This window comes from Peromyscus maniculatus, chromosome 6 (assembly GCF_049852395.1).
Source record: "Peromyscus maniculatus bairdii isolate BWxNUB_F1_BW_parent chromosome 6, HU_Pman_BW_mat_3.1, whole genome shotgun sequence".
Classification (NCBI taxonomy): Eukaryota; Metazoa; Chordata; class Mammalia; order Rodentia; family Cricetidae; genus Peromyscus; species Peromyscus maniculatus.
In genome coordinates this window covers 30,448,118-30,520,206 of record NC_134857.1, presented here as the reverse complement: position 1 = coordinate 30,520,206, position 72,089 = coordinate 30,448,118, and positions in this window count along the sequence as shown.

Genomic DNA, 72,089 nt, shown 5'->3' with positions numbered 1-72,089 from the left:
TGTTCATATATCATGGAATTTGGTTTAATGTGGTTATTATCAAGTAACATGAAATTGAGGATTAAATGATGCATATTTCAATAGAAATATGAAAGATGCTATTTTCCAATTGATATGAAGAAAATCTATATTTTCCATATGGATGCTTAAGATTTTTCTCACTTGCATTTTATGAGAAGTAATGGTGATGTTGGCTTTTGCTTTGCATATTAATTAGAATACAAGAAGTGAAATTTTCAATATTTGATTTCAAATCATTTTTCAATATTGATCATCTTTTCAGTAGTCAGAATAGATTTGGGTTAAAATATGCAATTTTGGTATACTGTTAACTATTAATATTCTTTTCAGAAATTGCCAGTTCTAAAATTCAAAATGCATTATAAATATATTTAAACATTAATAATGTTAATTTGTTAAATTTAAAAATAAATTCAGGTTTAGTGCTTCTATATTTTTAATGTACTTCAAATATAGTATTTGTTTCTCATTTTTAATTACAAAATAGGCATATGACAACAGTTAATTTATTTTTTTTAATTTAAATGTATGCTTTCTACTTTTTTAGTACACTCTAACTCAGCAATCTGAACCTAACTTTTCCTGCTTTCATTTTCTCCCCAAATGATTATAAATGCTGGCATATAGAACTTTGAGAATGGCCACACTGCATTTCCTTTTCTGTCTTTAAATTTGTCTTGTACAAAGTTGCTATTGTTATAGTTGTTATTAGTGCTATTAGTCAATGTACCAAAGAAAACTGCTTGATACAAACACACACATAATGACCAGTGATTTCCCACTCAAAGCAATTGAGCTGATATTTTGGATTCAAAATAACACTGCTGACAATGTTCCCATATGTTTTCACATGAGTACAATTAGAAGCAAAAGTCCTTGTATATAGCTCTAGTTCTTTCCCAAGCACACTGTTCTTCAACAGCAGAAACATGCAATGGTGATGACAATAATAATAGTAATAGTAATAATAATAATAATAATAATAATAATAATAATAATAACAACAACAACAGAAACAAAAAATGACAACAAACATGGAAAATAGATACCAGCAAGGTCAATGGTGGGGTGGCCAGAGCTGATCAGCACAAGGCTGCAGGCAGGCAGTGACACTGCTCTGTTCAGAGCTTGGTCATGAGGTGGGAAGAAAAAGGAGTTTTCTCTTGGCAGGGAATTGATATGAAATAGCACTCAGAAAACTGTAGGTGAGTGATGACGTGGGCACAGTTGGGAAATATACCGATGAGATGGAAGTGAAATGCTTCCTATTATGTACACCCAGAGAACTACATGTGTGCAACATCCTGAAGATTTGCTTGCGAAGAGGAGTTCTTAAGGAACTGATAGCCAATGAAATAAAAATACATCTTTTAAAATGTTAAGAAATACTAGATTGTCTCCCCTTTAACAAAAAATAAAATGACTTGCTACACTCGGCCTTTTACCATATTAAACTGATGTTAGAATGTGTAGACAAAATATTCGTCATTGTGGGGGTGTATGCTTCTGATCCTAGCACTTGTGAAATTGAAACAAGAGAAATAAGAGTTCAAAGTTCATCCCTACCTATACCATGAGTTGGATGTCAGTCTCGAATACTTGAGATTCTATGTTGGCAAACAAAGCAAAAGCAACCAAACAAACACACAAATTTTATATATAAAAAAATCTAACAAAACACAATTGTTTCTAATTTGCCACCATTAATTTTTATGAAACACCCTGTCATTCTCCTTTCTAATCTGGCTCCTAACGATGCAATTTACACCATTCTGTAGGTATAGGTAACACTGTTTTTCTTCTGCTTCTGCTGAGATTTGATGCTGGACTCCCAGTTGCTCATATATGTTGAGTATTGGATGATTGCTGCTGCAGCCACCAGAAATAAGCCACCTGACACTGAGGTCATATTATTTTGAACATGTGCATTCACTTCATGTTTGATGGTATTTGTGTGAATGAACATATTGATGAAAGGAAAAATAATAATAATTATTGATATTAAAATATATAAATGTCACTTTATTAGATAGTTCAGTACAGTTAGGAATCATTGAAAAAAAGTTGACATCATTTTCTTATATCTCTGTGTTTTTACTGACTCATTATTAGGAATAATACATTAGCAACTATAACATTATCTGTCTTTGCCCTCACTATAATTTTCCTTAATTTTATTATTCTTTAAAATTATATATAACATATAGCTTAAATTCTGATTTATATCAAGTAATGTATTTTTGGCAACATCTTTGTTTTTCATCCAGTCCATGTAATATAGCATATTCTCTTATGACTTCTTTTCTATTTTTAAAACTTCCATCAGAATGTTAGAATGATTTCTAAGTGCTCTGTTTCCATATTTACTTTGGAAGGAAATATCTGAGGATGTGTTTGCTGCTCTATATTTTTCCTTAAAGATGTGGTGATAAAATATACTATGCAAATATCTGTTTGGCATAGATTCATAAAATCCAGAAAGTTGAATAACAAAAATGAAAATTAGTGATATCAAATTGTGAACATGCAGATTCTCTTGGGTTGCGATGTTTGTGTCTGCTCTGGAGATCTGTCTCTACACCTGAAAGGAATCTAATAGCTGGATTATAAATATCTGCAGATGTGTTTGATGATGAACCACATGGCCTTCATCCCTACCATGATGCTTTCTCATTGTAAAGTCCAAGAATTGCAAAGGAAAGCACAGCATGGCTGATTGAGTGCAGAAGAGGCTGGGGCCCCTCACAGCTGACTTCCCTTCAAGTGCCCAAGAGAATAGAATCCACAGAAGTTAGCATAAACCCCTATGGCAGTGCTTTCAACTCAGATAATCATATATTCACATTTTCTTCAGAAATTTTGACACTTAAATTTCTTTTCATGAAATTCCAGTACAGGATGAGGTACAGTCAATTACTATGCCATTCATTACAAAAACAAACAAACAAACAAACAAACAAACAAAAAACCTTTGGTTCATCTGCTGTGTTATCAAAAATAGATATTTTAGAAAGGATTCTTTGATAGTTTTCAATTAAGAAAAATTATGTCCAATGGGATGTTTGTTCTAGACTCTGAATATTCATATATCTGCAAATTGTACTTCTAACAATACACTGGAAATTATACTAAAGTACAAATCTTTTAATATGCCTTCTTCACCCATTGAATATGAAACAGTCTCAATTGTATTATTTATGTTAGATGTTATTCTCAAATGTGATGTCGTGTATGTGTGTGTGTGTGTGTGTGTGTGTGTGTGTGTGTTTTATTCATCTTATTTTTCTTATGTGATTCAATTATAGTGGTGGTAACAGTTAATTTAATAATTGCATAGGCAAGCTTCTTTGGCCTTCAATTTATTCCTTTTGAACTCTCCTGTGAATGTTGCTTTAACTATGTAAAGATATATTACATTTGTTTGTGTTGTGGAATATTACTTTAACTATGTAAAGGTGTGTTACATTTGTTTATGCTGAATTTGTTTAACAATGTAAAGATGTGTTGCTTTGCCTGCTTAAAGCACCTGGTTGAACTAATGAAAACCTGAATGGCCAATAGCAAGGCAATAGAGGGATAAGCATGACTCGTGGTAACAATAAATGTGTAAGAGGAGGAATCTAGGCTCTAGAGAAAAGAGAGAACAAGATCAAAGAAATAATGAAGGAGAAAGAGAAGGAGATACCTGGGGCCAGCCAGTCAGCCACCAGACAGACAGATATGGAAGAAGCAGGGATAATAGGACATACAGAATAAAAGAAAGGCAAAAATCCCCGAGGAAAAAAAAATCAATGAAGAGAAATATGTTAAGTTAAGTTATATGAGCTAGTGGGACAAGAATAAGATAAGGCTGAGCATGCACAACTAATAGTAAGTCTCCAGGTCATGATTTGGGGCCTGGAAGTCCACGAAAGCCTGCTACATTTGTCATTCCAATGTGGGAATGAATTTCCACATAGGGCCTCAGAAAGATGAAAAAACAAAAACAGAAAAAGAAAAATTGCTGTGGGATAATGTTTTAGTACACTGACTCAATAAAATCCTGGTTGGCCAGTAGCCAGGCAGGACATGTAGGCAGGGCAAGCAGACTAAAGAAATGCTGGGAAGAGGAAGAACAGAGTCAGGAGTCGCCAGTCAGACACAGAGGAGGCAAGATGACAAGGCAGAACTGAGAAAAGGTACCAAGCCACATGGCTAAATGTAGATAAGAATTATGGGTTAAGTATAAGAGCTAGTCAGTAATAAGCTTGACATAATGGCCAAGAAGTTATAGTTAATATAAGCCTCTGTGTGTTTACTTTACTGTGTGAAGGATGTGAGTGGGAGAGATTTGTCCTGATCATCGGCTGGGAGGCACACAGGAAAACTTTCAACTACATCTAGGAAATGGAAACAAGCTAAATGCCCTTCAACTGGTGAAATTATAAAGAAAACATAGCACATATATACTATGAAATACTAGTCATTTGTAAAGAAAAATGAGAACATTAACTTTGCATGGTAAATGGATAGAACTAGAAAAAAACATATTAAGTAAGATAGTCCAGACTCGGAAAGGAATGTTGCATGTTCTCTCACTTCAGAGGCTCCTAGCTCCAAATCTTCAGATGTGAGTTTTCATAGCCTAAAGTCATTGCAGAAACCAGGGACATAAAAAGGAACAATTGCTAGCTAGGGTAGGAAGCTTGGGAAATGACAAAGAACTGACTATCAGGATACAAATGATTTGTGTGAAAAAGAGATTGGCTCTTTAGGGCAAGGGAGGAAAGTAAATATAGAAGAAAGATGGAGGAATATGAAATAACAGTAAGAATGTCTGAAATAATCATAAGGAATTATACTATTAACCATGTAACTGTGATGGTTTGAAAAAAAATGACCCCCAAAGGAAGTAGCACTATTAGGAGATGTGGCTTTGTTGGAATAGGTATGGAGGAAATGTGCTACTGTGGAGGCAGGCTTTGAGGTCTTATATATGCTCAAGATACCACCCAGTGTCTCAGACTACTTCCTATTGCAAGGTGTAGGACTCTCAGCTACTGTTCGAGCTCCTTGTCTGCTCACCCTGCCTATACTTCCTGCCTGGCTACTGGCCAATCAGCATTTCATTTATCAACCAATCAGATCAACACATATTCATGAAATACAAAACAACATCCCACAGCACTTCTACCTTTGTGTCTAAACCAAAAGGAAGGTTTTAACTTTAACAGAGTAAAATTACATATAATAAAAGTTACCAAGCAAGAATTACAGTTACAATGTCTAGTCTATTTGTATTTGGCAAAGTTAAAGAAAATGTTTTATCATCAATCCTATATATGTAAGTCTCAAGTTTCATATCTAATTTATCTTTTATCATAATCAATGAAAATTATAACTATTTAGTCTTCAACTACATTAAACACCCCAGAAGGATATAATATTACCTAAGTAAACAGGAAATGAATTGTAAGCAACTTACAAAATTCTGAAAATGACAGAGACAGCTGCCTGCCTGGACAGTCATTCAAAGTTTCTCTGCAACGCTGGGGCACCATCTTCTGCCTACAGGCTTAGCATATCTGACAGACTCATTTATTAAGTAGAATGTATGCAAGGCTTACAACTCAACCCAACATTCAGTGCAAGTATTCCATTTACCATATAAACTTGAATTCTACCAGTGTCAATTTATCATGATTCAGGATCTTTAATTCTAGAAATTGCTGGTCTTTTGGAATTCAGCTTCCCATTCTTCTTGGTTTGTGTGTGGCTTCATCTCCTTTCTTAAATGTCAGTCTACCATTGAGAGGCCAGACTCCATCAGCCTAGTTGCTCCTTCAAGAATAACTGTTCCAGCTACTGTGCCACTGCACACCAGGAGCCATCAGTCCACTGTCCGTTCAGCTGCCTTTGAAAGAAGGGGCACTGTACCTTTTCCAAATTGCAAAGCCACTTCAATGATGATGCCATATTGTCCTGGCCTCAGAGGATGCCTGTTGTCAAAGTTGCAACCATACTTGTCTTGGCAACAAGCAGTAGCCCTTTGTTAATGTCCTGTTTGTCCATTTTGGAAAGCATACTGTCAGCAGTTGATGCCAGGACACTTTTTTGCAGAGGCTAACTTTTACCACAATGAAAGTTAACTCCATATGTAGTTTCTTCAATGCCCATATCTTTTCTGAAGTAGATTGGTTCTACCAGGAGCAGACATGCCTCACAGTCTTAAAAAAAAAAAACTATGTTATTAAAACATCTTAAATGTCATATCCTATAGATTTCTGAAGGGTTTCAAGATGACATGACTATCTAAAATATATCTCTGCTTGACCTTGGAAACATACCCGATATAATTACAAGTTCAATTGTAATGTCTATCTACTAACTTTCATTTCCTTATATCCTAATAGTTGGTAAAAATAACATTCAATGATTAGCAAATTGTATTACATTTTCTAATGAACTGTATAGGTACAATATCTGGAACAAGATTAGAAATAGATGTAGAATATATCAATCTCAAATAGGTATCAATATACATAATCTGTATGCAATATAAAAAAATCTAATCCAGTGTAAAATACTTAAAAATAGTAGTTGTCTTTTAAAAGTAGATTTGATAATCTACCTTGTTATCTATATCATATCTATGTACTCTCTTTTCAGAGTAGACTCAATAAGCTACCCTTTATCTATCATTTCTATATCTTTTTTTATGAGTAGATTCAGTAATCTACCTCTTATCTATATCTTCCTTTTTCTTTTTCTTTTCTTTTTTTCTTCAAACAAGAACCTTAAATCTAATCTCCTTTTTTTTTTTTTTAAGCCTCTTTCCTGGCCATTAACAATAACAACTTGTAACTAACCATCCTAAACAATGACAACTATCCCAAACCCAAAACCCACTAAAGGACCATAAACCACCAACCCAATCTCTTGGGAATGTGGGCATGTGATCTTAAAATTGCTTCCTGCTGTTTGTGGGCAAAGGCATCTTTAGGGGATCCTGAAAAGGAAAATTTTGGGTTAATTGTCAAATTTTGGGAGAGGTAGCTATACCTATCACTTGTTGTCTAGTCTCTGCATAATGTGAAAGTGCAGGACTTATCTCAAGTCCTTGTTCGAGTAGTCTGTAAAACTGGATCATCTCAGCTAGCGATCTCAAAATTGTCCCGAGCAGTTTGTAGTCCAAAGCTGATTTTTAGGTGATATTTGTCGGCTTAATGGTATTACTATTGTCCATGTGGAATTGTCGCTGTGGTGCCCCATCATCTTTCTGGAGACTTCAAATTCACTGTTAGGCCTGGTCATTATTCCTTGAAGAAAACTGATAGAGACTCTAACACAAAAACATTTATAGGCAGCTAAATGAAGACTATTTTCTAGAATTAGTTAGTACTCTATATGACCATTAATATCATGACAAAGTGTTATATATATATATATATAATTATAATTTATAATGTTATATATATATATAATTTTGATATAAATTTCCTACCTGAAGAAAAGTTCAAAGAATCAAAATAGAACCAAAGAATTGAGAGATTATTGACAAAGGAATAGTCCCTTAATTTTAGTTTTCTTCTGCCCATATCCAATGGTTCTTCTGACATGATATAGAGATTTTACATTTTCTTTTTAATAAACATGCTTGGGTTTCGAGAAGGAGAGAGCCATCCTCCAACTCCAAAGCCAGCTTTAGTTTTTAATTAAGCTGGGACTATGAAAAGACCATTTGTGTTAAGTGTCTGTAAAGAAGACCAGAAACAAACATTTAGGAAGACTGATGAAATTTTATATGTGATATACCAATAGTCCAATTTACTCTTTTTCTTGGGACATTTTATTTCTGGATGATTTGCCACTTTTCTTCAGATGTCTTATTTGTCCAGTGTTCTTCAGATTCCTTATCCTTCATTCTCCTGAAAGACAAAAACAAAAACCCTTCCCAAAGCCTAAAGTTGGGGAGGTTCCCTTTTGACAGGTTATATCTGACCAAATGAAAAGCATTTGTTAGTGGTATAAGTTAGTTTAAATTGGATGGTCATGCTGGTTGATGAACTATCACCTATTCTAATTAAGAGGTCTCTCTTGTTCAAATAAAACCTTTATAAATTTTGAAGGTATCCATAGCTTTCCTTCTCCTGTAGAAACAAAAGCAAAACCTCTTCCCCAACGTAACACGTATCACGGTTTCCATTCTGAGGTCAGCACATCCTTAAAGTATATAGGCTGATTTAATTCTGTAGGTTTTTTTTCTGTTATCTAATGCCTCTCCACAACTGTTGTTTCTTTCTCATTAGCATTGAGAAAATTCAAAGTTAACAGAGCATTATGTAATCTGTTTCTGGGAGTTTTTGTTACTCCTTTCTGTTTATTTAGCATATCCTTTAGAGTTCAGTTTGATCTTTCTATAACTGCTTGACTGTAGGATTATGTGGTATGCCTGTAATATGCTTTATATTGTAATAAGAAAAAAAAACTGTTTCATTTTACCAGAGACATATGCTGGAGCATTGTCAGTTTTAATTTGTGCAGATATATGCATGATGGCCATAACTTCTAGTAAATGTTTGATTACAGAATCAGCTTTTTCAGAACTCAAAGCAGTTGTCCATTGTAATCTTGAATAAATACCAATAGTGTAGTGTGGTGTACATATTTCAATTTTCTAAATTCTGTAAAGTGAAACACATCCATCTGCCAGATTTCATTCCTCTGAGTACCCTTTGGGTTACATTCTGCTGGTAGAAGAGTCTGATTGTAAAAAGAACAAGTAGGACATTTCCTTACAACTTCCTTGGCTTGTTGCCAGGTTATGGAAGAATACTTTTTTAAACCTTTACTATTGACATGATTTTTTTTTATGAAATTCTGAGGCCTCCAGCAAATTACCTGCCAATAGTTTATTGATCTTGTCATTACCTTGTGTTAGAGGACCTGGCAGACCCACATGGGATTGGATATGAGATTTGTATAAAAGATGCTTCATATTCCTGATTATGAATATGGCTTCTTAATGAGGCTGTACCATACAGCAATCTCTTGAGTAGCCAGCACATTAAATAGAAACAAGCTAAGTGAAAATGCCAGTGCAACAAAGGGGGCCTAGCTACAGCCTAGCAGTTAGTTTAAGGTTTGGCTCACACAGTCAGAAAGGGGTTGAGACATGCAGTCAGGCAGGTCCAAACCCCCATCCTACTACCGCCCCAAAATGCTGCAGTTTGTTTAAAATGTAGGCTTAAGAAAGAAAAGAAAAAGAAAATGGGTATAAACAGTCAAATTTAAAAATAAATAGTTTTAAGAGTAATTGAGTCTTTAAAGAGAGAGTAATCCAATATAAAGGAAAAAGGCACGTAAAGATGGGAAACACATAGGGAGTCTGGATCCTGTGGTATTGTGTTGACTTTTACTTTTTTGAATAATGATGAGTGAATGACAGCTGCTGAGAGACACTGGATTGTTAAAGGGACTGCTAAATTAAGCCAACCTAGATAGTTTAAGGTTGCCTTTACTTTAAAATGGAAGTAAATGTATTGTGTTGGGGGAAAGGTTATGCTTTTATTTCGACAGGAAATGAAAGGCTGTGGATTCCTTCAAGGTTAATAGTAATCATATGTGATAGGGGGTGATCTTACTTACATACAGAAATAAACCAAGAAAAGTATAAGCTGAGTGACATATATGCTGATCCCTCTGTATGGGAATAGTTCTGAGACTGTACAACAAATGTTATATCTCATTTTACCAAGAGTTGACCATTATTTCAGTTGTTTCATAATTCCCTAAAGATTCTATTGCCCCAAGACAAAGGAAACAGTCTAAAGAACACAACAACCCCGTTTCCAAGAGGTGGTGTTGGTGGTTTTTGGTCATTTGGTGGGATATGAATGTTTGCCAACACTTAGTGGAGATGTTGCAATATAGGTCAAAAAGACAATTATTAACCTCAAAGATTTTACATTGATATGGATTTTGGTATATTGATACAAATTCACAGTTATTCTTGGTATATTTTACCCCTGTATTTATTCTTGTTTAAGGTTTTGTGCTTATACAGCTCATTTAAAAATGTAATGTATAATTAAGAAATGCAAGCTAGTACTTAGTCCTCTATAATCAAACATGTTAGGTATGTTTTCAAGGTTAAACAGATATATTTTAGATAGATAGGTGACCTTCAAATGCTTCATAGAACTAAAGGATATGATATTTAAGATGTTTAATAACCTAAGGCTTTTCATGACAGTAAGACACATCTGCTCCTGGCAGCACCAGTCTACTTCAGAAAAAGATGACAGATATTGAAGAGCCTCCATATAGAGTTTATTTTTATTGTGGCAGAGCTAGCCTTTTGGGCAAGAAACTGCACTTGCCTCAACTACTGACAATGTACTGTGCAAACTGGACAAGCAAGACACAAAGGAAAATGACTGCCAAATTTGCAAAATAAGGCAGCAGAGTCCTTCAAAATTCCTGCTGCATAGAAAAATCTGCCAAATATTCTAGACCTGTAGGCTGAAGATGGATTCCCCAACATTGCAGAGGAATTTTGTGTGACTGTCCAGGCAGCCAAATGTCTCTGTTGTTTCTATAGTTATGGAAGTATCTTGCACTGCACTTCCTGTTTAATCAGGTAATATTATATCCTGCTGAGGTCTTTGATAGCATTGAAGATGAGATAATTACAGCTACAGTTTTCCTCAGATTATGATGGAAGGTAAATTAGATATAAAACTTTGGGCTCATTAAGAAATGATAGATAATAGAGTGATTTTTTTCAAATTTGCCAAATACAAATGGACTGGATGCTGTAAATATAATTCTTGATAACTGCTCTTATTGTATATAGTTTTACTATGTTAAAGTTAAAACCCTTTTTTATTTAGACAGAAAGGAGGAAATGTTGTGAAATGTTACTTTAACTATGTAAAGGTGTGTTACAATTGTTTCTGCTGCATTTGTTTAACGACATAAAGATGTATTGTTTTGCCTGCCTAAGGCATCTGACTGGTCTAATAAAAAGCTGAGTGGCCAATAGCTAGGCAGTAGAGTGATGGGCATGGCTGGTTATCAGAGTGAATATAGAGAAGGAGGTATCTAGGCTCAAGAGAAGAGAGAAAACAATAGAGAAGGGAGAATGAGGGAGAAAGAGAAGGAGACACACAGGGCCAGCCAGGCAGTCACCACACAGACAGATATGGAAGAAGCAGGAAAATTAGGACATACAGAATGAAAGAAAGGTAAAACACCCCAAGGCAAAAAGGCAGTGAAGAGAAACAGGTTAAATTAAGTTATAAGAGTTATTGGGACAAGTATAAAATAAGGCTGAGCATTCATAACTAATAATAGGTCTCCATGTCATGATTTGGGCCTGGTGGTCTGAGAAAGCCTGTTACAGTCTCCTTCATCATCTTCTGTCTTGGGTGGTTGTGAGCTGACAGATGTGAGTTCTGAGATCTGAACTTCAGTTCTTTGCAAGAGCAGTATGTACTAAACCACCTCTTTCGCCTTCAAATGCATCTATTCTGATGTTTATTCATGTGAATAACCAAAGGCATTGCTGATGAGGAAATGTGCCTACGTGAGTAGCAGATTTTAGACTTTCCCTTGCTTCCATGGTTACCTTGAGAGAAAAGACAAATAACCAGATGGACTCTACTTATGTCAGTATGACCTCCTGGAACATTCCATAGTTACACTCAGGAAGCTACAGGAGAGGAAAATGGATCTGATTGTCCTGGTTTCTGAAGGAAAAGCCTTAGTCAGAGCTATTTGAAGCAAATTTTACAGATATTTTTTTTCTATCACCAGCCTCTACAAATCTAGATCCACACGACCATTTTCACCTAGGCCAGAATGACAGCACTTGCCTAACTGATCAAGCAGAAAGATGGCTATGACCAGGGCTAAGAATCAATATCGTGGTTGCCCCAAACACAAGGCCCATGGATGTGATTTTATCCTAAAATTTGGCTTGAGTAACAAGGCTGTTATTTGTTCAAATTACCACTTGCTATGATTGTGCTAGGAGTCAGTCTTGTGATTGTTCAGAAAAAAAAATGAGTAGGTTTGTACAAACATCCCTTCTCACATGGCATCAGCAAGCTCACTCAGGACTTTGGCTGGGAAGCACTCTCCTCTGATGCCTACTTTGAATTTATAGTCTTGACTCCAGTAAAGGGCTTCTTTTCATAAGTCTTGTCTTTGCTACTTTCACTAGGGTGACAGAATTGGAAGCAAGGAGAGAGAGGTTGGAAATAGAGGAGGATCATCAGCACAGAAAGAGAAGGAACATCCTTCAGCTGAGGAGCCCATAACTGACAGAAGAAACTTCCAGAGTGGCCAGGTCAGGGAGAATGAAAGTGGTAGATAGAAGAGAGATGGAAATGGAGGCAAGAACTGAGACTACAGAGTGATCAAAGGCTGTAGGAGCCAGGTAAGAGGATAAGGTCCATGTTACCAAAAGGGAACTGACAAAATATTCTTCAAATTAAAACAAATCAGAAAAGATAATGAAGACCTCTTCATACTATTCAAAGGGAATAATAAACTAATAACATATCATAGTTCTAAACATATATGCACCAAACTCTGGTGCACCCAATTTGATAAAATGTAAACTATTGAATTTAAAGACACAGGCTAATTGTAATTCAATAATAGTGACTTTAGTACCTCCACTTTATCCAATAGTCAAGTCATCTGGACAGAAAGACAGAGAAACTTCAGAATCAAATTATATCAAACATCAAATAGGCCTAATGAATACGGAATATTCTACTCAAACACAATGAATATACATTCTAGTTTACAACCAATGGAATAGTCTTTAAAGTAGAGACTATCACAGGGCACAAAGAAATCTAGTCAAATTTAGAAAAATTGAAATCAGTCCATGTATCCATCTGAAAACAATGCAATGAAACTTATAATCAACAGGAAGCAAACCTCTAGTGAGAATGCAAGCTCATGGAGATTAAATGACACATTACAAACAGATTACTAGGTCAAAGAAGAAGTTAAAAATGCAAGCAAAGAATTCCTGGAATTAAATGAAAATGTAATCAACACAATGAAACCTAGGAAGACATTAAGCAAGCCTGGGGTTGAATTTTTTAGTGTTAAACACATAAAAACCAGAAAGAGCACAAATAAATTATATAATGATGGAACTCAATAATTTAGAACAACAAGAATAAACAAAACCCAAGTCCAATAGACTGCAAATAGCAATAAAAATCAGAGCAGAAATTAATGAAAGAAAATAAAGAAAGCAATACAAAGAAACAACAGGTCTGAGAGCTTGTTCTTTGGAAGATAACCAAGATTAACAGACTTTTGACCCAGTTAATCAAAAGAAAGAGATGACCTAAATTAACAGATTCAGAGCTGAACGAGAAAACATGATAACAAACTCCAAAGACATATACTCTTTTAAGTTAGAAATCCTAAAACAAATGGATACATTTATAGGTTCACTCCAAGCACCATCAGGGAATGAGGAAGGGTAATGTTAGCACACAGTTTTTGTGAAGGTGACATGGGAAAGTTTGTCGAAGGAGACTTAAGTAGAGAAGATAGTAGAGTGCAATCCAAAGGGAGAGGGAAGGAAGACGGATAAATAACTCTAAAGATGTACACCAAGTCATAAGAAAATATGCTGTTGATTTAAAATTATATATGTATATTTGTAATTTTATTGCATAATTGAAGTTAACCAACTGGGTGATAATATTCTCCCTTAAATATGTAGACTAACAGAATCTAAATGGTAGTAGTGGAAAATGTCCCTTGGAGTTGTTGGTCAGGAAAGTATAAGAGAGTCTATAAATAGTATAGGCTATACTCTCAGTCCTTAGGCTCTGAGGCTGAGGACACTACATACTTATGGCACAGGACTTTGAATTGAGCTGGGGCTGACTTAAATCCCTTCATTCTGCTCAGAGGTATAGCCTCTGTGATATTTGAAGGAGCCCTTTAAGCTTAAAGTAGAGAAAAACAATCTGGAGTTCAAAGCTGCTGTAAAATTTACAGACCACAACAATTATAAGCAGGTCAAAACATTTTAAAAGTGCGAAAATTGCACTTGCATTTTGAGTATAACTAACGTTAGCCTGATTGGACTTCAGGCCGGCTCATTAGGAGGGAAATCAAATCTCAGGAGTGAATTTAACCAATTACCTGTGTCTGTCTGGTGTGGTCATTGAACCTAGAAAAAAAAAAAAAAAAACTTTACTGCTGCCTATTTCTTTAACCAGTATAATCTCTCACTGAATTCTAAATACCTGCAGATAGCATTGTTTTTACTTCTTATCAAAGGAGTTTCTTACTGCAGCAGATAGACGACATTATAAAAAGTCACAACTGGTCAAAATGTAAATATCAAATCACCATGTGGTGTCCAGCTCCAATGAATACATTACAATATAATGCCTAGACCTAAGGCTCAGAGAACATCCAAGATGTTGTGGAGATAGTGTAAGACAAAAAATGTTTAGGCACCTGTTTCCTGATAGTTTCTTCTAAACAAAAATGAAAAAAAAAAAAAGCAGGGAAAAAAGGACATGAAGTTAGGGGTGATGTGGAAGACAAGATGGTTCTGTTAGGAGGAGTTGGGGGAATGTATGTGGTCTGATTATCATGATACATTATATGACATTCTCAAGAGTTAATAAAAGTATGTTCTTAAAAAAGCACATTATTGAAAATTTCCAAAGAATTAGCAATTTTAAAAATTCAAATTTAATATTTAGTTAAGTTTAAAATCCAAGGTTTTCCTAAATTTCCATGCATCAGTCAATGTGGCTGACTCCATCCCTATTGCAAATATCCAGATAATACCAAAGGGAGAAAAATAAAACATGTGATACACTATTTTCCGTATCTTTTAATAGAATATTAAATTTTGTACAATGTTAATCCCTGGTAACAGTCATGCCGATGTTCAATTAATTTTTCTTTTCTACTTTAAAAGTGGTTTCCTGTTTTTAATACCCGACCATAGGCTAACCCCTCTTTCACAAAATAAAAACCAAAAACTTTCAAAAATGAAAGTTTTGACTCTCTTTCAGATGGCTATATGAAAACTAAACAGAAAAAAATCTAACAGCAGTCACAGCACTTTTCAGCCAGATCAGTTGCACATTTATGAGAGAGGTTGCTCTCAAATATGTGAAAATGCCACAGTGAGATGTAATCTTTGCTCTGCTGACTGAGAAAAAGGAAAAAGCTTTTTGTACGATTTTAGAGCTTGGCTATAATTATGCACATATAGATGTCAGACAGAATAACCCTTGTAAGTAACAATAAATGTCTGTGAATCATTTTATTAACCTTTTTTTATTTGCCATTTATTGGAAAAGTGACCTTTGAAAGCTGGTTAATTCATTTAAGTTATTAAAACTTTGAACAATACTCAGGAAATAGAATCATTTTATTACCATGAGATGCTCCTGTTAATAATCCACACAGTTCTCAGGAGAAGCAGGGTAGGAATCGATGCTTTAACTGCAACTCTTCTGACTTTTAGCTCTATTAAGCTAATGGCAATGATTTCTAAAGGTGAACAGGGATTTTCATACCATACTGTCAGTGGATAATAAAACCATAAATGACCCTAAAGGTAATCTAAACTACATGCTTTTGTTGTTCCCGATTAAAAGATATGGTTTTTAAATACCACAAATCAGTGGGGTGATGCCAGAAGTGTGACCAACTATTTCATAAAGATATCATAAATAGAACATGGGGCACCTAATTTGCTACTCACTTTTATCTTTATTTTGTACTCCCCCATTGTAAAAATAAAGGTGGGAAATTTTTGCAAATTCTAATAAAACAACAATATAGAACACAAAACAAGCATCTAGACCTTGCCATCTGAGAAAATTCGGGAGAATTACACTAAAACCTCACAACTTAATTTATTCATTAGAAAAGGAGACAATCATCATATGTATTGTGCTTTAACTTTAAAAAATACAATTTGTTTTTAAAATTTCTAATAGATCTCCATAGAGTGTCTGCATGCTCTTTACTTCACAGTCCTGTCTGCTATGAAAACATGATCTGTGTTTTCTAGAGAAACAGACTACAAAGCTGAATTTTAAAATTATTATTTATATTTCTTCTTTGCTACATTCCAAAGTCATATAGGATTTTTGTTGTTGTTGTTGTTGGATGTATGTGTGTACACCACATAGGTCAGAATGAGGATTTTAATCTCCTGGGACTGGAGTTACAGTTAAGGCTGTGAGCTGCCATGTAGGTGATAGGGATTGAACTCATGACCTCTGTAAGAGCAATAAATGACTACTGGGCTAACTCCTAAGCCTTGATTTTAATCTTTAAATCAAATAACAAATACAAATAGTAAGTAATCTCAAGTATATCATATGAGCTATAAATAATTCATTTTTGCAACTAATTTATATTTTTAGGCCTTGTATCTGTTTTGTTGCAATCCATTTATGGTATAAGTGATAAAGTTTGAATTTTTTCAGAGTCCCTGTGCTGCAGCTATTTTTGTGTCTTGTTTAATTTAATGTGCTGTTGATGTATGGGCTTTTAGTGTCTCATGTTTGCTAAGTCTTTTTAGTCTCATATTTGTAACTATTTCTTTTAAGCTGGTAACCTAAGTCTAATTGCAATTTGAACCTCATACTCTTAATTTTCAGTGCTACAACATATTGTTTGTGTTATTGATACTGCAAATCATATTTATTTATACCGTGTTTCCATGACCATATTTTATACTTCTTTACTCTTTCATATTTTAATTCCATATGATGAAATGATTTACACACCACTGTGACAATATCGTAACATTTATTTCACTGCATATTTACCCTTACAAGCTGCTTTATGTTTTGCACAGCTTTCTGCTGCATTTTGGAGCCCTGTGGTTTCAGCTTGAAGGGCTTCCTTTGTCATTGTTTTCAAGGTCATGTTAGTGTTGATTAAAAACCCTTAAATTTTTTGTTTTTCTCAGGAACATCAATCACTTTATGTTTAATACAGGTTTTTACACAGGATTACTGCTCAGGTCGTGCAGTTTCCTGTTGTTGTTTTCTTTTCTTTTCTCTCATTATCTGAGCTTATTATTCACTCCCTTCTGATCTACAACCCCCATTCTGAGAAACCCACCGAAACATCCTTATAGAGGTCCCTGTGTTAACAAAGGCAAAAATTGCCCATCTCTTTCTACTTCAATTATCTGACTGTGACGTTCTCAGATTTGATTATAATACCTACCTATGTGAATCTGTTTAAATTATACTACTTTAAGTTATTTTATGTTCTTTAAACAAAATCTCTACTATTTCTCACATAATTGAGAATTTTAAAGTCATTTTTTGTTAAACAATTGGTTTTGTGTCCTTCTGCCTTTTCCTATCCTCAGATGTCCATCAGGACCATCATGAGTGCATCTTCCTGATTCACGTTGTCTTAAAAGGTTCACAGGATTTTCTTACTTTCTCCTTCTTTGTTTCTTTTTGTGGTGCTTCTTGGGTTGTGTAAAATGACCTGTCTCTATCTCTCCAAATTGTTACTTCTACATCCTCAGGTCCTCATTAATCTAGGGAATTTTTCAATAAAGGCATGACATTTTTCAGTTGCCAATTTTTTTATTTGTTCTAATATTTTCTGCTTTATTTTGGAAAACCTTATTTTGTGTATTTATCTATTTCTCACCTTCCTGAACTCACTTAGCATCTTTAAGATGGTTATTTTTGAACTACTATAAAATTAATAATGTGTCTTTAGAAACATAGATGTTTGAAGATTTATTATGTTTCTATGGTTAGACCACTTCTCCTTGTTCTTAAGCTATTTTTTTCATGTGTTTTGTTACATTGTGTGATGTCTGAGAATTAGGAACACATTCACATATACACACAGCGAAACAAGCAGAGACAAAGACAGAAAGACAAAGACAAAGAGAGAGGGGGGTCACCATCTGTTCTAGGTTTTAAAAATCAATTGATACAGAAAAATACTCCTCCTCAAGTACCCTGGCTAGATAGTCATGAATTACTTAAGATTTCTTTTGACTATATCTTATCTGAGTTTGCTTATAGAGATTCATAGATAATGTAAATTCCTGTACTAATTTCATTCTCTCTCTCTCTCTCTCTCTCTCTCTCTCTCTCTCTCTCTCTCTCTCTCTCTCTCTCTCTCTCTCTCTCTCTCTCTCTCTCTCTCTCTCTCTCTCTCTCTCTCTCTCTCTCTCTCTCTCTCTCTCTCTCTCTCTCTCCTACTCTCTCCGTCCCTGCACCCCACCCCCTTATCTAGGGATCACAATCTCATGTTCAGTCTGTTGTCATTATGCTATAATGAGTTTCTCTGTATCAGTGCTCCCTTCTATAGTCTGCCAGGTGTTCCCTTAGCTCTGCCAGGTGTCATAACGTGCTTGAGTTGGAGCAAAGGGAAATGGGTCCCCCAAGAAATAGTATCAAATAACCAGAAAATTGGATGCACTTCCTCTCTCTGCCCAAGAAAGAGACTGCTGAGCTTTAATGGCCTCTGTTTGATGGATTACCAGCCCTCTGGAACAACAGAAACTTTCTAGTAGATACTCAAGTAAGCTACAGGCTAAGCTGTTCTAAATACTATTTTCTTAGAAGGATTTAACATGAAATGGGTTAGAAATCAGGAAGTAATGGAATACTTAAAACAACATTTCTGTGTACATTCAAACTGAACATCATTTAAGTAAGTAAGGCAGGGCACAGCCTCACCTCAACAGTTGATCCACATTTTTATATTATAGCTAATACATGTTTTCAATAGGTCTTATTTTACTGGCTTTGTTTTTTTTTAAATAATAAATATTAGTCAATACACCACCATACTATGGTATGTTCTCACATATTTATGGGTTATGGGAATGGAATAAATTGATGTCATGAAGTTCAATAATTGGATGGACTTATGTTCTACTGATTTATGTCACATCCTCTCATGAACTTTTCCTCATCTTCTTTCTTTCTGTGAAAAATCTCAGACTGATTGAGTGCAATAAGTGCATGATTGAATGTCACTTAAGTTCCCAGAGAGGTGCAACAATTTGGTTCTGTAGGTTTTTAGGCAACGACTCTTCATAGGATGTCCTTAAGTTAGTGGGGCAAATCCTCAAAAGGGAATGCTAACCCATTCTTTCTCTGCTTTCTGCCTATGAAAGGGACAGTTGATCCCACAATTTGCTACTCACCACTCTATCTAGCACCTATAGGAATGGCTCAAACAATAGGCCTGTCTCTTAGATGAGAAAGCTCAGAACTGTGAGCTAAGTAATCTTTTTGTAAACTAAGAACCTTGGTATTACATTACAGTGACAGAACTCTGGCTAGTCACTGGCAAACAATGACGTAATGAAAACGTTTACTCAGAGAGACTAGTTTCTTCCACAATGCTGTAAACTTTTAATTTCACAAACTAAACTCTTAAGTGTTTGCAGGCAACCTAACAGCACATAAAAAATGTATTCTGTCTGTAGTGAGACAACATGGCCATTTGTCCACACCTCTATCTGTATTGTCTTTTTCATCCTATCTATCTATCTGTCTGTCTGTCTGACTATATATTTATAATTTATTTATCTATCATCTATCTATCTCTCTATCTACATATCATCTATCTGTCTGTCTATCTTTATATATATATGTAATTTATTTATCTATCATCTATCTCTCTATCTACATATCATCTATCATTTAGCTATCTATCACTTGATATAGCTATTATCTATTGAGAAAGAGAACTATATATATATATATATATATATATATATATAGTTACATATATATACATATATATAGTTACATATATATACATATATATGGAACATTTATTATATAATATTTGAAATATAAACAAGATTTAAGGTGGTGGAAAAGTAGGTCTTAAGTTGATAAAAAATAAGAGCTGTGCATTTTAAGTTTTATGTATATAAGATTTGTATACCTGAATCTCTACCAAAAAACCTTCCAAAAATCTGTTTTACTGCTTACTTATGCCTACTGAACTTTCTTTCCTTCCTCTACTTCCAGTACTCTTTTCTTAATAATGAATTTGTTTCTTTTCCTAGTTTTATTTAAAACTGATGACCTTTCAGCTACTGTACTACTAATCAGTTATCAAACCAGAATATCTAGAAGTTGCATCTTTCTTATTACCCCCTAAGATTTAATCACGCAATTAATGAAAGTAAAACCATGTAAGATCTGAAATTCATTCTATAGAACAGTGAGATATTGTTTATATATTGATTCATGCATTCAAATGTATATTATTGAATTTATTATGTCTATCCATAGAGAAGCCACTGCAATATTTTTAAAAAGTATCTAACCGTATGAAATAAAAATTTTAAATGCATTTTATATATTTTTATATATGTGAGTGCTTGGCAAGTGTGTATGAGTGTACACCGTGTTCATGCAAATCCCATGGAGCCAGAGAGAGTTACAGATCCCCTGGAACTGGAGTCATATGTGGTTCTGAGATTCTATATATGTGCTGGAAGATACTGGAAATCCTAGGTCCTCTGGAAGATCATACAGTCCTCTTAACCACTGAGCCATCTTTAAATCTCCTGAAATAAACACTTAATTTTTCACAGTTTAGCAACTCCCTCTACAACTAAAGTACTCTACAATTTCCATCATCAATGATAAAACCAAAAATAACCATCATAAAGACTTTTGTAGACCAATGTAAAGAAGAATTAAATTGGAAATAAAATTCTAGATGTTTTCATGGACTTAAAAATGAAAATGTATATACTACAGAAAATAGTTGTCTATATATAAATAACCATAAATTATTTTTAGATTTAATTTGATTCAATAGAAAGTCTATATTCTTATACCCACAAGACTTTCACATTAAGTGCAAATAAGCCTATCAAAATTATGAAGAAATTTCTTGATTTATTTTGAAATTATTAGAAACATTTTATTTCACTTTATTTCTCTCTGAATGATGATTGAGAAAAAGATATTCTATATCTTAATGCTTGGACAATCAGAAGAGACTACTTTAAGTCACTAGGTAAACAGAGTCTATTATATTTTATGAGATCCATGATCATCTTGATGGTGAGGTTTTAGCCTGTCAAACAGTGTATCTGAAACTTTGACTAATTTTAGGAAATTTTTAAAATGAGAATATGTTTCAAGCACATATATCCATGTAAGAAAAAAATAAACATTCTCTCAAGTAAGGCAATGAGTAGTTCCTAAATATATGTAAAATTCTTCTTGTCTAGAAGACTCAGGTTTTTCAAACTAAAACATAAGGAGGCATTCCCTCATCGAAATAAAGTTTTAGGCATTATATAATTATATATAATATATAGGATAGCATTTATTTTGCCTGTGATATTTTCCTCCTGAATCTGTGAGATAAACAGAAAAGGGTTATAATTAAAGCTGCTTTTATTGAATAGCATCATATGCTAATTCCAAATTTATTCCCATTGCATCTTAATTAAAACGCCTCTTTTATCTTCAAAGGAAAAAGAAATCAGAAAAGGCAAAAGAGTAATAAATATTGAAAACATCATTTTGGCATTCGATTGAATTATTTTTGATATTAAGAGGAATAGTTAATGATAATGAATGTTTAAGAAGAAAATATTCAATATTTTGAATTATTTTCCTTTTTCCTACTTTTGTTTCTGCTCTTTGAAAGGAAATGCTAGTTTATATCCTTTAGATTATGAATCAGATGGATCTGATACGATGCTACATAAGCCTCTCCATTGTCAGCTTAGAACTGCCCAGAAAGCCACAGTTGGCTAAATGAAGGAAATTTATAACAAAAATCTGAGATATAGTCACAAATGTATTCTTCACATTCAAGCTTGTGTGTAAGTAGCCATGACCTAGTAGTGACCAGTATTATGTACCCATGATGATAAAATGAAAAAAGTACTTAAACTTATGATAAACTACAGACTGTCTGTTCATAGTTTCAAATCAAATAGGTAATCCCAAAAATGTGTATATTCATGAATCAAAAGTTTGACATCCATGAAACTTTTCAGTATTCTACTTTTACACAAATTCGTTTATTATAATTGCAAGTGATATTTGTCTACGTTCTTGATTCTAATTGTTCTAAATATATTTACAAAAAAATAGAAATCTTAGGCTATTGAGTTAAAAGAAAAAGCAAAGCATATTTTGATGACAGACATGCTAGCTGATATAAATAAATATGCCCTAAATTGTAGCACGAATCTTAGAGGGTCTTATTCATAAGAACAAACCCAGAACCAGGTATTGGGGTGAATGCTGAAAGATCAGAGAAACAGGACAAGCCACAGCCACCTCACCTCAACCAATTGTTCAGGTGATCTTGTTTTCTCAAACTGGAAGCCTCATCCAAATGTATCTCAGCTGAACTGCTGCTAAAAGGCTAAATCTTAACAAAGGCTCTAGTTCCTGGTCCTCATGCCTTATATACCTTTCTGCTTCCTGCCACCACTTCCTGGGAGTAAAGGCATGTGCCACTATGCCTGGCTGTTTCCAGTGTGGCTTCGAACTCACAGAGATCCGCATGGATCTCTGCCTCCAGAATGCTAGTATTAAAGGTGTGTGTGTCACTATTTTCTGGCCTCTGTGTCTATCTAGCGGCTATTCTGTCCTCTGACCCCAGATAAGTTTATTAGGATGCACAATATATTGGGGAACACAATATATCACCACACTAAACTTTTGATATTCACTGAGTTTGTGATTATTTCTTCAGTAACCATGTTTGCCACATGTGAATAATGCCCATGATCTCTTTAAGACTTGGCATAAGTTGATTTCATTTTTTTTTCTTATTCAGCGGATGTTATCCTACCAATCCCACTGTGCATGTCGTTGCATATGTCAGTTTAGAAGTTTTCTCCCTAACCACTTATAATGTAAGGTGACTGGCAGTTTTCCTTCCAGCCCCTGCCATGGATGCAGGCAATACTCTTCAATAGTTACCAAGTGATTTTAATTTCTAATTAGGATGACAAGCATCTCACTGTTTAAATAAAATTACCCTGCAACACGATGGTGCTTTATCAGCTCAGACCTCCTTCTCTATCTCCATTTCCTCAGCTGGGATCTGATGTCATTTCTCCATATAAATCAGCTTTGAATGGAAGGTGATTACATAATGGGTTGCTTTGGTTGCTGTGTTTCCTCCGTTAATTGCTTTCAAATACTGCTAATGTATTCAGCATTTGAAAATGTACTCTATTAACAATATTTGATGATGTGTATTCTCCAGATATTGTGTCTCTTGCCATGGTAAAATAACGAAAAAAAAAAGTATTAAAAGATTCTCAGGTATAAAATTTTCTTAAACAAACAAACAAAAAGGATATATGAAGTTTAAGTTGATCTGTTTAAAATAAGAGGTTTGAAGCAAATAAGCAGAGATGAGAGTTTAGGATTAACGGGAGATGTTACACATATCAGTTACACGCCGGTAAAGACATCACAGAGGCTGCTGTTGAGGAGAAGAGTGGACCCTTTCCTCTGTTGCTGAATTGACTTAGAAACGTTTCAGTGTTCTGGTTATATACAAGTCCTTGTGGCACTCAGCAGTGTTCCTTGCCCGACTCACTAGAATGCATTCCAAAAACAACACCCTGACACTTCTATGATGTAATGAAACTACACTAATGTACAGAAATCACTTGAACTCTTAATAAGATGAATATTGTCAATCCAAAATTTCAAGAGGAAAAGTAATAATTTTACAGATTAGGAACTGGTAGAACAAAGAAATGTTTGGAGAATGAAAGAAAACCTTACTGAAAACATGAACAGTGTTATCTATCACCCAATACCATAAGCTGACTGTATTGAAAGTAAGGAAGTTGGAGGGTTAATAAAATAACTGGTTTCAGTTTTCTTCGTTTTTTTAGGGATAAAGTCATTTTATTTTTAGAAGATATTGGAATTTTAGCTTCTTGTTATTTATAACCAGTGAAAGTACAAATGTCTCCATTTTATCTATTCACAACCTGGCAGACTTTAAAATGCCTCAAGTGTGCACAAACACTAGGTTAGGCAGAAAGGAAATCAATCTTACGACTGTATCAGATGCCTGAATTGTTTTTCTCTAATAGATTTAAAATTTTGCATCAGGAGTATGATGGCATAATTGCTTGTTGGAAAAAATTTTATTTTATATGCCATGTTTTTATTTTATTTTGTCAAGTCAATTCTCCATATTTGATTTTTCATTAAGAATTTTTTCTGAAGCCATGTACCAACAATAGAGTAAATTTTTTAACATTTTTACTTCTTTGTGATTTCTCAATTTTATGAAGTTAGAAAATCATTTCAAATATTTCAGGATAGTTTAACCTTTTGGGTGACTCAATAGTTTCTCTATTTTCAAAATGTTTCATAATGATTTAAGGAGTCTGTGTTCACTGTCTGCAAGAAAGTAAGTAGCATCTTCAAACCAAGTTTCCTTATTTATAAACAGTGTAGGATTTTTCAGTAAGACTGAAATAATGTGTGACGAGCTACAAAAGTAGTAATTCCTAACCCAAAAAAGTGTAAATCAACTTTTGAACGTGCCATTTCACTTAGAACATTTTATGATGTGGTTTGTTGTTGTTGTTGTTGCATTTGTTTAACTCTGTAAAGATGTGTTACTCTACCTGTCTAACACAGCTGATGGTCTAATAAAGAACTGCCCAATACCAAGGCAGTAGAAAGGATAGCTAGAAAAGGCAGGCAGAGAGAATGTATAGAGAGGGAGAAATCTGGGAGGAGAGATCTAAGATCTAGGAGCAGCCAGAGAAGGAGAAAGACTCCAGGGGCGAGCCACCCAGCTACACAGCAAGCCATAAAGTAAGAGTAAGATTTATAGAAGTTAGAGAATGGGAAAAGCCCAGAGGCAAAAGGTAGATGGGTGAATTTAAAGTAAACTGGCTCGAAACAAAGCCAAGCAAGGGCCAGGCATGCATAAGTCAGAATAAGCCTCCTCTGTGTGTAATTTATCTAGAAGCTGGGTGGCAACCCCCCCCCCCCAAAAAAAAGAGTAAAATACTAACAACAACAAATTGACATACCAACTTGGGGCTCGAATATCCATCTAGAGCCTGAGAAAACTGAACAATAACACAAAAAGGACAAGGCTCCTTTAAGAGGCGCTGCTGTTCATCAGGTGGGGCTAAATAAAAACAAAGAGCAATCTAAGCAAAAATCGCCTGTGGCAATACTGGCTTTCACAGCTAGGAATGTTGAATGCAGTTTTCAGTCAGGAACCTCTGACTGGGCTGAGCTTTAGGTTTGGCTTTCAAGACCCGAAAAGTGTGCAGACTCAGCTGAGAGCCTCCTGTGGAGAATCCAGGTATACAATAGCAGTCTAAAGTTTGCTCGTGTGGTCAAAAAAGACTGGAGATGAACTCATACAAAAACAACAAATAAATAAAGCTCTGAAAAATAAGAAACTTTTGGAAACAGCAAAGAGAAAAAAAAAAAAAAAGACTAGAGATATGAAGTAAAAGAGGTCCAGATGGAAGCACCTCTAAACAGGTTATAGTGTGTTTACCAATGCATAGGCTTAAGAAAAGGAAAAGGATATAGTCATAGAAAAAAAATGAGTAGTCTCTTTAAAAGAAAAAAAGCCATGTAGGATGGGAAATGCACAGGTAGTCTGGATTCTGTCTGTTATTGTGTTGATTTTGAATTTTTTGACTATTGAGAAGCAAAAGACAGCTGCTAGGACACAAGGGATTGTGAACTGGACTGCTAAATTGAACCTATTTAGATATTTTAGAAATGCCTTAACTTTAAAAAAGTCAAAAAATATATTTGTCAAATGGAAATCAAAAATGCTTTGGAGTTTTGATCCCACAGGAGATGAGAGGCTGTGGATTCCTTCAAGGTTAATATGGATCAGATTTGATCAAGAGAGACCTCCTGAAACTTGACAGGTAATATCTATCAGGAAAGGTTACAGCTGCTGGTCTTCCCAGGACTTTGTCATTATCTCAAAATTTTCTCTCTGGAGCCCTAGAGATACTTCATCCACAGACAGCAGGATGAAATATGGAGAAATATATACCCACATTCCTAAGAGTTGGGGGGGTGTGGGTGGTTTTTGTTATTTGGTGGGTTATGGAATTTTGCTATCATTTAGGGGAATATAGTATATTGATACAAATTTTAAATTATTATTGTTACACTGTATATGTTTCTACTCTTGTCTAAAGGGTTTTTGTATATCAATGCAAATTTAAAGTTGTTTTTGTTACCACATATTGTATATGTTTCTACTCTTGGTTAAGGTATTGTACCTATGCAGTTTATTTAAAAATGTAAGGTAAAGTTCTAGTTTTTGAAAGCTATTATCATAAACTATATAGGACAATCAAGAAACATAGGTCAGTAATTAATCATTTATAATAGTCAAATTTGTAGACATGTTAGGTATGCTTTCCAGATCATATATAGATATAGTTTGGTAGTCTTCAAATATTTCAAAGACCCATGGAATATAGCATTTAAAATGTTTTGTTAATTTGAAGTTTTTCATGACAATGAAATACATCTGCTCCTGGCAGCACCAATTTACTTCAGAGAAGATGATGGGCATTGAAGAAACTCCTTATGGAGTTTGCCTTCTTTATTGCAAGGTTAGCGACCGGGCAAAGAAACTGTTCTTGCCTTTGACTGATGACAATGTGCTGTGCAGACTGGACATGCAGGAAACAAAAGAAAAAGACTGTTGAACTTTTCCAAAAGAAAGCAGGACAGTCCTTAACAATTCCTGCTTCACAGAAGAGTCTACCAGATATTCTGCAGGACACAGAGGAAAGTGACTGATAAATATTGCCTCAACAAGGCAGGACAGTCCAAAATTCCTGCTTCATAGAAAAGCCTTCCAGATACTCTAGGCCTGTAGGCTGAAGATGGATGCCCCAACATTGCGAGGAACTAACTTTGGGTGTCTGTCCAGGTAGCCAAATGTCTCTGTTGTTAAATAATACATCCTTCTGAGTCTTTGATGAAGTTGAAGACTAAATAGTTATAGTTGCAGTTATCCTTAGTTATCCTGGGCTCTGCTAGATATCTGAAGTGCATTGCTATGGGATGTTCTGTATGTTAAATGAGTTGCTCTGATTTGTTAATAAATAAAACACTGATTGGCCAGTAGCCAGGCAGGAAGTATAGGCAGGACAAGGAGAAAAAAAACCTAAAAAATAAAAAGGCTGAGTCAAAAAAACACTGCCAGCTGCTGTCATAAAAAGCAAGATGTAAGGTACCAATAAGTCACGAGGCACATGACAACTTATAAACTAATAAAAATGAGTTAATTTAAGATATCAAAACTAAATAACAAAAAGCCTACTGCGGCCATATAGTTGTAAACAATATAAGTCTCTATGTGTTTACTCAGTTGGGTCTAAACAGCTACAGGACTGGTGGGTGAGATAGATTTGTCCTGACTGTCAGCCAGGCAGGACTGAAGAAAACAACTACAGTGCATGCCTAGAAATCACAGCCCAAATTATAAGGAAGTGCTTCTACTCCTTCCCAACACTGTGATATATATTGCTACAATACTAAGTACTACAAAAAAATTGTGGTGGTTTGAGGATAAATGGATACCATATTCTTACATATTTCTATTCTTTGTCCCTAATTGGTAGAACTATCTGGGAATGATTAGGAGGTGTGTGTGGCCTTCTTGGAAGAAGTTTGCCACTGGGGACAAGTTTGAGGATTAAAAATCCCACACCATTCTAATTTATCTTCCCCCCACCCTCCAGTTCTATCTATATCTGTGTCTCTATCTCTGACTATTGCGTGTGGATCCAATGGAAGCCTTCAGCTCCTTTACCAACATCATGCCTGCCTGCCCACCGCCCTGACCACGCTCCCAGCCATGATGATTATGGGTTCATTCTCTGAAACTGCAAGGCCCAATAAACTTTATTCTATAAATTTCCAAAATTATGGGAAATATCCTCCACAACAGAAAAGTAACTAAGATAAGCATTATTTCACTTTTAAAGAAAAACCAATTTTATAATAGTGATAAGAGGCTTAATAATTCCAAGTGAAATAAGACAAATAACTTTTACTGTTCATAGCAGACTAAGAAAAAAACAATATATTTGATTGATGAGGTGAAAGTTTGTGAACTTCGCAGAAGCATTTATTGTATATGTCCCCAAAATAACTATTATCTATGTTCAATAGTAATAAATGTACTTAAGATAAGTATGACTCATTTAGAGTCATAAGAGTTTGGTAACCCACTACAGAAGCCATTTTTATTTGAAAAGATTTTATTAATGCAGTGTATTTTCGTGGTATTTCCCCTCCCCTAACTCTTCCCTGATCCACTCCTCCCATAATCTCTCCACCTTCGAAATCACCCAACTTGTGCTCCCTCTCTCTTTTTCTCTCTCTAAATAAACAAAAACAAAAATCAGTTCAAACATAAAACAAATATGAAAAAAATTACCAAAAAAAAAAAATCACACACCATACCATCACACCCAGAAGTGTACAATCTGTTTGGTGTTGTCCAACTACTCCTGAACATGAGGACTGTCCTGTAGTGTAGTGGACACACTCCTGTTTCACTTCCTTGGAGAAAACATACTTTTCCTTTTCCAGAGGGTATCAATTGCAGATAGCTTCTTGGTTATGGGTGGGACCCAGTGTCCTGTTTGGCCTCTCAGTATGGGACTTCATATGTCTTGAGTTGTGTAGTTCTAAAGCTCTGTGGTTCATATGTCCATCTGTCCTTTTGTATCTGGAAGACACTGTTTCCTTGAAATCATCTATCACCTCTGGTTTTTAAAATCTTTCTGATCTGTCATCCATATAGATCACTGAGCCCTGAGGAGTGTGTGTATTAGAGGACTGGGGATTGGTGAAGACAACCCAAAAAGGACTGATTGCTCCAAAGTCTCTTACTCTCAGCATATTGTCCAGTTATGGTCTCTGGGATGTAGCTGAAGTTTTCCTATGTCCAACCGCCTCCTGCAGCCACTCAGACCCAAGTAAACACACAGAGACTGATATTACTTTTAAACTGTATGGTCATGGCAAGCTTCTTGCTATCTAGTTCTTATATCTTAAATTAACAACCTATTTCTAGTAATCTATCAGTTGCCACGTGGCTTGTGGCCTACCAGTACTTTTACATCTTGCTTTCTCTGTGTCTTCCTTGTGATTCCTGACTCAGCCTTCCTCTTCCCAGAATTCTCTTCTCTCTTTGTCCCACCTATACTTCCTGCCTGGCTATTGGCCTAGTAGCACTTTATTTATCAATCAGTCAGAGCAACACATTCATTGCATACAGAAAGACATCCCCAGCACTGGGTTAATCCCCATCTTTCACAAGAAATTCATATTCAGGCATCATCACATGCTAGGGTCAAAATTAGTATCTCTAAAAATGTCTATTTATACTACCTTTTATGTGTAATAATGTCTATTGTTAGTTAACTATAATTCAGTGAAATATGTTGATTAATTTTCCTTTTAATAGTCTCACAATGTGATGAGTATACCTTGAATATATCTCAAGTATAGCAATTACAGAATTGTCTACATAGGAACTACATAGAAAAATGGTAGTAGAATTCACTAAACCATTGTTTACTTTGAAAATAGCCAATTACTGTTGCTTGACTGACAGCCATTTTCATATAATTAGCTGCTCAATTAAGTAAAATGTGTTTTTATGTAAATTGGTTTTCTGTACAAGAACCAGGAGAAACAATACATTTCAATAAGGCTGAAAACAGCCCATAACAGAAAGAAAGAACTGTGAGTTAGGTGAATAATCAGGATTATTATTTATTCTGGTTCAAGTGTCTTGCTTTTTAATATAATCTACTTTCATCACTTTGCACATTAAAGAAATACATAGTGGTTTTTTATCCTCTGAAATATTGAAGCCTCTAGATGCAGTTAGAAGCTAGTTTCATAGGCCAGTTATGCTGAAAATAAATTTCCCCAAATATATGTTGGAGAAAAATCCCTATTTGAATTCATAATTTCACTAGATTTTGTTCTAATTTACCAATGAAAAAGTTTTAAATAGAAGGTTTTTTTAAACTAACATTTAAGTAAGTTCTGATTTGATTAAACACCCAATAGTTTAGAGAGTACACTGGTATTTGTGCCCCAGCATCATCAGATACTGCCTGTCGTCTTGATTACAAGTGTAACTATAAATGGAGTAAATTGAAATAAACATGGAAGATTACCAATTGCTGTTTGCCTCCAACTATGTGCTTAAAGATGTTTTCATTTATTATCAAATTATTACATCCTGCCAACATCCAAAATGAGGTGAAATGATACACAAAATCACAGCATTTATCACTGAGAGCCAAGCGGGCTTCCTCTACTGCCTAGAGTGTGCTTGTATACATTAAAGATCCAATGTGATTGGTGAACTTGAGCTGCTTGAAGAGGGAAATTTTGCCTTCTTATCATTTCCTCCATCTGTGCTTCCTGCACTGTGATTTAAAATCATAAAGTTTTCAAATAACAGTGCAATTGTAAGGGTTTGTATAAGATCTTCCAGGTGGTATATTCTAATTTAGTTTATGCTGCCATTCTTCAAGTTTCACAGCTTTTAACAGTTTTTACATTATGAGTAATATGTAATATTATCTAAATTTTAGTAGATTTTCTATGATCTGCTATTAATCTTCTTCCCATTTATTTGTCTTTTCATAATGCAGAAGATCTTTACATAAACCAACATTCATTTTTTTGTATAATTCAACACTGTTCAGTAATTTTACTCTTATAGACTGATATGTTATAAAAAGAAATCTATTTGAGATTTAAGGTAAAATTTACAAAAAGTCTTATCTGATTAAATACATTCACTATCATCTCATGGATAGTGTAATGTTCTCAGATCTTTCAAATATGCTTTAGATTATATATAAGTTGTTCATCATTTGATTCATAGTCATTCTAACCACTGTTGTGGAATCAACTTCATTACAATACGTATTGTATATGAAATACATAACAGTTCATATGTATGAGGCTTCATAAGTACAAGTACTAATAGGTTTAATAAGCAGCCCACTTTATACTTTGAAAGCTATCTTATCATTTTCTTTTCCAATTGTTGTGTATTTCTCTATTATATGTGAAATCTCTCTTCCATATCTAAACAGGTGTGGCAATGTGCCTTTAATCATAGCATAAGGAAGAAACAGCTTTGGGTTGGAAGCCAGCCTGGCCTACAGAGTGAAAGCCAGGTCTACACAAAGAATCTTGTCTTTAAATGAGGAGGCAGATGAAGAGAAGAAGCAGAAGTAGAAGAAGAGGAGGAGGAGGAGGAGAAGCAACAGACAGGTTTCAGACTGCATCCTTCCATGGTCTTACACTGACCATCACCTGGTGTGTGTTTGAGTTCAGTTACATATCCTTGTACTTAAGTAGGGAAACACATGATACTTATAAACTTTGAGCACAGACATATTCAAATCTGTTTTACTTGAGGATTAAAATCAATGTTTTATATTTATATACTTACCAATTAAGCAAATTAATATATAAAATAGGAGATAACATACTAGCAACTTATCTTTGGAAATAAATCACAATATATAGTTTGGATACGATATGCCACTGGCTAACTTCATACAACATACTGATAAAAATCAATGACCAGTTGTAGCTTCAATGTTGACATTTGAATGCAGCATTCAATAACTTGTAAAAAGTATTTGATGGACAGACATAAAATATCCTTGTCACAAAGAGTACAACTGTCTTTTCTCTCTCTTCCTCTGTGTGTGTGTGTGTGTGTACATTTTCATAGTTGCACAATATTTTGCGTGTGTTCATTATGTATAAATGAACTGACAAAAGCATCTTGTGTAGGAGAAATAATTTATCTTATTAAAAGTAATATAATTTTCTTTACCTTTCCTTCTTTTTTAGATAGTAATAAATGGCTACCTTTTTGTAAGACATTAGTTTAAACAAAGTTATTGTTTAGCAGCATTACCACAAATGCATTAGATGTCAGCTCATTAGTATGCATTAATTAACTAAATATTTTTAAATATTTGTCATTACTAAGAAATTATTGTGTATTTATTTTCAAACACAAAGATACACATCATTTTAATAATCTGAATAGTTAAATAGTTGTTCTACATTTTCATCAATGCATTGGAGAAATGAATTTTACTGCTTTTCAAAGCAGCTTCACTTTGAGAGACCTGACAACTGTTATTTTGAAATATTTGGCAATCATACTTGACACGCAAAGAAGTAACACAGATGTTATTATCATCCTACTATAAAATATAATATTTTCTAAGTATTTTAAGCAATTATGTTTGGGTGTGAAATGCATTTGATCCATTTTCATGACTTTCATTGTCTAACATTTTCTAACTCATGCCAAATGAGTAAATAGAGAATAAAATGCAATTCCATCTGTATAAAAGGAATGAGGATTCTTGATTTCTGTCTTATTCATGTGATGCATGTACTTCTCTATTATATTCTTTTATGCTCTCCACATATTATATTGTTAATTTTATGTAATTAAAATTTAGGTAACAAGACATTAGCATAATCTTCAATGTGGCTTCCAATAATTTCCATCAGAATTACTTCATCTGGTTTAATAGTAATATATTGGCCTCACCTAGCAACACCATGGCTTTTCCTCTCAGGGAGCCCACATTGTCAGCTCCCACTATGAAGGATTTGGGATAATCATCCAAGTTATATGATATTAAGGAAGCAGCTGGATTTTTGGGTCACCTTGCCTTCCCTGAATATCAAGGCCGTGCCTCAGGGATTGTCACGAAGTGTTTAAAGGCAATGTCACTCTAATGAGGATTCCTGATGATAGAGCAACCTAGATCTGGGGAAAAATCCGGGGTGATGTGAGATTTGTGTTCACGAAGGACAAATTCACCAAGGTTAGGGACATTTTGCTGGCCAATAAGGTACAGACTGTCTCCAGTACTGATGCCTTTGTCCCACTCCATGTGTGGTCACTGTGCCATTCCTGAATACTGGTATGAGGCTTGAGAAGTCCTCTTTTCTTCTAGGCTTTAAGCATCATCACTAAAATCTCCAGGGGAACTATTGAAATTCTGAGTGATGTGCCACCGGTAAAAGCTGAAGACGTAGTGGAAGCCAGCACAGCCATACTGCAGACCATGCTGAACATTTCTTTCTTCTCCTTTGTGGTGATCATCCAGAAGGTGCAGCCTTTACACAGCCCTGGAAGTGCTTGACATCACAGAGCTCTCTGTATTCTGTCCGTAATGTTGCCAGTGTTTGCAGATGATTCCCTGACGGTTGCCTCAGTGCCACACTCTTTCATCAATGATACAACCAGGTCCAGGCTTTGTAGAGACAGAGAACACCCTTCATCTTGCTGAAAAGGGCAAGGACTTCTTGGGCCATCCACCTGCATTTGTGGCTGATACTCTTGTGGTCATTGCTGTCACTTCTGCTTCTGCTGGTGCTGTAGCCTCAGCCAAAATAAGTTGAGTAAGAGTCATAGGAGAACATACGGGGTTTGGACTCTTTGACAAATCCCCTTCAAAGCTACCAACTCAGCCAGCTTATTTAGAGAAACATAGAAATAAAAGCTTATTTCCCTTAAAAAAATAATGGACTAGAAAACTAGTACATGGAAAATAGGAAATACATTTAAAAATTCACACACACACACATATAAAATTTCTGTGTAATTTGCTACAAATATTGATAATGAAATCATGTGTCATGTATCAAAGTTTATATCAAGGGCAGACTGTACACACTGAAAAAAGGAATTTGTTATACACAGCTAAGAAAAATCCTGTCTCCATGTGACACCCCAACTGGACAGAAGCTCAAGTACTTTCTGTTCTCCATGGCTATGATGCCGGTGACACTGACTGTCCTGCTCTGCTGATTTTTGTTGATTTTTTTGTTACTGGTGTTTTTAAAACAAAGATCTGTATAGGACAGTACGCGTTGTCAACAATTAGACCATTTCCATCTCATGGTGATCACACCTCTTGATGCCAATGAACAGCTTTAAGTCACTGTAAGTCTACTCTATGGAGGCAGCACACTGATGAAATTGTCTAAAGACACCTAATTTCCTCACTCTAAAGATGTATTTAATTGCTGTTTGTTGCAAAAAAAACTCTATATGTTCTTAAAAGGCATACAGATAATTGAAATTCATATTTTAGTGTCCTGAGAGCAAATTAAGAATTTTATGATATAAAATGTTTAATAATCACATATATTGAGTTATATGGAATTGAAAAGATAATAGAATAATGCACAGTTTCTCAATAGTCCTGTAGTGCTTAGTTATAAAAAAAAGTTAAAAGTAAGATAGAAGAAATAGAGCATTTGTAAAATAATACTCACATTGTCTTTTTGGAAAACAAATAGGGTTTTCATTCATTTTATTTCAAAATGCCTAGTACTTTTCCAAGCAATTATCCCTGCTACCAATAGCTGCAATAAAATCTATTAAATACTCTGTTCTAAAATTATTTGTGCAGTTTCTCATCACTAAACAGAGAGTGTCATTCATTACTGTTTTCATTTGGCCACACACAGAAGATCAATAGGAGCATGCTTTAGCTGTGTTATTTGGTTATATTATATCCCTCTCTGTCTGTCTGTCTGTCTGTCTGTCTGTCTCTCTCTCTCTCTACATCTATATATCTGTGTGTTTTGATCTTTCCCTGTCTTTGTCTCTCTTTCTCTCACACATGTATGCACATGCATGTGTGCACACACAAACACACACACACACACACACACACACACACACAACTATATCATGACATGATACATTTACGGCAGTTGAGCATTAGTTAAGTTTTAAAAACATTTGAACTTAATTGGACTTGCACTTCATAACTGAGAGAAGTAAGTCCTACTGACATGCAAGATTGGTCACTGATGTGTTGGGAAAAGAAATAGGTTTCATCCTTTGATGGAGGATCTGATAAAAAAACAAAACAAAACAAAACCTGGTGTCTGTGGTGGTCATGTTTATTGGTTGCTTTTAAAACTAGCTTTCCTTGTAATGATATTTCATTTGGGGGTCTTACTTTGTTTATACTTCTGCATTTTGGAACCTCCATAACATAGTCATTTTACTCATAAAATGTCAGTGATAATGGTGAGTTAATAAATGTGTAATCTTATTTCAGTATCTCTAACATTCAGAGGTATTAAATGAACAAAGTCCTTCTGAGTTTCTCTCATGAATAAATTAGGATAATGCGTATTGTGCCTCAAGATCTGAGGTCTTTTCTATTCTGATGATTGTCCATAGCCTTCTGGGACCATAGAAATTATAACCATGAAATACACACAGTTTGAGCTACCACATTTTCTTAATGTGTAAAAGTAAGAGATCTGCTTTTAGATGAAAGGTTATTTTAGAATTTTTTAAAAATGTTTAAATCTTTTTAATCTAATATCACCACCCTAATTTGCTGAATAATATCAAAGAATATTAATATCTATGTATATAATTCATAATTTACTTATACATTTTAAATAAGAATCTAACTAATTGAGCCGGGCGGTGGTGGCGCACGCCTTTAATCCCAGCACTCGGGAGGCAGAGCTAGGCGGATCTCTGTGAGTTCGAGGCCAGCCTGGGCTACCAAGTGAGTTCCAGGAAAGGCGCAAAGCTACACAGAGAAACCCTGTCTCGAAAAACCAAAAAAAAAAAAAAAAAAAAAAAAAGAATCTAACTAATTGTTTACATCTTATCAGTTCAATATTCACTTCAATCTTAAACCTTGTCTATAGATTCTACTCAACTCTACAGCACATCTTTTCTATGAACTCTAACATTGGAAGAATCAAGGTGTTAAAATTTTAATGAGTCCTGATCTATTTCCTTCCTGGCTCTGTGTTAATTATCATCACCGTTGTTAAGTCTGACTAAATTCTCTCAAAGTTTATTGTGGATTTCATTTCCAGAGATGAAGCCTGTAGATTTATTTAGACTTTCAGCAATTATCCCAGTTTATTTTCTCATCTGAAAGGAGTTACTTTTCTAACAAGAATCATGTCATTACCAAACATGCATGCATTATATCAAAATATCAGGATGGGAGGTGCTTCAGTTTGGGGCCAAATTTTCTATCACAAATTTTTCTTCTACACTAAGTGTCTAGAACTGTACCCTGTCTATCTCCTGATTTTCAGAATTTTTCTGCTTAGACAATGGTTATAGAGATATATTCCCTACATTTTCTGATATTATAAGACACGATCTTAAGTCTCTGCTTCCTTCATCCTTTTTTATCTTCATTTGTAAGAATTATTTTAGGCATTTAAACTTCAAACTGTAGTATTTTTCACAGATGAGTATTTTAGTAAACAATTAAGGTAGAAATGGCCTTATTAGCATTCCATTTACCATTTTTAATTGTCTTAGTTTAGAATTATGTTTCAGTTAATGTTCTTTTTTAAAAAAAAAATCATTGAATTGAGAAGTATTCAATTCAAAGCATTTGACTAATCCCAACCTGAATAATGGACTTCTTTTTTAGAATAAAATGTAAGTTTAACCAACTCATTCCAAAGAAAGCCAATTGCTGTATGCTAAACCTGCCTGAGAAATCTGCAAGTATGTGCTACTGTTGAAGAGTACTGGAAAATACATTGTTAAAAATTGCATCTTGGAATTTAAAAGTTAGCTAAAAGCCCAAGTTTTATAGGAAAATGTATTACATTAGCAATGTCATATCCTTGTCTATCAAAAGTAGCAATTGTTAATTGCAGGATTAAATACTGTCATCCATTTCCACTACTGTTATATCCAGGCAATTATGTTGTTTACACAAGTTTGACAGTTCAATCAGATGATACATATAGTGAGACTAGGAATTAGAGGATATAGCATAAACATATTCATAATTATGAGTTCTCATAATAAACAATCAAAATATGTTATTAACTCAAAATATAGAGCAAAATGTTTATAAAATATTACCCTAATCCATAAACTATAAACAAACACACAATAAAACATATTGATGTTAGATTATTTTGTGTAAACCTTAATTTTCTGTAATACCTTTATTATGTCAGAATCCCATCAGCCGTCTTCTGAGGCATCTGATACTCCTTTCAAACCTTATTGTATTTTCTCAGAAGCATGAAGAACTGGTGGAATTCTTTTCATAGTGGGATTCCAAATACATAAAATAAAGTATGAAGGATACCACTGTGGCAGTGTTTATGCTCAATGATGATTTAAACCCAACCAGCTATTTGACCTGAAATTTTGTGTATTACATTGTCTCAATCAGAATTAATGCTATAGAGTGTTCTTATGTGACTGTGAACATTGGCATGTGGATGTGTGTCTTGGATTCGTCTGGGCTGAGAGAGGAAGCTGCTCTTTCTATCCCATGTAGAAACGTAGCCACTGCATGCTCTGTCAGATCCTCTTTGTCTCTCCACCTCCATTACATTTGGATATTTTGTCTATGTGTGTGTGTCTCTTTCTTTCTCTCCATATATATTTGTTTCCCAGTGTGTATTTCTCTAAATAATACAGAAGCCAGAAAGAGAGCTTCTGAGACAAGATTCCAAAGATTTTGCCCTTCCCCAGTACCACATTCTCTCTGTCTTACTCCCCTCTTTTGTCCCAGGATGGTGGTATACACAAGGGCAAGAAGCAGACAGTTGTACTGTAATTTTCAAACAGCAAAGGACAGTGTTATGTGCTGGATTGTGTCCCCAAATCTTCATGTAAAACTTGAACTCCATTATATCAGTATATTCAGAACAGCTGGGCATGGGGCACAAAAAAGAGAAATCAACTTAAATAATGCCATTCGCATGGTCCTAGCCTAATGAGAAGGTCTTTCCCATAAGAATAGGTTGGGAATTTTGATGACATCAGTTATTCCCTGGCATATGGAAAAGTAATGTTTGGACACAAGTAAAAAGATATCAGGAGAATCCAAACCTACAGAAGCCTTATTATCGGGATTCTACCTCCCAGAAAAAAAAAGATATTCATTTATTCTGTTAAAGATGAAATACCTGCCAAACCTAGTAAACACAAACAGATGTATTTTCTTTTTATCACATTATATCAGACTGAAAATTATTAGAACTCCATAATATCAAAATTCATTAACCCTAAAAAGCTCTTTACTAGAATTTTAACATAAGATTATACTGAATTAATTTTTATGGTCTCATGATAATCAACCTTTCATGCAGCAGCGAGGGGCACCTAAGCAGATCCAGCAATGAAGATGGATATCTGTTCAGCAGTGTTCAATATTTATCTATGCTTTTATTAATATTTTTATACATCTCACAAGAATATTGTCATTGTTGTTGCTATAGATATTATACTCAGGATATTGTATTTCTGTAGAAAACTGTGATATGGAATATTGACAAGCACAATAAACTATGAATAGTACTTGAACTGCATTGCAAATGATAAGATAAAAAATGCTTAGCATTTAGTCATAAGCAGTCAATGTAACTAAATGTAACTTTAGAACAAAAAAATTATTTTTATCCATAGAAAACATCAAGAAAAAATTCCAAAGTAAGTATAATCCTATTACATTTTATGTTTGCTATAAAATTCTTTTATAAATATCTGACTGTAATCTGTAGTTTCTAAAAATGATTTTCATGGTTTCCAAATATTTCTGAGAAGTCATTAGAAGGTAAAGAAAATTACATATTGTGCTCATTATTTTATGTGTGTTCCTGTGTAAGTGTTTTGTGTTGTTGTATATGTGTGTCTGTATTACATAGCTGTGCATACACCTATGTTTATGGGCAGGACCAGGTCAGATATAAATATTGAGTGTGTATTCTCTGTGACTCCCCACCTGTGTTTTTGAGATGAAGTATTCACTAAACTTGGAGCTTACAAATTTGGCTAGACTAGATGGTGAGAAATCCCATGAATTTTTGTACCCCAAACTCCTAGCTCTCAAAGATGTAAGAAATTGAATTTACATATTAATGCTTGGACAACAAACACTTGACTGAATCAAGCATCTCTCATTTCTCTATTTGTTTCTTAAAATGAAGAAAAATTACTATACTTTCTTTCATATTTCTCTTTATTTTTATGTAACAAAAGAACTGTGACCATTAATTTTCTGATGCGATTAGCAGTTTTGCTAGTTTTCATTTATATAATATGTGGCATACCCTTTGCTGAAATTGACTCTGCAGCAATAAATGACATTTATCTAGATTACTATACTGAAGGAATAAGGTAGTGTCCCATAAGATGACACATACTTAAGTACTCTGTCCTGAATCCTACACAGATCACTGCTGTGTATCTAAAATGCATGAGTATCTGAAATGGCCCTGCTGGGCTATTAGCCTCTAAGTAAGATGTCCTGTGGATTAGAAACTGGTAGATTTCTTGGCCTATGTCTATTTCTCAATTTGTTTCTTTAACCTCCTTGGTAATAAACAAAATTTTTCAGTCTAACTAAATATTGACAATCTTTCCATTCAAGATGATTTTTTAAATTTACCTAGACAAAGTATTTTGTTAAGTTTTCTGTTTGTGTGGGGTTTTTTTGTATGTTTTTTGTTTAGTTTTGTTATTTACTTACTTTCCCCCATGTTTAAACATTGAGAGGAAGTGATTATTTCAGTTGACGGATAATAAATTCAATCTTCAAAAAAAATGCAGAAAGAAACAATGTTTCTTTTTTCTCAGACACAGATCTTTTCTTAGTTCCTATTGAATGTTCTGAAAAATTTCCTTTGACTTCAATTTTCTCAGATAATATCCAAGCATGACAGAAGTTTGAAGACCATATTCACACCAATATTGGAAACACTGTTGGAGATTCAGATTCTGAAATACACTGCTATAGGTCTATGCAATTAAGAAAGATTTGTTATTGTTTTCTCCTGACACTAAATGAAGATTTCCATCTGAATGCCAGATTAGGCAGAGGTTTGTAAACATAACATAATTAGGACAGCTTTCATTTTAGCCAATTAGGTTAGTGAGAGGAACAGAATTCTCTGTATAGGAAGCAATTAAAATAATTTGCATTACCTACTTGCTTAGGAAAAAGGGGCTGTTCACCTAGGGGAAATATTAGACAGATACTCAGATCTATGATTGGATTTTGTATCAATAAACTCTGTAAATTGAAAAGGCCTTTAATATTGCTCACCTACTGAGTATCACAGTTTAACAAAGCAATACGCAGTGGAATCTGCTGCATAAAAACAATACTATTTATTTAACTTGATATAACAGTGGTTGGCATGGAGCTACAAGAGGCTGCTGTTCTACCCAAGCCTTAACAGAATACTGTATGTGGACATGCACCTGGAGAGAGCTGTAGATTGGAAATTTGGAATATAGTTTCAATTTAGTTTATTTCATACAAAAATGCAAGTGAAAACATAATGTAATGGAGAAGGGATATCTATGTTGTATTCAAATTGATACAAAGAGATATTTGAAATAATTTTTTAAAATACAAAAAAAGCAGTATGCTTGTAATAATTTTCTAAGAAACCACCAACGGAAAATATGAAGAATATATACATTTTAACCAGTAATATTGTTTAATATTTTTTTAAAAATAAGGCTTAAGTACTTTTAAGAGAAATTGGAACAATGCCATTGGCCAAGAGATATTTGATTCATTTATAACAGTGTTACTTATTATTTTAGCTCTACTACACATGAAAATTAATATTTACATAGCAGCTTTGATTTCTTTTAAAATTGCTTGTTATCCTAAAAGTATCATTTGAAGACACCTATTCTATAATCTAACAAGTAGATATATTCAAATTTATATTAATGTTTTAATTAATTTATAAAACATAAATGTAGTTAGATCCTTAATGTTCTTTCTCATGAATAATTTCAGTCACATTCCTATCTCTAATACTATATTTGACTACTTGGTATAGGTTTTAAAAATTGTTACACAGGGAAAATAGCTCATTTTACTGACCAGAATGAAACTAGTTTGGATGCTCAGAACCCGTGTACAAGTCAGATATACAAGATAGCCAATTGCAATCCCAGCACACAAAATGCAGGCCAGGGGATACTCTGTGCAAGCTGCCTCTATTGACTACCTTAAATGGTGAGCTCTGGTTTATCAAGAAATATTGTATATATGAACAAAATAAGGAGTGATCGAGTAAGACACCCAAGGCAGAGGGACTTTCAAATGAATGCAGACAAACATGCACATACAACTACCTATCATGCATATGCACATGAACAAATACATGCCCATGACACACATACACATGCACCTGAACACATACACATGCCAATTTCATATATAAATATGGACACCATATGTGGACACATGTATACAGGTAAATACATTCTATATACTCATATACATCAAAATAATTGTAATTTGTTATACAGAATTAAGAAAATATGAACAGTTTGATTGTGTTTTTCTGCCACAGTATAAATAACAAGAGTTTAAAAGTGAAGGATGGATGGAAGTAGTTGTGATACTGGTACTATTTTTTTATACTAGTAGTTATAGTTATAACTGTAAACTAATTAAATTCACTGAAAACATTCTATTGATTGACCATAGAATAAGAGTCACCCAGTAAAACACGTTGTTTATATTGGTTGTCTGTACCATTGTTCCTCTTGTGATTCTCTTAATTGTTAATCTAATTACCCAGTACTGATGTTGGGATACATGAATGTAGCTTGATTCTGATCTTCTCTGTTTTTTTGTTGTTTAAAAGTAGCATTGGTGGATAGGTAAAATATTAAACATTTAATCATTTATCAACTTCATTACCCTACATTCATTTTGGTTTTCTCATTCATTGTATAGACTCCTAATTACAGCTTACTGTTGAAGGGCAAATATTTCAATCAACTGCCTTCCATCAGAATTTTCTAATTTCAAAAACTGCTTCAAATAACTCATAAATAATTGTGCTACAGTGAGATTCCATCACTTGGTAGGGTAGCCAACTTTGGGAAATAAATGCTGTAGTTCTCGCTTGTTCACACAAGGAGGACTTCCTCCTAGCCACAACCTAGCAGTGAAACAGTCAATGACTGTGGTTCATTATTTGTGTCCACAAGTTAAAAAAAAGAAAGACCTTTATACAGGCCCGGCGGCAGCCAGCAGAGACATACAGGCCCGGCAGCGGCGACAACCAGAGGCAGGTAGGCCCGCTGTAGTGGCTGGCAGAGGTAGACTGGCCCAGCAAAGGTAGGCAGGACCAGTGTGGAGGCAGGCAGGCCCAGCAGGCAGTGGCTGAAACACAGTCGCAATAAAGACCAGAAACAGAGCTATTACCCGCTGAAGAGCTAATGAAAACAAACTCTTAATCAAAAGCTTGGAACAGGGATGTCTCTAACCCCAACAGCCAGGGAAGAAGCTATCTCTGTGTGACGGAAACAGAACGAATCTGAACACTCCGTCTGAGGCCAACCCAGGGGCCAGGTGCTAATCCTGCAAAACCCAACAACTTGGAGGTGTTGGTGAGACTACCCCCCTCAGCTGAAATCCATCCGGGAGAGAATTCAGATCTCTACAGTTTGAACTCTGAAGAAACAAGATCAGCTGAGGAGTTGACGAATGAACAAAATGTGACCTGGGAACACAGAAGAAGGTGCTGCCCAACCAACAAACCAGATCACCAGAATCATAAGTATATACTTCACCAACTGAGATCAGCTGCTCCTGAAGAAACAGCCCAATAGCACCAATTTAACCAAGAACTCCTATTGAACCAAGACTAAAAATTAGAACAAGAGAGGCACTCTCAGACACAGACACCACCTGCACGGAGCAGAGGAAGAGATGAGTAGATGCCAGTGCAAAAATACAGGCAACAACATAAAGACCTATATGACAACATCAGAACCTAGTGATTCTACACCTGCAAGACCTGAACATACCAAGACAGAATAAACAGAAGAAATCAGTCCTAAAAATAACTTTAAGAAGATGATAGAGGCCCTTAAAGAGGAAATGAAAAACTCCATTAAAGAGGAAATAAAAAACTCCCCTAAAGAAATGGAAGAAAAAACGAACAAAAAATGGGAAGAAATCAAAGAAAGCCAAGAAAAAACAATTAAACAGATGAAAGAAACATTCCAAGATCTGAAAAATGAATTTGAGACAATAAAGAAAACACATGCTGAGGGAAGGCTGGAAAAAGAAATCCTGACTAAACGAACAGGAACTACAGAAACAAGCATAACCAACCGATTGCAAGAGATAGAACACAGAATCTCTGACACTGAAGACACAATAGAGAAAATAGATTCGTCAGTCAAAGAAAACACTAAAGACAAAAAAGTCGTAACACAAAACGTCCAAGAAATTTGGGACATGAAAAGACCAAACCTAAGAATAATAGGTATATAAGAAGGAGAAGAATACCAACTCAAAGACACAGAAAACATATTCAACAAAATCATAGAAGAAAACTTTCCTAGCCTAAAGAAAGAAATACCTATGAAGATACAAGAAGCTTACAGAATACCAAATAGGCTGGATCAAAAAAAAAAGTCCCTTCACCACATAATAATCAAAACGCTAAACACACAGAACAAAGAAAAAATATTAAGAGCCGCAAAGGAAAAAGACCAAATAGCATATGAAGGCAAACCCATCAGCATAACACTAGACTTCTCAATAGAGACTATGAAAGCTAGAAGATCATGGACAAATCTTATGCAGACACTAAGAGACCACAGATGCCAGCCCAGACTAGTATAACCAGCAAAACTCTTAATCACCATAGGCGGTGTAAACAAAATATTCCAGGATAAAACCAGATTTAATCAATACCTGTCCACAAACCCAGCCCTACAGAAAGCACTAGAAGGGAAAATCCAACCCAAAGAAGCTAAACGCATCCATGAAAAATCAAGCCATAGATAATCCCACACCAACATACACTAAAGAAGGACAACACAACACAACCACAAAAAATAACAGGAATTAACAATCACTGGTCATTAATATCCATCAGTATCAATGGTCTCAACTCACCTATAAAAAGACACAGGCTAACAGAATGGATAAGAAAACAGAACCCATCCATCTGCTGCATACAAGAAATACACCTTAACCTCAAAGACAGACACTACCTCCGAGTAAAGGGCTGGGAAAAGGCTTTCCAAGCAAATGGACCTAAGAAACAAGCTGGTGTAGCTATCCTAATATCTAATAAAATAGACTTCAAACTAAAATCAGTCAAAAGAGATCAGGATGGACATTACATATTTATCACAGGAAAAATCCACCAAGATGAAGTCTCGATTCTAAACATTTATGCTCCAAATACAAAAGCACCCACATTCATAAAAGAAACACTACTAAAGTTTAAAATGCACATCAAACCCCACACATTAGTAGTGGGAGATTTTAACACACCACTCACCAAAAGACAGATCTACCAGACTGAAACTTAACAAAGAAATAAAGGATCTAACAGATGTTATGACTCAAATGGACTTAATAGATATCTACAGAACATTCCATCCTAACACAAAAGAATATACCTTCTTTTCAATACCCCATGGAACCTTCTCAAAAATTGACCACATGCTTGGCCACAAAACAAATCTTAACATATACAAAAAAATTGGAATAACCTCCTGTATCTTATCAGACCACCATGCCTTAAAGTTAGACCTCAACAACAACAAAAATTATAGAAAACCCACAAACTCATGGAAACTGAATAATGCCCACCTGAAACATCAATGGGTCAAGGAAGAAATAAAAAAAGAAATTAAAGATTTCCTAGAATTCAATGAAAATGAACGTACAACATACCCAAACTTATGGGACACTATGAAAGCAGTGCTAAGAGGAAAATTCATAGCTCTAAATGCACACATAAAGAAGATGGAGCAATCCCATACCAATGAATTAGCAGCACAACTGAAATCTCTAGAACAAAAAGAAACAAACTCACCTAGGAGAAATAGACGCCAGGAAATAATCAAATTGAGGGCTGAAATCAACGAAATAGAAAACCACAGAACAATACAAAAAATCAATGAAACAAAGAGTTGGTTCTTTGAAAAAATCAACAAGGTAGACAAACCCCTAGCCAAATTAACCAAAAGGCAAAGAGAGAGCACCCAAATTCACAAAATCAGAAATGAAAAGGGAGACATAACAACAGACAACGAGGAAATCCAGAGAATCATCAGATCATACTTCAAAATCATGTACTCCACAAAAATGGAAAACCAGGAAGAAATGGACAATTTTCTGGATAAATACCACATACCAAAATTAAATCACGACCAGATAAACCATTTAAATAGACCAATAAGCCCTAAAGAAATAGAAACAGTCATCAAAAGTCTCCCAACCAAAAAAAAAAAAAAGCCCAGGACCAGATGGTTTCAGTGCAGAATTCTACCAGACTTTCAAAGATGAACTAATACCAATACTCTTCAAAGTGTTCCACACAATAGAAACAGAAGGAACACTACCAAACTCTTTCTGAGACTACAATTACCCTGATACCCAAACCACAAAAAGATGCAACAAAGAAAGTGAACTACAGACCGATCTCCCTCATGAACATTAATGCAAAAAATATTCAACAAAATATTGGCAAACCGAATCCAAGAATACATCAAAACAATTATCCATCACGACCAAGTAGGATTCATCCCAGGGATGCAAGGATGGTTCAACATATGAAAATCAGTCAATGTAATACACCATATAAACAAACTGAAAGAAAAAAACCATATGATCATCTCATTAGATGGTGAAAAAGCCTTTGACAAAATCCAACACCCTTTCTTGATAAAGGTCTTAGAAAGATCAGGATTACAAGGAACATTTCTGAACATAATAAAGGCAATTTATAGCAAGACAACAGCAAACATCAAATTAAACAGAGAGAAACTAAAAGTGATACCACTGAATTCAGGAACAAGACAAGGCTGTCCACTCTCCCCATATTTATTCAATATAGTACTAGAAGTTCCAGCTAGAGCAATAAGACAACAAAAGGAGATCAAAGGGATACAAGTTGGAAAGGAAGAAGTCAAACTTTCACTATTTGCAGATGATATGATAGTATATATAATTGACCCCAAAAACTCTACCAGGGAACTCCTACAGCTGATAAACTCCTTCAGTAAAGTGGCAGGATACAAGATCAACTCAAAAAAATCAGTAGCCCTCCTATACACAAATGATAAAAGGGCTGAGAAAGAAGTCAGAGAAACATCACCCTTTACAATAGCCACAAATAATATAAAATACCTTGGGATAACACTAACTAAACAAGTGAAGGACCTTTTTGATAAGAACTTTGTCTCTAAAGAAAGAAATTGAAGAAGATATCAGAAAATGGAAGGATCTCCCATGCTCATGGATAGGTAGAATTAACATAGTAAAAATGGCAATCTTACCAAAAGCAATCTACAGATTCAATGCAATCCCCCTCAAAATCCCAACACAATTCTTCACAGACTTGGAAAGAAAAATACTCAACTTCATATGGAAAAACAAAAGGCCCAGGATAGCTAAAAGAATCCTATACAATAAAGCAACCTTTGGAGGCATCACCATCCCTGACCTCAAGCTCTACTATAGAGCTATAGTAATAAAAACAGCGTGGTACTGGTATAAAAACCAACATATGAACCAATGGAATCGAATTGAAGACCCTGACATTAATCCATGCACACATGAACACCTGGTTTTTGACACAGGAGCCAAAACGATACAATGGAAAAAAGAAAGTATCTTCAACAAATGGTGCTGGCATAACTGGATCTCAATATGTAAAAGATTACAAATAGATCCATATCTGTCACCATGCACAAAACTCAAGTCCAAGTGGATCAAAGACCTGAACATAAATCCAGTTACACTAAACTTAATAGAAAAGAAAGTAGGAAGCACTCTTGAATGCATTGGCACCAGAGACCATTTCCTAAATAAAACACCAACAGCACAGACCCTGAGCACAACAATTAACAAATGGGACGTCTCGATATTGAGAAGCTTTTGCAGGGCAAAAGACACAGTCAATAAGACAAAAAGACAGCCAACAGAATGGAAAAAGATCTTCACCAACCCCACATCTGACAGAGGACTGATCTCCACATTATATAAAGAACTCAAGAAACTAGACATCAAAATACTGAACAGTCCAATTAAAAAATAAAATGGGCTAAAGAGATAAACAGAGAGTTCACAAAACAAGAATCACAAATGGCTGAAAGACATTTAAAGAAATGCTCAACATCCTTAATCATTAGAGAAATGCAAATCAAAATGACTCTGAGATACCACCTTACACCTGTCAGAATGGCTATGATCAAAAACACCAATGACAGTCAATGTTGGAGAGGATGTGAAGCAAAGGGAACACTCCTCCACTGTTGGTGGGAATGTAAACTTGTACAACCACTGTGGAAATCAGTAAGGCGGTTTCTCAGAAAATTAGGAATCAAACTACCTCAAGACCCAGCCATCCCACTCTTGGGCATATACCCAAGGAATGCTGATTCATACCATAAAGATACATGCTCAACTGTGTTCATAGCAGCACTATTTATAATAGCCAGAACCTGGAAACAACCTAGATGCCTAGAAGAATGGATGGAAAAAATGTGGTACATATACACAATGGAGTACTACTCAGCAGAGAAAAACAATGAAAGCATGAAATTTGCAGGCAAATGGATGGAACTAGAAAAAATAATCCTGAGTGAGGTAACCCAAACCCAGAAAGACAGTCATGGTATGTAGTCTCTCATAAGTGGATTCTAGATATAAAATAAAGAACAATCAGACCACAACCCATAGAAACATGGAGGCTATATATATATAGCATGGAGGTCCCTAGGACGACTGTGGCTTATAATAAATTTCAATTTTACTCAATTATTGAAAAAAATAGCCAAACGAATGGAAACACATGAACTATGAACCAAAGGCTGAGGGGCCCCCAACTGGATCAGACCCTCTGAATAGGTGAGACAGTTGATTGGCTTGATCAGTTTGGGAGGCAACTAGGCAGTGGGACTGTGCTCATTGCATGAGTTGGCTGTTTGAAACCTGGGGCTTATGCAGGGACATGGCTCAGTCTGGGGGGAGGGTACTGGACCTGCCTGGACTGAGTCTACCAGGTTGAGCTCAGTCCTTGGGAGAGGCTTTGCCCTGGAGGAGGTGAGAATAGGGTGTGGGCTGGGGGGAAGGGGAAGGGGTGGGAGGGGAGAGAACAGGGGAACCTGTGGCTGATATGTAGAACTGAATGGTATTGTAAAATAAAATAAAAGGGAAAAAAAAGACCTTTATCTTGTGGATCCCAAATTGAAGTTTGATTAATAGTAATAAAAAAACTGCAATAAAACCTTCAGCATTAGTGCAATTTCTTCTTATCTATACAGAATCCTAACTTGTATTATGAATTAAAATGCAAAAACAGTGCTGTTAGTAAGATACAACAGATGACTATATTTACCTACAATCTGCTGTGAATTTTTAGCTATTAAAATAAAATATACTATTCGTATAAGCTTACTAATATAGAGTAGAAAAATTATTTGAATTCCCAAGAAAAGAAAACTAAATCTTAATTCACTCATGTATGTATGTATTATTGTGTTGTAGAGAGTCAATATTCATGACGTTAAACATATATTTCACTATTGTGTCAAAAGCATTGTTTGGATATGACCTCTAATATTGACATTTTAGTCAAGTGAGTTCTGAACCATTCTGCATCTTTCACACTCTTTTGATTCACATCCCAAAATGCATGGCAATAAACAAATAAAACCTGTCCTGCAGTAAGGGTAGACATTGGCTAACTTTTTACAGTTGTCAGTCTTTACCGTTTTTAGTTTGCTCATAATTGTATGTAATCTGCAGAAACTGCTTTTCTTTCCCCGGGACTGTTTCTCTTCTTCCTTTCCCTTTCTCCCCCATCGTCATTTGTGTTCTTTGTCCTTATGTCTCCTGCACATTTACCTTTGACACTATCATATTAGAAATCAATGTGTTTCTTCTATCAGCTATGTTTTTTTTCTTTTCATTCTTCTTGATTAAGAAATTTTCTTCTCACTCTACATACCACCCACAGATCCCCTCTCCTCCCTGCACTTACCTTCCAGGCCTCCCTTCCAAGCCACCCCAATCTTCACATCCCCACATGCCTCAAGGTCTCTCATGGTGATTCAGCAGAGTCCAGCACATTGAGCCTAGTCAGGTACAAGCCCTTCCCCAGTGTACCAAGGCTGTACAAGGCATCACACCACAGGTACCAGGCTCCCCAAAGCTTGCCCATGTACCAGGATGGATTCCCATCCCCCTGTCTGGGTGCCCCCCAAAACATTTTTAGCCAAACAACCATCTTCCATATCTATCAGCTATCTTGTTGATCAGGGAAAAGAGTTTTATTTCTCAATAACCTACAAATTCAAGAAATAAATTTCTGTTCTTCTTGTTACATTGCAGTTTAAATTATGTGCCCATTCTTGACATAAACAGATGGTGAAGATTTTAACGAGCAAAGCAGGAAGCATCTCCACAACATGGTTTTATAGAAAGACAAATGACTCTACACAAAACATCTCAAAGATAGACAAAATGTTGAAAAACAAAGAAGTATATAAATTATAAATATGGTGAACTGTATGGGCTATACCAAGACATTCATGCTCAGTTCTCAATTATATGGTCAAACTTTGAAACATAAATAATTACACTCACACTTTGAATTATTCTCCAATATGTGTGGTTGGCATGTTTTCTCAGAGAAGAAACTATTGTGCATTTGAGCATATTATGTACAATTTACACATGGCTGCCCCAATTTCTATTATGTTCAATAATTGAGTATATAGATCATTTTTCTTTTGAAAACTTGCTAAACATATTCAACATGAAGTAGATGCTGATGCCCCATGTTATTCATATGAAGGGCATAATATAATAGAAGAGTGAAACGAATGATTAATTTACTGTCATCAATCTTTCTTTTTCAGAGTTTTCTAGTTTTTTCTCTCAGTTTATTTTAATTACCCAAATTGCACGCCATACAGATAAACATTCGACAAAGCAAATAGAGACATCCCTATGTACACCACAGTACAACAACTGCTTTGGCACTAATATTACTCTGTGACCATAATGAACCCTCAATCCCTGACTTTTTATGTCTTTCAGCGTAAACCCAAGCCTCTTGTTTTCATCCTAAAGGAAGTCTTAGCACATACCTGGTGGCTTTGCTGTACTTCAAGCTCCTTTTCTTGATTCCTCATTAACTTCCCTGCCTATTTTTCTAGGCATGTGACCATCATAGGACTTTATGATCTCCAGAGTGTGGACTCTGTTCAGGAACAACAGTTGTACATTGTAACACTAAAACTATAAGAAATTTAAATAAAAGTTGTCATCCTTATGATAAAAGTGTATGATTAAATGTAAGTGTCATGGCACACTGATTCTAATCACTATGTTAAAAGCAAATGACCAATTTTTGTTAGTAGTTAATAACTATGTGCTCTAATTTTCTCGTTAAGGGTTACTTAGGGGCTAGAAAGATGGTCAGTGTTTAACACTTCCTATTTCTCTTGTAAACGTCCTGAGAAAGGTCCCCCGTACCATCAGGTGGTTCACAATCAACTGTAACTCAAGATTCAGGGGGTCAAACAACCAGTGGGCCCTCCACAGATATGTTCACTAACACATATGTGTCCACATAGACACACACAATATCCATAATTAAAAATAAAATAAATCCTTTTTCTTTTTATTTTATTTTTAGAAAAATGATTCATTTTACATGCCAACTACAGATCCCCTTCTCATCCCTCCTTCAGTTCCCCCCAACCCCCCCAACCTACCATCTATCCTATCCTCCAAAAGGGTTAAGCCTCCTGTTGGGAGTCAGCAATGCCTGCTACATTCAGTTGAGGCAGGACCAAGCCCCTCCCCGTTGCATCAAGTCTGAACAAGGCATCTGACCATCTTAAAAATGGAAAAATGTTATCAATACTTTCCAAAAGAATCCTATTCTTGTGTTTGAATATCAACAACTACAGCATACTTTTCTGAAGCAAAAAAAATTGTTCTAAAATTAAAAATGAATATTCTGCAATTTTCAAGAAAGTATTTTCTTCTAACAGATTTATAATATAAGCTGTCATGATACAATATTTGAAATTAATATATATATTCTCAATCAAATATATTATTAAAAAACAGGAAGAAAAAGAGTAACGAAACACCTTGCTTAATGAGATGAATGCAGACACATGCCGGGCTTCAATCAAAGCAGGCAGTGGTATTTCCCACTGTCTCTTTTAATGACCCACAGTTTCTATACCTCAGAGCAATGTGACAGGGTAAGATTCCAAAGTGGTGAGGTGTATTAAATTTTCCTCTAAAGTGGATAAGAGGAAATTAAGAAACAGGACTAATTTTAGGAATGAATAACTTCAAGGGGAGTCAGTGTCAGGAAATTGTTTCCTGGCTGAGCGTCCCTTCACCTGCCTTCACGCTTTCTTCAGGGTTACCCGGTGTGAAGATTACTATTAAAATAACCTCAATTAGTTAGGTGAGGAAACAGAGGAAGAATGTAGGAACATATCCCAAGGACACAAAACATTTCAGCACCAGAGCCAACACTTAAATTGAGGTCAATGTGGCTCCCTGTCCTTGAACCAAGTTGGTAAAATACAAGAATACAAGCTTATTTTGCAAAAGTAATAATGCTAATGTAACATTGACTCGTTGCTAAAAGTGTTAAAGGTTTTTTAACACCACAGAAACAATTTGAAAAACAACACTCCATAATTTGTTAATAATAGAGAAAAAAAAAACCAAATGTAAGTATCATTTAATAGAGATAAGAGAGTGTTGGCAGTCAAAGGAGACCGACCACATTACATTTTCCCAGAACCTATTTTCTTTTATCCTCAAACAATAATTATTAACCAAAAAATGTGCACACACAATACATGTGTACACACACACACAAATACAAGTTGTAGTATTTATTCACTGAAACTGTAACACAGAAAGGAAGTGTGCACCTTTGTACACATTTGTATGCATAGATGTATACACTCTAGTTTCAAAGTAGAGAGGAGAATAAGAAATTGTCTAACGTTTCTCTGTAAGCACATTTAATTTAATATTTTATTTTATCATCATAAAATATGGACTGACCAGAGTGGCCATGTTGATTACTTGTCTGGGTGGCCACAGGGTTCTGTAAATCCACTTAATGTACACAAACTGAAAGGTGCACAACCTTGTAGCAATCTGGTCAGTGAGCACTCCCTGGAAGACCATTAATGTGAAGAGTGAGGTAATTAAATCTGTGGTTCCATGTCAAAGGTCAAATTCCCCAAAGCTCTGAGAATTATTAATGAGCAGTTGGAAAAATTTACAGTACAACATTGAGACAAGGAGACACAGGGTGATATATGTGTCTACCGAGTACAGGCCACATGGCAGACAGGACCTGAATGCCTGGGACAACCATGGAAATCAAGCAGACCATTTAACCTGCAAAAGGGATACAGATCGGGAGGGACAATGAAAACCAGCAGCATAATCCACCCAGTCAATCAATATGAAGTTGCTGAAGACTCCTGAGTATAAAAGATCCTGTGGAGAGATCTGCAAAGTCAATCAACACAAAAGCCTTATTTTCGAAAGAGAGCGGATATCACAACCAACAAAACATTCTTCAGATGGGTCAAAAGATTGTACCCTCTTTGTTAGAAGGATGGGATTGCTTTTGATGTCTCTGCATGTTTACTAGCAGAGTCAGTTACACAATCACAAGGTGTCTTTATTATGAGGAATTTTATCTGAGTATTCACCAATGTCAAACAGGGATGCAAAATCTCAACTTTTTTGGTGTGGTTTGAGTAAAAATTAATTTCATTGATTTGACAATGTTGTCTAATAAATTAGCTAATAAAATTGGATTTCATTAGTTTTTTAATAATCTATTGAGTCATGGGATCTGGTGAAAACTTTCTGAAGGCTAACCAAAGTGAAATGGTTCACATCAGTAATCGCATTCTACCTCACAATGTTTTAATGTGTGCAGTATTTGGGGATGTGAACTCTAATTGAACAGGTTTAATTCTGTTTCCTAAATCATATTCGAACTTCATAGGTTTTTTTTTCTTTCTTTTTGCTTGTTTGTTTGTTTTTGAGGAGATGGATGTATGCAGACGGCGAGTTGATTGGATTTACTTCAAATAGGACAGACAGTTCATCTGTCTCTAATACATTTGTCTTTCCCTCTTTTCTCAGTTATAACAAAAGTTAAAAGAAGAAAAGGTAAAATTGTAGTTGATAACTTTAAATATTATTTCTCATGCTCACACTTTTACATAAAAATAAAATAAGCATAGAGAAAACCACACATAGAAAGTCGTGTAACTCTTGGATAGAGATCAAAAGAGGCATACATATTGGAACTGTCAAATGAGCAACTGTTTCTCTCCATATCCCCCTTGAGATGGCAGTAGATGCATTCAAAGGAAAATTTTTACACAGCCAAGAACATAGAAGAGCATGATGTACACGTAAGTTTCAATAGGTCTCAGAAGGAATCTTCATTCCAGACAAGAGTTGGAAATTATACACATACATACATACATACATACATATTAATCATTTCGGGAAACTGGATGTCTAAGAGATGATCAAGATGTGAATGAATGGTTATTAAGAGAAAAAGTTTTAAATAAAATCATTACCAATACTTCAAGAATGATTGAAGAACATATTCCTATAGTAGTATACCAAAAAGCAATGATAGAATATTTCTTTTTTTGAAGTTTAATCTGGATTTTATTTAACACAAAGACATTCATAGTATATATAATTCCATGCCTTTCTTCTCACAGGAGTTGATGGGTAAACATGCCTCTCAATTGCTTCATAGTTTATTTACACTGTTGAGGTGCACTTAGATCACATGACACCACATTTTCCCCACCCCCTTTTTTGATATTTTATGTCTTTTCAATGTTCATTTTATGGAATTAGAGGCTCCAATATTTGGTCCATAAAAGTTTACAATTGTATATTATTTTGATTAATTGCTTGTCTTATTAAAACATAGTGTCCATTTCTATTCTTTTTTTTTCCTTTTATTTTATTTTACAATACCATTCAGTTCTACATAACAGCCATGGATTCCCTTGTTCTCCCCCTTCCTGCCTTCCTCCCCTTCCCCCGCCACCCCCCATTCCCACCTCCTCCAGGGCAAAGCCTCCACTGAGGACTGAGATCAACCTGGTAGACTCAGTCCAGGCAGGTCCAGTCCCCTCCTCCCAGATTGAGCCAAGCGTCCCTGCATAAGCCCCAGGTTTCAAACAGCCAACTCATACACTGAGCACAGGACCTGGTCCCACTGCCTGGATGCCTCCCAAACAGATCAAGCCAATCAACTGTCCCACCTATTCAGAGGGCCTGATCCAGCTGGGGACCCCTCAGCCTTTGGTTCATAGTTCATGTGTTTCCATTCGTTTGGCTATTTGTCCCTGTGCTTTATCCAACCTTGGTTTCAACAATTCTTGCTTATATAAACCCTCCTCTTTCTCGCTAATTGGACTTCCGCAGCTCCACCCGGGGCCTAGCCGTGGACCTCTGCATCCAGATCTCTCAGTGTATACGTGCCTTGTCTGTATGTTTGACTGTGCACAATTTGCATGCCTGATGTCCACAAAGGCCAGAGAGATTCACCTACCAAAACTCCAGAAATGGAGTTATGGATGTCTGATATCCACCATGCGGATACCGAGGAATAACTCAGGTCTTCTGGAAGAGCAGCCATTAAGGTTTTAAAAATAAAAATAATAATCAATGAAAAAATATATCACATTTATTTATGTTTGTTCTTGTATTCATTTTATTCTCCAAACTCTATAGACAGACAACATTTGTAAAGAAATTCATTTTAGTATGTGTCTTGGGTGGAATACGTATTTTTATATACTTGAAAAATGAGGGAAGGTAAATATAATACACACTAAGTGGTAGGGAAGTTTCATACAGCTGAATTCATGGTGGGCTTGGTAGGTAGTATGTCAAAGGAATACATTGAAGCTACATGGCCATTCTCTCTTTACTGTGTCCTATATTTATTTATCTGTATTCTTTGTTGTAGCACAAGTCTTAGGTCTTATTATTAAGAATGAACCTGGAGCCAGGTATTGGGGTGAATGCTGGAAGATCAGAGAAGCAGAACAAGCCACAGCTACCTCACCTTGCCAATTCCTCAGCTGATCCCATTTCCTCAGACTGGAAAGCCTCTGAGTTCTCCACAAATAGATCTCAGCTGAACTGCTTCTCAAAAGCCTGAAAGCTAAACCAGGCTGTAGTTACTCATCCTCATGCCTTAAATACCTTTCAGCTTACTGCCATCACTTCCTGGGATTAAAGGCTCCTGTTACTGTGCCTGACTATTTCCAGTGTGGCTTTGAACTCAGAGAGATCCAGAGGATTTCTGCCTCTGGAATGCTAGGATTAAAGGTGTGCATGCCACCATTTTCTGGCCTGTGTATCTAGTGACTGCTCTGTTCTCTGACCCCAGATAAGTTTATTAGGATGCACAGTATTTGGGGGAACACAATATCACCACACTTTGTACTGTCATTGATATTAAAATGGTTAATGTTTCTTCCTAAGTTGTTCAACCCTTACCCTACTTTAAAACATTAACCAAATTCAACATTGATCTGAACAACCTATTTTATAGTTAATTGTTCAGGTTAAGTAGTCTAGAGTCTACAATTAGATTAGTAATATGGGTAGAGCTTTGGCCACCAGTCTGTGGCTTACACATTACAAAAAGTTTAATTGGAATGTAGGAGAGGACATCAAGTTCAAGTACAATGAAGAAACTGTGTTCCTGATGTATGTGGGATAAAATAACTAAACAACTACAGTTAATGTGTTAGTGGTAATATCAATACTAGAGTAAAGGAAAGTTGTTGAGCATTTTTCCCTAGTTATTTTATTTCCCTTTCACCTATTTAGAACAATGTTTAAATGTCTAGATTTCTTGGTAGTGGATAAACAATTAGGAATTAATCTTTGGAGAAGTATAAATATCTTTATCTCAGTCATTATTAGTTTCATAAATTTTCAATATCAAATGATTAACATTAAAGGAACTACGCAGGTGGATTTATATAATTATGTGACGTATATATTTAACATTGATAGTTAAAGAAACAGAGAAAAAATTACTAATGTCATTAGGTCATTAGGTAATTATCTGCAGAGTTGTTTTCCTACAGAACTGTCTATGGTCATTTCATTCTAGAGAATTCTCAGAAGGAGGAGGGCATATATCTTTTTTATCTGTATTATCATGACATATTGTCATCTATTATCTTAGGACATTTTTATATCATTGTCCTAATAGCCACATTCAGCTAACTTTTAATTATTAGTTAAATTTAAAATAAATATGGCATGCAGAAGAAAAATTGGTGTCAGTATTTTGCATATAAACTTCTACTAAACAAAAATGATAGTGTCATATTTAAACACAAGAGTCTATAAAAACATATACTCTGGGCTCTAAGTATAAAAAAATTTACACATATGTTTAAGTTAGCTGATTTCTAGAAACAGATATCAGAAAGAAAATAAATGTATCTCCTAGCTAATAGAATTATATAAAGGGTTAAAAACTGTTATCCATCAAAACACAGAAGTTTAAAGGACATGTTTTCAATTTGATGCTTGAGACTCCAAACCATAGAATAATTAAAATGTCCTTGGAAATCAAGAAACTCCAGGGACAGTCATAAAGAAATTGCCTCTTAAGAGATGCAAATACCTAGAACCTCCCCTTATAAACAGTACTACTGCAAAAGTTAAATTTCTCATCTAAAAAGAAGATCAGGAATTCAAAGATCAAAAGGAAAGTTATCAGAAGTAGCAAAGAAGAAAACAGAAAAAACATAAAAAGAACAATAATACATGACAAACGATATGAAAACAGCATGGATATAAAATTTACTTAGTATTCTCATATTAATTTGTATTGTAATTTAATCTTATTTATCATTCAGGAAGAAAAGGCATAATTATCACCCTCAATCAGGTAGAATCCTCTTGAAAATGCATACTTCTTATTCAAGAACGCTAATACAATAACATAATTATGAAAAGTTTGAAAAGATGTTTTTAATTTTCTGTTGAAGCAAGGGAAAAGCAACTTTATATTCCAAACTCTGTTAGTCACAAATAAATTCAAAAGCAACGCATTAGATTTTCTAATTTCACAATACTTGTTTGCTTTTAAACCTACTTTCTGGTAACCTTAATGTTTAATGACTTATAAAATACCTGCACATATTTTGAACTTGTAAACAAAAGGATTGAGAACTGTCATTCAGAAATGTCATATTGGCTGTCATGAGTTCATGAATAATTGACATTGAGATTACCCAGGGAAATTTGCAATTAGCCTCCTCATTAACATAAGAACGAACAGTAGGCTGCTCAGTGAATGTTAGATTTTCACTTAGGTATTTGCTCAGGAGATAAAACGTTTATAATAGGACTTCTAATGAAAAATTCATTAGCTCAGTGTGATATCCCAAGGGTTCCAAAGCTGCTTCATGAATCAGTCATTGAAAAAAGGAACACATCTTCAGTTATCAATTTATGCATTCAAGTAGCTGTGGATGTCCATATAATAAAGAGAACCACCTCAATGTAGCATGATGAAATGATTCCAGTAACAGGGAAGGAAAAAAGACCTATAACATTACTAACCTACTGCTGATTCATTGATTTGAAAATAATTCTCTAAAAATGTGATTAATATTATAAAATAATTTTTAACTAATTTGGAGTCAATTCAACACATATGAAACACTTTAAGATAAACATTATTAAGATCCAACTTATCCAACTTATTTCTTTAAAGTTAGTCCTTATTCCTTAAGGACTCATGTGTACACATAGAAAGAGGATATGACCTTGACTTGGGTACAATAATACAGTATAATAAAACATGTGGTGCTGCAAAGTATTTCTTTCTATTCATTTTTACTTTAATTTATTGGCCAGGTTAATTGTACTTCACTTTGGAGGCATTATAATAAGGATGTATGCAATTCAGATATAAGTAAATAATAAAATAATTTAAAACTTTATTGGTTTTAGTTCAAATTTACATCTTAATTTATGAATAGTGTAAAATGATTTTAGATCTTGGAAAAATTTTATAATACAACTTATACAATTCTAAAAAGAAGATTAACATGAGAAGAGAAAATTGAATAAATAGTATTTCTAGAAACAAGCAGGTGTTCTTGTGAGCATTGTTAATGAAGAGCTCTGTCGGAGCAAACACATGATCTAGTCAGCCAGCCAAGTCAAATTGTAAGCACTGTGGTTCAGGAAGAGACCAATATCTCAAAAAAAGATGGAATGTGATGGTTGGAGACACTGGACATCTGTATCTGGCCCCCATGTGCACACATATGTATGTGGGTACCTCCACACGTATACTGTAGGGAAAGAGAGAGTGGGAGAGAGAGCTAGGCAATGAAATGTCTATGAAGACATTCAACATTCTTTGAAGACAACCCAGGATAATTTGACTCTAGATTTGCAACATCCTATTCCTTACCATACCTCTAATCAGTCAATCACCCATGTAAAATCTTTAACTGTCTTGTTTTTCATTTGTTTGTTTGCTTTTTGTTTTTCTGGAACATTTACTTCACATGGCCTGCCTGGAGTGTCTTGTTTTAAAGTCCCTGTGTAATACTAGACATCAAGAAAGATATACAAGGAATGTCAGATGTAGGAAAAAGTTAAAAATATAAAAACTTCAAAACAGTAAAGTTCTGGACCTAAGACAAATACATTTATTTAAATTTCTATTTTTTCTATTATTGAAAATAGATTTTTTTCATACAATATATTCTGGTTATAGTTCTCCATCCTCTTTCTCTTCCCAGTTCCTCTCCACCTCTTCTCTCATCCAGATCCACATGCTTTCTGTCTCTGGTTAGAAAACAAATTGGCATCTCAGGAATAATAATAAAATAAATTAAGATAAACTCCAAACAAACAAGTCAGAATATGATCAAAGAACCAAGCAGGAAGAGTCAAGGGAAAAAACACAAGAAACACAAATTGATTTAGAGACACACATTCACAAAGTCATGAGTCCAATAAAAACTCAACGTCAGGAAGCCTTAGTATATACATAATGATCATGTAAATTCAAAACTATAAATTTAAATAATTAAAAATGTCATGACATCATTATGAGACAAAGAATCTCCAAATATTCCATTGTGTTCATTCTATTTTGGCCATCTACTGTTAAAGTTGCAGCCTATCCTTAAGAATGAGAGAATTAGTCAGGTGGTGGTGGTGGCTATGGAGGAGCATGCACACAGCACTCAGGAGGCAGAGGCAGGTGGATCTCTGAGTTTGAGGCCAATAAGTCTCAAAAACAAGTTCTAGGATAGCCAGGACTATTGCACAAAGAAACCCTTTCTCAAAAAACAAAAATAAAAACAAAGAAGAAGAATGAGAGAATGAGAGAATTTCTGAATTCAAACCCCCTTTTGTCTAAACAACATAGAACCTCCTAGAGGTCATATATATGTCATATATTTTTCATACATATGTATAAGTACACACACACATATATGTATATGTACGTATAAAACCTTTGATCCTATATTACATCCATTTGGCAATGAAAGGTTGATAAGCTGTAAAAGGAACCATAGTATTTGGTCAAATTATTATCAAATTAATAATTTTATACTAACAATAAAAATAAAATATTTGAGTCTCAGAAGAGCAATGATGAGGCTATTTGCAAGTTGAGGCATGGTTTCTTTCATTGTCTAAGTAGTAGACTCAAGGTTCCCAGGAAAGTCTATGTTTCTAAATAGCATATATGTTTTTATATGCTTCGAAGAAATAACTATGAAATTTAAATTAGTTTTAATCACACTGAAAATAACATGTGTACCCATCCATCTGTCAAAATTGCTAATAGAGATCTTATAAGCTGCTAGCTGGCTATATATGGCACCTCACTCATTTCCCTATTATAAAATTCAGTGTGATAGGGGACTCAAATGTAGTTTCATGGTAATATACTTTAAGCAATTTACTTTAATCTTCTGAGTGAGATGGACTCAATATTTTCCCCTCTACTGGAAAAGCTAAACCCTGAGGGTTTACTTTCAGACCAAGTTGAATCACTTTTCCCCTGTAGGAAATAAACTGAACTTTAAGTAAAGTCTACTATGAAATACTGTTGAATGCCTTCAATTAAAGCCTCTGAATTGAGCACCTCCAACACTCAGTTTGTAATTTGGGACTAATTAAATTATTTGACTGTACTGAATAAAATTTGTCTTTCATAATGTTCTATGCACTCAACGTGACCAGTGCCTTTGGATTTCTCACACTATTTCAGCCAATTACTTTCAGGCAAGTTTCATCTGTCTATTTCTAAATCCAGGGACAAAACTATTCCTTGTCATTGGAGTATAAATGTTACACCTGATGCTGTTAATTATAATCTTAATTCCATATGTTAAATTTTGTTTTTCAAGTATAATCATTAGTATATATGACCACGTTTATTTGATAATCAGTATAAAGTTAACCATTGGAATTATACAAAAGCACATACCATGCATGCATTATGAAGCTGATTACTACTGTTTCCAATATCTTTCATCAATACATGTTATGATTAACTTGAGGAATACTAAGTACAAGTTTCTTATTATTCTTTCAAATATATCTGAAATATGATTTCTCATTTTTATTATAGCCTTTTGTATTCTGTTCGAATTTATTATTTAAATGTTAATAATTAACATTAAAATGTGTTCATATGTGCTTGTGTGTGTGTGTGTGTGTGTGTGTGTACCAAAGAATGGGTGCGACATCATGTGTGTGGAGAAAAGTGGATCCTTGCAGAAGCTGGTTATCTTTTTCCACATTGTGGAGTCCAAAGAATGAATTCATGTTATTAGATGGGACAGCAGGTACCATTTCCTGTCAGCGCCACCTAACTGGTCCTGGATTTTGTTTTTAAACATATGGTAAAATTAACTATAAAAAGTATTTTCAAAAGTTAAAATCATGGATAAGAGCATTAAAACTAAAGATTTCTTCAGTGTCATTTTATTCCTTAAGTGACATTTTGTGAATTAAACTTTTCCCTCAATTGTGATCTAATCATCAGTAGCTCTGAGCTGGGTGATTGGAGTAATGTCTCTCATTTTAAACTATATGTCGCAAAATTATCTCTAGTTTAATCATTTCTCTATAGAGAAAACTTGGTGTTTTTCATAGTAAATAAAATGATCTAATTTTCTCACTTAAAATTCTTCAATTTATTTTCATTGTGTCTGAAATGAAACCTAAATATTTAGCTGGGTTTCTATGACCAAACTTCTGTAAACTGTTCTGGATTTCCCTTAATAAGGCCATTTTCTCAGTGTGCAAGCATCCAGGCTTCACTGAGTGGTGGTTCAGTGGGAACTTGTCTTCTTCACTGAAGAAACCACAGCTCCTTTTACATATTCTTTTTTTTTTTTCATTTTGTTCTGTTAACACATCACCACTTATATCAGCTAGCACAGTCTTATCTCATACACATGCCTTTTATCTCAGGTTATCTTTTGGAACATTTAACTATTTATAAAAATAACATGATTACTTATTCATAATCCAGATAGTCTTTTATTTTTTATATAGAAGACCAGTTCTAAAGAAGTATTGCACAAATTTCTATATATTTCAACTGTGTTAAAGCACCTGAAACACTCTTGGGTCTTTAGTATGATTCAAAATGATTCATTGATGAAACAATATTTAAGAAAGATTAATGATTCTGATGTCAATTTACTTTTAAATATTTAATTCGGTAGAATAATTTTGCGACATATAGTTTAAAAGAACATTTTAAAAAGAACTATTAAATAATGTTATACATTTATTAACATTACACATTTAAAATTTCTCAGCATTTTTAGATTCGTATTTTCTTAGGTCAAGACGAAACCAGATTTTCTTTTCGTTAGCAAATAAAAGTACAACGGTATTCCCTTTTATTTCTGTTCTTCTGGAATATCCTCAGAGTTGTCTCTTCAAGTGTTAACCTACTATGTATCTGCATCACTTGGACAATTGTAGTGAAATTTCTTTTAATTCCCCTCTCTCTACCCTTCATTGGAGCCAACCAATTCGAGATGAGTCAGTTGAAATGATTCTGATGCCACAAAGACATGTGAAAACTTGTGGTTAGAGTGGAACACCTTGAGACTTATTGCTGGACTGGGAAGCAAAAATCCTGTCTCTTCCTGACCCAGGGATTGTGAAGAACAGTCCTGTAGAGGAAGGGGTTGCACATGATTTGTGTGTGCCCACACTTGACTTTATCTGGCCTTGGCTCAAACAGGTACAGAAAAGAGAATAAGGGCTGCCAAAGGGCTCTTTTACGTTTTAATAAATTTATTCATTTAATTTATGCCCTGGCCACAGTTTTCCTTCTCTGTTCTTCTCTCAGCCACTCTCCCCCATGTCCCCTCTGTATCCACCCTCCAATTAACTCAGGCCCATGGGAACCCTCTGAACCTGCTCAGCCCATGAGTTGCCACATTCATGCATAGAGACAAGCTCTGGGTTGAAATCTCCCAGCATGTCTCCAATCCACAGGAGATACACTTTCCTCAGGAGCACTGGAGTGCTGCTGGAGAAGAGCCTGTACAACTTTATCCAACAGTCTCTGGACACTTCCAGAAGTATTGATTTTATCATTAATCAGACTGGATTTAGTTTTTGTTGTTTTTTTTTTTTTTTTTTTTTTTTTTGCTTTGCTTTGCTTTGCTTTGTGTATGTGTGTGGGTATTGAATAATTTTTTTATTGTGCTTACTTACATTATGCTTACATGGAAATTTATTTCATTTTTTTATTGAATGAAGCCAGGCATTTCTTTTCTAACGTACTGTAGTATTTTTATCCACTAATAAAAGAAAAAAAGAATCTCCATCTTTTGATAAATGGAATCTCATGCCAAGGATAATGGTAGATACTACAAGCCTAGCAGTACACTTCAGTCTTTACTTCTCATTTCTTTAAAGACCTGTTTGGCCAAATCAGTACCTAAGCCGAGGGCCATAAAAATCAGAACAACAACAACAAAAAAAACATATATGTGAAATTATAACTGGATCTACAATAATATTTATTGACCTGGGTAGCTGACTGGTTCAAATATTTAAATGTTCTATAATATATATCTCATTTTGTTGTAGTTTCTATTGTGGCAATAAACTTAAAATAATACCATGGGCTTTCTGTCTAATAATCCTCCAAAACAGTCAATTAAAAGAATTCCTTTTTTCTGTCTATAGTCCTATTAGACATTTGTTTCTGAGATAAGTTGAATTACCATGCTGCCCAGAATTCATAAAAAACATTTACAGTTTTCATTCAGCTTTCTTCAACAATAATGTCACCTAAGAGAACAATAGCACAATATAATGCAAAGGCAGCTGAGAATATCTAACAATTTTATTCACAATATAAGGACTTCATATACTCTTTACATGTTCATATGTGTTAATTATATGTAATTTTAGGTGTAGATGAGATATAGTGTGTTTCTATAAAAGAGCTCAATCTGCTGTTCTATTAAAGTGGTAGTCTTATAACTGCTTACTCATCCCTAAGAAATTCTAATTTTGTTGCCATCTTCCTTGAAGGAGGTGGGAATGGGGGATGGGCTGGGGGAAAGGGGAGGGAGGCGGGAAGGGGGAGAACAAGGGAATCCATTGCTGATATGTAGAACTGAATTGTATTGTAAAATAAAATTAAATTAAATTTAAAAAGCAAAGATTATGTAAATCTCAAAAAAAACTTTATCAATTTTATCAACTTGAAAGTTTCATGTCAATAAAGTCATATGTAATATAAAATTGTAGATTGGCTTTTTCTACTTGCCCGTGAAATCTTTCCCAGAGTCCTAAGTTTATTTCTCACTGATAAAAGGTCCTCTGTGGTGTGATTACAGGGTGAACATGTTAATTTATCACTGATAAATGTTCCTCCATAGCCTGAGTAAACGTGGTTGCTGTTTGTTTCTTGGTGCACCTGCTGTAGGGCTTTCATTTTCTTCAATGATTTTTTTTCTTTTTTTAGCTTCTATGACTCTACATCAGAAGGCTGTACTTGAACACTGGTTCTAATTCCTTGAGAATAAATGGCAAGTGTATGCTTAGTTTTATATGAATTCTACAAGTGTTTGTTAAGCATCTTGTCATTGTACAAACTTACCAGGATTGTATGAAACAAAGTATCCCTGACTAGCAATCACACACTTTCAAAAATATACCAAGGTTGTATAAAATACAGCCAAATTTCAGTTTAGCATTTTAAAATAACTTAAGAAATCTTGAGAGACAATTAAATGTCAAGTAGCATTTGGGAGGTGGAAAAAAATCTCTAATAAACCTCAATAATATCTACATGTAGAGTTACATTTTAAAAAACCTAACATTGCTTTCAATATATGGGGTTATATATTGCGATGTAAGCAGCAGATTTATCAGGATTGCCCACTCAAATGTCTTTGGTAGACTTAGTTGACCAGCTCCATGTAACAGAATTTTTCCTTTGGTCCATTTCAGGTTGAAGATGTTCTTAGGGAACCTTATAATGTTCAAGAAGTTTATCCTGGAAACAATGTTACAAGAGAGACACCAGGAACAGAGCAGATGCCTGAGATAAGTATAGTTGGAGTTAGGAGGGTTACTTCTAGAGAGGTCTCCATGGAAAAATTTAAGAACATTGCCTAGACTTTTGCAATTATTTCACTCTTTTTTGAAAGAGGAGATTATGTCTAGAGGCCATTACCAAGTTTGAGGAAAAACACTTTTTCATTTCTTACCAAGTTTGAGGAAAAACACGTTTTCATTTCTTAGTTCCTATGTTCATTCTTTTTTTTTTATGCTTTGGTAATTTTTTTTGATGAACAGTTTATAATATGTGAGACAATTTAGCTTTCATATATATATATATATATATATATATATATATATATATGTATGTATACAGTTATAACAATACATTCAAGTTATGCTTTGGCAGATTAAGAATATAAAATCTGCCGGGCCAGGAAAGGCACAAAGCTACACACAGAATCCCTGTCTTGAAAAACCAACAAAAATAAAGGAATATGAAATCCTTTTTTCTGATTATTATTTTTATTAAGAAAATTTTCTATTCATTTTACATATCAACCTCAGATTCCCCTGTCCTCCCTCCTCCCACTCCCCCAGCCTTCCTCCCCAACCCACCCCCCATTCACACCTACTCCATGGCAAGGTCTCCCCTGGGGAGTCTGCAAAGCCTGGTATATTCAGTTGAGGCAGGTCCAAGCCCCTCCTCCCTACACCAAGGCTGAGCAAAGAGTCTCAGCATAGGCAATAGGTTCCAAAAAGCTGGCTCATGCACTAAGGACAGGTCCCGGTCTCACTGCCTGGGGGCTCCCTAAACAGTTCAAGCTAAACAATTGTCTCACTTATCCAGAGGGCCTAGTCCAGTACCATAAAGACACCATGGGAATAAGAAGAAGCAGAGTGCTAGAGAGGTCCCCAGGAATCCACAATGATGACTCCATTATAGACTAGTGGCAATGGTTGAGAGGGTGTCTGAGCTAACCTACTCTGGTGATCAGATGGCCGAACATCCTGACTGTCATGACAGAACCCTCATTCAGTGACTGATGGAAACAGATGCAAAGATCCATGGCCAAGTCCCAGGTAGAGCTCCAGGAGTTCAATTGACAAGCGAGATGAGGGATTCTATTTGCAAGAGATATCAAGACCATGATTGGAAAAAGTACAGAAACAACCTGCCAAACTAGTGGAAACACATGAACTGTGGACCAATAGCTGAGCAGCTGCCTATGTTTATTCTTGACCAACTGGTATTTCATTCATTAGAGGAGTTAAAGATAGTCTTATAAATATTTACATTGTAACATATGGAAATAGTCTCAGAACTAGGGTTATGTCCTGTCTATAACACAAAGATTATTAGGTACCATTACCATAACTAGAAATCCTAAGATCAGCATATATCATATTGTCAAGTAGAAAAATTTCTATAAGTTGAGTATATTGTAATTATTATAACCACAGTCATAACATATCAGTTATAGAATGCTACATAAGGATTATAGTAGTTTCATGAGATTTAACATGAATAAAATAACTAGCTAACAAAATAACTAACTAACTAAGTAAACAAATAAAGAGATATATTGAGCATAACTAGGATGCTGTATAACACTAACACTGACACTATAGGGGTGTTATGCAAAAAAGGCAAAAACAGAAAATAGAAAAATTGAATTCTCCAGAAAATAGGAAGTATTCCTGGTATATTGAGATAAAGTTTTTGAGTACATGTCTTCTAGAGTTTTTAGATATTTTATTGATCAATACTTATAGTTTTATTTGACATAAATGCCTAAAAAGAAAAACATAGAATTTGTAGTTGCAACTGACTTAAAGATCCAGTTTACATTTCATATCGTTGTTTCAAAATTGTCTTTGGGACTCCCCTCTGTTTCTATACTCTGATTTCTTTCTTACTAGTTTTGTTTTTGGTTTTGATTTTTTATTTGTTTTTCTTAGCCACAGATATGATTAGGAGCTAATATTTTATTTATTTTTTTAATTAAAATATAATCATATTCTTCCCTCCCTTCCTTTTCTACATCTGCTGATCTTAAATGTTTGGATTTGAGCTAAGACTGAGTGAATTAACTAACCTTTAAGAGACCTTGAATAACAATTCTATCTTAATATGGGCAACGTTTCAATAGATTTAAGATCCTTTGATAGGCAGTTCCATGAAATTGCATGTTAACTGTATAATTGCAATTTAAACTTACCTTAATGGAGAGTCTCGAGAAATGGCTCAGTGATTAAGAGGACATGCTGTCTTGCAGAGGAACTGGGCTCAGTTCCAGCACCCATACCAAGCATCTCACGAAGCCTACAATATTAGTTTTAGGGAACTTGATGCCTTCTTATGACCTCTGCAGGTACTAGACACACATATGATATACATACATACATGCAGGCAAACATACAAACATAAAATAAAATAACAACAATGAAAACATCATAATGGTATTTATAAAAAAATAAATAGGGTCTTTGTATGAAATGAAACATTGAAAGAGACACACAAAACTAAAAATGAATTAAATTTTTAGAATGCTCCAAATATGTTATCATCAGCATAATGGGGAAAAAACAAATCAAGCCAACAAAAATAATCCAAAAGAGCGCAACAGAAACAGAAGTACCTAAAAAGCTACTCAGAAATTCTCTAGGTGACTATTTAGCTGTTGAACAGCTGTCATATGTCAACTAACAATGATGGTAGCTGTTCCTCTGATATGGGTACCTGTTGTTCATTCCACCTACCCAAGAGTAGGAGAAAAAAATATTCTAAACACAAATCATACAAGTCTGTATTTGAGTCCATGTTTCACATTTGGTCTATCATCAAATAAGCCCATACTATTAAAACCACAAAATTATACTACCATGGGAGGGATTTGTATGTTTCTGCAACCAAGAAAGTGGTTTCTCAATGCAGAAACACTGACTGATTTCATTTATGACTGAGATGCTTTACAGTTTCCCAGACCACAGAACCCTTCTGTAGTCTGCTCAATCTATGGTCAAGTCTCACCTACAATAATAATCTAGAACATTTTTCAGTCTCTCACAACAATTGGTTACCAAATTGCAGTTAACTAACACTGTTCAGGGGGAAGTGAGTAGCTTTCAAATGAGAAGGCCATAGAATAAAGGGGAAAATTAGCCTTCTTCTTCACTGATTAGAAGCAATATCAGCTTACAGGTCTTGAAAGAAAGCGTTTTACCAGAGGCACTGATTTTGCAATGAATTCAAGAAATTTTTTTAATGATGAGGTAGAGGCTGAGAAGCACAGAAGGAGATGAACTATTGAACAAGTGTTTATTCTGTATGGCCAGTTTGAAGGATGTTGAAGATAATCTAAAAGCAATGCCCCCTCAAACAAAGAAATTGAGAGTTTGTAATGAGGAAACCTACAAATATCTATATATGGAAGTTTTCTCATAATATGCAAAAGAGTCTCCTTTCTGCTCAGTTTGAAATCATATATCACAGGTTCAAAGAAAGAAATGTGTGGGTACAGTTCGTGGGAGGGAATGTAATGTTCAATAGATACATTGCTCTGAATTACCAAAGAGCAGTTCACCACAGAGTAATAAGGAGAGAGAGAGAGAGAGAGAGAGAGAGAGAGAGAGAGAGAGAGAGAGAGAGCATTATGACTAATATTTTTACCCATTCAGTTAATGTTTATACTACCCCATATTAGTATATCTACCTATAAAATATTAAGATTTTTAAACACAGACAAATATATACACACAAGGTATAGCAAATTTGAATGGTTTGCTTGAAGAATCACATTCTATCACTTCTCATGTCCAAAAAAGTGCATTAACTTTTATGATTCCCACATATATTCAAAAGAACATTTGCTAAGGTTTACTAAAATTTCTTTCAGTCTTATAGTGATTCATTTTTGCTAAGCAAACATAAATTATTGTATACCTAGATGATTTTATAGCCTAACCAACCTCATTTTGGTTTTACTTCACTTTTAATGATGCCAACTCCTATATTAATTTTGGGTTAATATTCTTTGACTAGATACATTTTATTTTTGTACTAAGAGGACAAAGAAAGCCCAAAACATTTAAAATTTATCCTTCCTTTCAATTATAGGTTTCTTAGATTCCCCATGTAATTAAGCCATAGATATCAGGATCAATACAGAAAGAATAAAAATCAGTTAACTAAATAGCTTTGTGACTAAGGAAAGGATGGGTGTTGTACTGTCTTTGCACTGTGTTCTGTGTAGATGAGACAGTAGGATTATTAATTTGACTGACTCATCAGTGGGTTACCATTTTACTGTGGTAAGACTTTATTGCATGATTTATCAGCTTCAAATGAGACTTCAACAGTTGCAGATCAGAAGTCCTTTGAAAAATTTTTCTATCCTGAGTCAATGTTTCGGAGACACAACTCCCTCGGTTACTCATAAGTGAATTTGAAAGATACAGCTTTCAATAGTTGTTAATCAACAACTTTTTGACAGTTGTTTACCACCTAACCTGTTTGACTTTTTGTCAAGTTGTCACAAGCCTGGTATATCCAAGAAGATAGAACCTCATCTGAGAAAATATCTGTATCAGATTGCCTGTTGGCAATTCCATAGTATGTTCTCTTGATTAATGATAGATGTGACAGAGCCCAGTTCAGCCTACTGAAAGTGGTGCCATCTAAAGGTGGGTGGTCTTGAGGTGGACAAGAAAACAAACTGAGTAAGTCATGGGGACATGCCAGTAAGCAGCATTCCTTCGTGGCTTCTGCTCCAGTTCCTGTCTTCAGGTTGCTTTCTTTCTTTCTTTCTTTTTTTTTTTTTTAATTTCTGCCCTGTTTTTCCTTAGTGAGGAAGTGTGACCTAAAAATTGTAAGCTGAAAGAAAGCCTTTATTTCCTAACTTTCTTTTGGTATGTATTATCCCAGGAGGGTAGTCCCAACGAAGATACCATTAATGGCACTTAAATGCCTACTATCTGATATATTTCTATGAATGAACTCTTGAGTCTTATAAAAGAATACAAATGACCCCAAAGGCAAGCATAGTCTTTAAGTAAAAAGGCATTCCCCAAGAGACATCTGCACTGCTAAAGAGACAAGAATCAGTTTGTAAAAATGTTCACTAGTGTGTTGTCTTTTTTGTGTGTTAACTTTGGTTGATGGCTGATACTCAGTTACCTTAAAACAATATATAGCTTAATAACTACCATTTTAGAATATCAAAATCAAGCATCCAAGATTAACCTTTACCAAAACACATGGCTTAAGAAAACAATCCTTTAAGAGGGGTACCATGAGATTGTATTATCCAACTCCTGTGACAATATTATAACAAAATTTTGAATATATAATAATAAGAAGACATAGATAAAATATATCAAGTTTTAAGGATGTTATGAAGCACACTTCAAGGTTTCTATTAGACTATTATAGGAAAGCATAGTTATTTTGAATATGACAATAACACTAGTGTTTGAAAGTTCCTTTTTCATAAAAGCACATGTGTATTTTAAGGAAAACACAATAGTGCCTTAAGAAATTGTGTTTCTGTGAAGCTATGGAATTGGTGGATTATTCTTATTGATTACTCGTTTTCTGAATACTTGGGCTAGTCTGTTGTTCAGCTTTTCTGCCACCATTTACTTCTGATTTTCCTTTCTGAAACTTACTTGTCAGGTTTTGTGTTATAGGGGCTAGGAGAGTCATGGTAAAGTCCTTCAAATCTTTCCTGGACTCTATTATCTGTACCAACCATCAAGTATCCATTGTTCACTGTTGAAACTCAAGATCTGCCTTTAGAATTCAATTCTAAAGAAGACTAGGTCCCCACGCTGCAGGCGTACTAGTAGGCTGTTTAAAAACCTAGTCCTTAAGAGGAAGATGGAGACAAGGTGAGCAAAACAGTTAACCTAGCAATCGGAGGGGACACTACTCCTACTTCATGCTTTGTAAAAGGAAAATAACTTCTTAAGAAACTGATTTTTAAGTGGTGTTTTCAGGAGACTAATCAGAATAACATTCTCATACTGACCTCTGTCTACAAGAAGGTGACAAATTGGTCCTTTTCTCCTGTAAAATAAAATTTCTCTCACCATTTGTGGAAAAATAGTAAATAATGTTGACTTAGTGTTATATAAAGGCATACAAAAGGCAAGGGCTGAAGAAACAAGAGCGTTGTAAGTTTAAGGAAAAGGATGCTAGGGGAAATTTACTTTATCTAGCATTAAAATATTCAATTAAGACATAAAAGTAAATATTGGCCATTTATACTCATCCCAAACTGTAACAATCTTTGTGAATGGTCTGATTTAAACAGGCATTGTTTTTGTATTGACATCACTGTGCAAATCAATGATCTACTTCTGTATAGTATGAGTTATTCTGGGAAGTTAAAAAACAGTAGTGAGAGTGTATTTACCTGAATTTATCAATTTAGGGTAATTTTCAAATTAAAATGACGTGCTGAAAGAAATGAATGCATGGCAAGAGTTTGCCAAATGTTCTCTTTCAAAGAAAAACCCTGATTTGCATTTGTCTAGCTAACATAGGGACATTTGAGAAGAAATAAAGTTTCTGTTCAGTGAAGTGAAACTGTGAGGCTATTAGCCACAACGAACTACAGTAGTATGTTCCCTGTGAAACATACATTTTGATATGTTTATCCACTACCTTAGAACCTCCATCAACTTTGGGCCTCAAATTGAGAAAGGAATTAGCTTATTGACCATTTCAACAGCAATTTATGCCTTGATCTTTCAACAGTTTGACTTCAGTAAAGAATAGATATCCTTTCTTTTCTTTTCTTTTTTTTTTTTTATCAAACTTAAAGGATATCTGCTATGTTCAAATAAATAATCATAAAACACTTATTTCGTGATCAAGTTAGTGGTTTTATGATTTTTTTTTTTTTTTTTTGGTTTTTCGAGACAGGGTTTCTCTGTGTAGCTTTGCGCCTTTCCTGGAGCTCACTTGGTAGCCCAGGCTGGCCTTGAACTCACAGAGATCCGCCTGGCTCTGCCTCCCGAGTGCTGGGATTAAAGGTGTGTGCCACCACCGCCCGGCAGGTTTTATGATTTTAAAGATACTTTGATATTTTCTCTCTGCTTTAAATTTATTCATTTTTACATTTTTTGTTCAGTTATCTGTTTATTTTGAAATATGCTCTCTTATAATCCAGACTATTATTATATTTACTATTTAATATAGTGAAAAAATACAAAGTCTCCTGGGATATTTTTAAAGTTGTATAGAATGGCGCACTATAGGTTTTCTACATTTTCCTTAACACTATAGGATATT